General features: G+C 48.9%; 5 protein-coding genes across 5 annotated transcripts; 4 read left to right on the forward strand and 1 right to left on the reverse strand.

Annotated features, from left to right (window-relative positions):
• Positions 1–966: 966 nt before the first annotated feature.
• On the reverse strand, positions 967–7,731 carry MLF2 (myeloid leukemia factor 2). Its single transcript, XM_053971728.1, has 9 exons — positions 7,629–7,731; positions 7,355–7,428; positions 5,425–5,551; positions 4,926–4,961; positions 3,445–3,498; positions 2,917–3,042; positions 2,421–2,580; positions 2,089–2,329; positions 967–1,556 (listed from the first exon to the last, which is right to left on the reverse strand). The coding sequence occupies exons 2-8, from the start codon at positions 7,402–7,404 to the stop codon at positions 2,151–2,153; spliced, it is 732 nt and encodes a 243-aa protein (XP_053827703.1). The 5' UTR covers positions 7,405–7,428; positions 7,629–7,731; the 3' UTR covers positions 967–1,556; positions 2,089–2,150.
• A 2,630-nt stretch (positions 7,732–10,361) lies between these two features.
• On the forward strand, positions 10,362–14,953 carry LOC128803143 (basic proline-rich protein-like). Its single transcript, XM_053969801.1, has 3 exons — positions 10,362–10,710; positions 13,354–13,443; positions 14,058–14,953. The coding sequence occupies exons 1-3, from the start codon at positions 10,362–10,364 to the stop codon at positions 14,951–14,953; spliced, it is 1,335 nt and encodes a 444-aa protein (XP_053825776.1).
• Positions 14,670–17,915, forward strand: PTMS (parathymosin). The gene is made up of 5 exons (XM_053971912.1): positions 14,670–15,279; positions 16,010–16,081; positions 16,821–16,902; positions 17,052–17,116; positions 17,771–17,915. The coding sequence occupies exons 1-5, from the start codon at positions 15,232–15,234 to the stop codon at positions 17,819–17,821; spliced, it is 318 nt and encodes a 105-aa protein (XP_053827887.1). The 5' UTR covers positions 14,670–15,231; the 3' UTR covers positions 17,822–17,915.
• Positions 17,916–33,619: 15,704 nt separating this feature from the next.
• On the forward strand, positions 33,620–38,540 carry LAG3 (lymphocyte activating 3). The gene is made up of 8 exons (XM_053971800.1): positions 33,620–33,686; positions 33,920–34,091; positions 34,287–34,513; positions 34,782–35,039; positions 35,212–35,505; positions 35,828–36,118; positions 36,400–36,515; positions 38,433–38,540. Exons 1-8 carry the CDS (start codon positions 33,632–33,634, stop codon positions 38,538–38,540), a joined length of 1,521 nt encoding a protein of 506 aa, XP_053827775.1. The 5' UTR covers positions 33,620–33,631.
• Positions 38,541–53,546: 15,006 nt separating this feature from the next.
• Positions 53,547–59,431, forward strand: CD4 (CD4 molecule). The gene is made up of 9 exons (XM_053970578.1): positions 53,547–53,844; positions 55,360–55,539; positions 55,624–55,767; positions 55,993–56,265; positions 56,711–57,073; positions 57,193–57,435; positions 57,526–57,644; positions 57,883–57,950; positions 59,157–59,431. The coding sequence occupies exons 1-9, from the start codon at positions 53,784–53,786 to the stop codon at positions 59,170–59,172; spliced, it is 1,467 nt and encodes a 488-aa protein (XP_053826553.1). The 5' UTR covers positions 53,547–53,783; the 3' UTR covers positions 59,173–59,431.
• Positions 59,432–66,931: the final 7,500 nt, after the last annotated feature.

Here is a 66,931-nt window from a genome sequence, read left to right on the forward strand (position 1 = left end):
GCTTTTTTCTGTGTAGCTCCTCCAGCCTTGCTCTCCTCAGGGCTTACCTTGGCTATGACACCTCCAGAAAGTCACTCCACTGCCAGGGACAGCAGGCTGCTGTCTTTGAAGTCCCTTCCAAACCAAACTATTCTATGACTCCTACTGGGGTTTGCCATGGGACAAAATGGCACGGGGAAGTGGGGACAGAGCTTGCCATCAGCCACAGCTCTGTAGTGCACTTCCTTGAAGGGTGGAACCCATGCAAACTCTGCCTTGAGCTTCCAGAGGGTGGATGCTGCATCCTTTTCTCAGGGCAGGACAGTCAGTCCCCAGCAAGGTGTGTCTCTGTTAGTGCCCATATGTACAGCAGAGGGATACACCACAAGATCCCAGCACACCACTTCCAAGTGTAAGTCATGAATTGATTTCCTGTCTTCTGTTCCAAATAAACTGATGAAAAGGTTTGTGTAAGAGTGTGTGCCAGAGCACAAAACTGGCCAAAACCCCAAGAGATTTTCCCTGGTCCTGTATTCCTAATGCCTCTCAATTTTCACCTAATACTGAAGAACTTAAGGAAAGGTCATTCATAACGTCAGCCATGGTTGCAGTGATATAATAAGAAAATGATGGAAATATTCCCTGTCTGTGCAGGAGCCCCAGAGGTCCAATTCAGGGCTGCACAGCTGACCAGGCAGCAAGAAAGACCAACCAATTTCCCTTGAGTGCAAAGCAAAACTACAGCAATTAAAGGGCATTTTTTGCAAATGGTGAGTTCTTGGGTCTTCTTGCACAATTTCCATGTTGAGCATCATCTCACTCTGTGACTACATGGGAAGGTTATTAGGCTATTTTCTATAAGAAAACAAAGCCTGAGAATTTCACACCAAGTTTCTTCCTCAGCAATTTTCCAAGGATGAGAAAGAGGTTACTTAATTCCACAGCAGGCACAATTAGGTCAGCTGAAGGTAAAGACTGATCCACCAATTCTTTACAGTTTGTTTCTTTATTCAGTAAACATCTAGTTACAAGTTTCACAAATTAAAAAAGTGGGGGAGCTGACTGAAGAGGGGTCAGGGGGCCCACAGGCTGATCCAGCTTTTGTTCTGCTCCTCCTTTCTCCAACGCACACATCCTTCTGCTTCTCCACGGATGCACCAAGGAGCAGCAGGGGAATCAAAGCCTCTGTCCCAGTGAGGGGACTGACAGGGGGTTCTAGCAGAATTCCCTCATATTCCTTTCACAGGGGACTAAACACAAACTTCAGAACCAGCCCAACCCAGCACAGAAAGAGTGGAAAGGATGGAAGAGGCAAGGTGGCAGCTCCTCATGCCCAGCACTACTGGCAGAAAGAACAGAGCCACGGGACAGCAGAGAGGGAATGGGCAATTGATGTGTTCCTTGCACATCAGTGAGATTCCCCCATGCCCCACTGCAGCACCCAAATGGGGTGAATTAGAGCAATGCAGAAGATTAGTTGCTTTGTTTCAATTCTTAAGTGGGAGGAAGGTTAATACTAAATTTGAGGAGGGTCCAAGTGGTGCTTTGAAGGGGCTTCAGAGTTTCACTGTCTGTACCTGGGAGGAAAGGAAACAGAAGACATAAACAGAATAAGTGGTGCCTAGAAAGCAGAAGACAGATAAAGACATGTTTAAACCTGTTGTCTAGACATCAAAAAAAGGGGAAAATGTAATTTTTCAAGCACTAGATCACATCCTAGTGAGCCCTATTCAAAGCACAGGAGAGCAGACACCAGCACTTATATTTCAAGCTGGATGGACAGCAAATGGTCTCTAAGTTTTATACAATGACAATATAACACTCCACAGATTGCAATCCTACATCACATCATAGTGTTTCAGTCATCAGTTAAGGCTGACACCACAGGTCTTTTGTTCATGACAAAGCTAACTTAAACAGCTTCCATCTTCCCATTCAGCACAGCATCTTCTCAAAATTCACACCCTCCCCTGCCCTCTCAAAGTGGGAAAAACACTTTGGAACCAAAACTTCAAAATAACATAAGATGAGTGCAAAGAAAAAAAAGAACCCTATGGCTAAGAGGCCACCACACAGCAGAAGACAAGGAAGGGACTTGTTAAGACTTACAAGAGCGTGTAGGTAGATTTGGGGGTGGCCACGCTGCACCCCCCACAAGGTCTGCTCCGAGTTCACCAGTCGTACCGGCGGGACTGTCTGGAGGGAGAATCCTCAGGGCCCTGGATGGCGAGACGAGTCCCTTCGGCCCGCCGGCCACCGCTGCCTTCGTGGCGCCGGTAATCCAGGCCCCGCTGCGGCCGGAACCGGGACGTCTCTCGCCGCCACTCGTCGTCAAACGCGGCTGCGTCACCTGCGCAGGGAGACAACCAGCTCAGGTGGGGGGGAGCAGGTGGGGAAGCAGCACCTGGCTTTGCTGGGAGGAGGACATGGCCACTACTCACTTTCGTCCATGTTGATGTAGTCCTGCCTCTCCTCCTGGTCACCTGTGCGATGGTTCCGGGACCGCTGCATGATGTGGGCCCTCTCCCTGATGTGGTGTCCAATCGACATCTGTTCCAAGCCACTGTCTGAGTCCCTTACGGTTCGTCTTGTCTCACGGATCTGGGGGAAGATTCCCACATAGAATCAACATTTTCATTCCTTCTCCCAGCCCCCTAAGGCACCCTGATTCCTGCCTCCAGTATTTCAGACAATTGGCACTGCCACCACTCCCAGGATGTCAGACACGACATTACAAAGAGGGAAGAATGGGTTCCCCACTGCCAGCTCTTCCCATTTCCTCCCAGGGGCCCTTGGCATGGTTCAGTGAGTCACAAGAGCACAATGTGCTCCTCGAACTGCAGCTGACTGCAAAGCCAAAGTGCTGTAGGTGGCCACCCACAAAGCCACCAAACGAAGCCCACCCTCTCACAGCAAATCCAGCAGCCTCCTCCTTACCCCGCCAGGTGCTGAACGCATCTCTGAGGTCTCCTGATAGACTTTGGGCCCATCACCCAGGTTGGAATAAGAGATGACAGTTGAGGAGGTAAATGTCTGGCAGTTAGCACCACTTGTCATATGCTCCTGCAAGAAGGAATGGGGAATGGTGGAAAGAAGGGATGGGAGGGAAGAAGAGATGGCAATTAATTCCCTCTCTACACTGAAATAAGAAGTTAAAATAGGATGAATATAATCCCCATGGGTCCATTTTTCTGGAGAATACACCTTCCTGTTAAATTAATACTTATTTCTTGCTAAACATGTCCACCCACACACTTCCTTCCTCACCCCTCTCCTCTCCCTGCACTCAGGAACAAGCCTTGTCACTGACTCCCAGCGATGAAGCAAAGCTTACAGCCTCTGCCACCTTGGCAGGTGTGGCTCAGTCCATCCCAAGCAGCACAATAAGATAAGAGACATTAGAGGGATGGCAGAAGCACCCTCAGGACTCCCCTCAATACAGAACAGTTCATGGAGGGTTCTTACCATGTTTCCAATCATGTCGTTCATCATCCCAAACATATCTATAAAGCCACCTGCCTAATAAAAAGGAAAAGAGAACACAAGAGTAGTCAGTCTTGGAAGAGACATGGAAAGAACAACAAACTATCTGCAAAAAAACCTGCTGCCTAAGAAGAAGAACCTTGTTTTTTTTTTCACGTTCTTTCAGTAGCACAAGAAAAAAAAAAGCCAACAGAACTTGGGGTTGCTGTTCTCTCCATTCTCTCAGGCTGCATTGCCCAATGTTCTGGCAAACGTTGTTTTTTTAGTTTGGATCCAACTGCCGATGCACTGGGGTTTGTGAACTTGGGGAGTCAGCAAAGTTAGGAGAATAAATCTCAGCATGTGCACTAACAGAGATCTTAAGAAAATTTCCACTGATTGTTTTCTTTCTAGCATAACAACAAATTTGCTTATTTTCCCCTACAAACACCTGCCTTTTCCATTCTGTAAACCTGAATGCTGCAGTAACACCCTGGGCCAGCAGGTCTCACAGGTTAATTGTGCAATATGTAAACAAAATTACAATGTCAGTTCAAACTTGCTGATTTCTTTTTTTTTTTTGTTTCCTCGAGTAGCCTCTTGTTCTCATTTCCAGCAGAGCAGTACTCACACACAATGTTATTATGCTTTGAAGTCTATGTGTTTGTAGTCTTATTAATCCTCCTCTGAGCTACAAAAATTCTGGGACGCTGGAGTCTCTTTCATTGAGGCAATTCTGCAGAGCAAGACAGCTGAAGTTGCTGGATCTGGAATAACCTATTTCCACTGTATTATTTCGGTGGAAGACAGAGATCAGCACGTTCCGAGCGCAGTGTTCTCACGTACATTCTCATTCCAGCCCTGTTTACCTGAAGTATTCTGCTGGCTTCTCCAGCCACCACCACTGGCAAAGGAGGTGCAATAATCCCCTCTGCCTACTGATGGCCAAGTCCTTTCCTCGCACCCTCACAGCTCCTCCATTACCTCCAGATCTGCAGCTTCTTTTCAGACATATGAGGTTATTAAGGGACTACCTGCTCTTCTCAGATATTAACTGTCCCAATTCCCATGAAATATTGTGCTATAACAGCTTTATGACTTTTCTCTGGTCAAGGTGCAAATACAACTTCCCCGTATACACAGAGTTAGACTCTCTCTTCAAAAACAGCTCACGAACAGGATTAAAATATTAGAGGGGAAACAAGGTAAAGGCCTGAAGTCATAAAACAACTCAATGAGAGGTCCAGGAGAAACCAGATGCTTCCAGTTTCAGTTCAATACCTTCTTCCCTATTCCATTTACTATAAATCTAAAGCTCATCCTGGTCTCCTCAGACATTCCCATCCTCCCTACCTGGTAGGATAGTTGGTCATGCTCACAGATGGCTACATTTTAGCACTGGTTGCACACAGTGCTGATGAATCTCAGTATGGAGCCTCTACTTGGAAAGCCTCTAATCTGACCCAGAAAAACAGAAAACTTACCATGCCGAGCATCCCAAAGGGTGAAACAGCTCCTGCCTGCCAGGAGAACAGAAAAACAGAACAGAGAATGACTTCGCAACAGCCAAACACTAGATCCTCATCAGAACACACTAATCCTTCTCAGAAACAGAACTGGGAACACTCAGGCTCTACGAACAGATCAAGAAAGCATCCCATGGATTTCTGGGGGTACAAGCCATATCACCCCTAATGAACCAGACATGAGGTGATGCTCCTACATTTCTCCCCATTATATGAATTCACATCCTTGAGAAAGAGCACATATTTATTCCTTTCCTCCTGTCCAACCCAGAACACAGTTGCATTCAACACCTTAATACAGGTGGAATAAAGAGAACGCCCAGAACTCCACTCCCTAAGAGATTCCTCACCCACCACTGTGTGGAGGAGAGGGGGGTGCCCAACCCAGGAAGGGTGGGAGACAGAAACCGACAGATCAGTTTGAGAAATTCTAGCCTGTACTCAGCCCCTGTGTTACCTGCATCCTGCGGCCAGCCTGGCGAGCCCCAGGTGTGGTCCCATCCGTGATGCCAAGGAGCGGCCCGAACCCGAAACTCCCAGACAGCATGCGGTTCATGTGCTGCCGGTGGATGGCAAAAGGATCCCTTTTGGAGAGGTGGAGAGAACAATGGTGAGGACAAAGCCCCATATAATCCGCTCCTCCCAGCTCTGTGTTTTTCTTACACAACTGTACATTCCTTCCCAAGCTGAAAATTCAGAATCCTGAGAAGTCTGTCTTGTCTATGGTGATTACTGGGGCTGGAAGGGATCTCTGGATCCCATCACATTTCTTGTGATAGAAGGCTTCATACCACAGAAGCCTTCTCAGGTACTAATTTCTGTCTGCTCAGAAGCAGGTTGGTGTTCTGCTTCAGTACTGCTCTGGAGCCAAGTATGGCCAAGGCCACTCCAGAACCTCAGTGCTCTAATATCTTTTGTAGGGAGGTGCACGAAGACCTTCCTGGCTGCAAAGTGAGGGCTACACTTAATGACACCAGGGAGCAGGAGATCCCACGTATCGTCCTCTCACCCCTCCATGTACACAGACACAAACAGTGAAATGCAAGACTGGAACCTCCAGAATGGACTGCACAGCCTGACACCCCTCTGCCCCCCCAGGGCTTGAGACCACATACAGCTTTTCCAGATTTGAGGGAGAAAGGGAACAATAACTGAGATCCCTAACTGGTTTTCTCTTCTTTTGCAGCCTCCACTTAGAGGGCTGCACGCACTCACACAGGTTGGTGAAGCAAGAGGAAAAAAAGGAGGGTAAGGATAAAGAGTCACAGAATAGGGTGGCCACAATAAGAAACTTCTGGGAAATACCATAGCTTTTTTTCCTGCACATCTTGTAGCCTGCAATTATCCCTCTTGAGCTTTAATGACCTCTACAGCACAGACTATGCCTGAGATGACAGAAGCACCCACTACTTAAATACTTAAAACCAATACTTTTCTGTCTCTACTGGAAATGCTTCCCCATAATAAAAGCTAGACTCATACCTGCCATGTTAATGAGAACACACTGTCATTCGGTGACTAACTGGGACATCATGGTCTCCTCTCCTGCTAATTTGCTCACAGCTGATAAAATTCTTGCTTACTATTGATTTCATAAGCAAAAAAATTGACTATTCTTCTACATACATAAATTTCACCAGATTTCTAGTAATGTCTTGTTTAACACAATCAAATTCTTCCTGTATTACAGTGTATTCCTTATCCACTTTGGCAAGGGCTGCCAACTTAGTGTCACTGCCAAAATTTATCAATAGCATCCAATTTCTGTACTGTGGACGGAAACAAAAACATTCAGTGAAAGGAATCCCAGGAAGAGTTCTTGGGAGCTTTGTCAGATTTCAATACTCGTGTTTCAAAACCACTCGTTGTTTTCTCTTTACTTTATTCCTCACAACTTGACAACTGCTTCAGCAGCCTTCTCCAGCTCCATTAATGACTTCCTGTGCAGAACAGCAACAAACACTGGACAGAGCAGCAGATTTTATCTATCTCAACTGCAACCCTACTTTGCATAATGAAAAAAAAAAAAAAAATCCTTGCGCAAAGAAAAAGATTAGTTATTATTCCAGCCCTCTCTTCCTCTCAAGACAGCTGCGATGCCTTTTGGCCTACTTTATTACGCTTTCCTCCAAGACCACGCTCCAATACCGCAGAAACGAGACCGACGCGATCCCTGTTACTCGCCGCGCTGCCCCTCCGGAGGATGCCAGTGTTTGTCCCCAGACAGCTGCGCTGCAGCGGCGCTCCCCGGGCCCGCCCGGCCTCTCCCCGCCTGGTGGGACGCGGGGGCAGCGCACGCCTCCCCGGGGACGATCCGTGCCGCAGCCCTCCCTCCTCCCCTCGCTCCGTGCCGCTGATCCCCCCGCAGGATGCCCACCCCGACTCACATGGCAAACATGGGGTCCTCCGGCTCGCCATCCCTCATCAGCCGGAACATGCTTCCCTCGCTCGGGGGCGGCCTCTGCGGAGGGGAGAGGGCGGTGAGCGCAGCCGGGGCCGAGGGCGGGGAGGGGCGGAGCGGCGGAACCGCCCCCCCCCGCCCCGCCGCCAGCCAGGGTAGGTGATGGCAGCGCTCCGCCCCGGCCCACCCGCCGCGCCCCTGCCCCGCCGCGCCCCTGCCCCGCCGTGCCCCTGCCCCGCCGTGCCCCTGCCCCGCCGTGCCTGCCGGTGTCGGCGGTCCCGGTCCGGCGCAGCCCGAGCCCCCGGGCCGCTCACGCCTCCGCGCCCATCGCGCCCCGGACCGCGCTGCCTCCGCCCCGCCCGCGCCGCGCATGCGCGCCCGCCCCGGGGGAGGGTGCGGGCGAGGCGGGGCCGCGCGCCACAGCGCCCCCTGGCGCCCCCCGCGGTCGGCGCCCCCGGCCCGCAGCTCCCGCCGGGCAGCCTGGGAATGGGAATAGGAATGGGAATGGGAATGGGAATGGGAATGGGAATGGGGGGATGCGGTGGTAACGGAGGCACCGGGCAGGCCCCGTCGCTCCGCTCAGCTTCCCCACCAGGGGAAGGCACTGGGGCGCGGGGGCAGGCACTGATCCCTTCTCTCTGCGGACCAGTGACAAGACCCGTGGGAATGGCCTGAAGCTGTGTTGGGGAGGTCTAGGATATCAGGTAAAGGTTTTTAACCCAGGGGGTAGCTGGGTACTGGAAGAAGCTCCCCAGGAAAGCAGCCATAGCACTAAGCCTGACAGAGTTCAAGATGTGTTTGGACAACACTCTCAGGCACACGGTGTGACCCTTGGTAATGGTCCTGTGCAGGGCCAGGAGCTGGACTTGAAGATCCTGATGGGTCCCTTCCAACTCAGAATATTCTGTGATTCTGTAGTAATCCCTGTGGCTCGTGGCCAGTTGGTTCCTGGCCAGAGTCCACAGCGTTGCCTGGCTGCTGCAGAGGCAGCACTTATCCCAGGCTTCCTGCATGGCATGGGCACGTAGGAGGCACCCACAGAGCTGTTTGGCTGTGCTGAGCACATGGACAGCGAGTGCACGCAGTGCTCTGCTGGCGGAAGCAGGGAGGATACTTTGTAAGCCAGCTGTGGGTCATCACTGATCGTGGACAGCCAACTGGGAATCACAGGCGAAGCTTAGGTACTTATGTGCACCTACTGCAGTGGTGGGGAATCTCCAGAAAGCAGGGGGATGACACCTCTGTCACCATCTCTGGGGAATGCTGGTTCCCTTCAGCTACGGCCAGCCCCACTGGATTACAGGGAAGAGAGCAGACTTACTCAGCCCAGGGCACGCTTCCTCAGCTTCTGTTGACTGTTGTATCCGGCCCACCATGTGCAGGAGCCAGACTGGACCCATGCCAGAGGACTGGAAATAGCAGGCTGCAAGAAGTGGTTGAGAAACTGAGCTCCTGAGTTGTGGCAGGAGCCATGTCCTTGGATTTCAGAGTCTGACAGATGAAAATGACTCAGTCGCGTGCTTCACGTGTGGAATGCATAGAGGACTTGGCAATACTTCTTGCTACAGCAGGTCTCAAAATTGCTTGGTATTGAGAAAGAAGACCTCTCACGGGAGGCCCGTGCCTGTGTGCATGCAGAAAGTTCTTCAGAAGTCCCTTCTGTGCACACAGTAATTGCATTCTGCAGAGGCTGAAACCAAAACGTCCACAATAGGGGAACTGTCAACAGCACAATGGTGCAGGATCATGAGGTGGACACAAGTCCTATGGGCAGGGCACGGGTTAGGCAGGGCCAAACCTCTTGGAGGGTTGTTCATAAGTTGTTCATAAGTGAGCTGCTGAAACAGCCTCCTGTCTCCAGCTCAGAGCTCATCTGTGAGTGCTGAAGTTCACACAAAGCCCTTGTTGGCACTGCCTCAACCTCTCTGATGCTGCTTCTGCAAACCTGAATCATCCTTCAGAGACCTCCAGTCTGGAAAGCCTTTCCTGTCTGGTGTGTTTTTCTTTTGCTTTGAGGCGCTCTTGGTGTTTGATGGGAGTATGGAGTTGACCTCAAGTGTCAGGATGCAAAGGGAGGTAAAGATCTTCTAGGGCAGAAATGTAAACATCTCTTTCGGTTTTCTTATTTTTTTTCTTTCTTTCTTCTTTTCCCCAGATCTGGGATAAAATAAATTGCTGTCCCCTGGATACTAGTGATCCTCCCACTCCTGCAATGTCCCAGAGATGCTAGGGCTCTCTCAGTTTTTCCAAAGTATAAGTCACACATTGCTGCCTTCAAACACAGAGGGGAAAGGAACAGAAAAGAGTCTGGAACAAACACCACTCTGCAGATCCTTCTTCTGTCCCTAATGCTGCTCCTCTGCAAGTGCAACCCAAGGGCTGAGTTTGTGAGACTGGGGGCTGAGGCTGTGGCTCTCCCTGGGTATTTCTGCAGCCTTACAGGCAGTCCTTACACCTGATGGACACATTACCAAAGGCTGCATTTCCGGGGCCATTGCCAGTTCAGCAAACCTCGAGGGAGCCTTGCTTGCAGAGAGTCATGGTGGTGGCAAACGCTGCGTGAAACCCTGGAAGGAGGAATTAGAACGGCAACCTTTTTGTGGAATGTGCATAAGGTCACAGTTGTGAGGAATGCAGGATCTGTTGCTGCAGTGCTCGTAGGAGAGGTTTCTGCACGGCACTCACTATGTTATTCCCGATGTGCTCCAAGGGGATGGCGATTTGCTGGGTCAGAATAACGAGCAACATGGGGGTGTGAATGAGAAGCAAGGCTCCCATCTTGCTTCTCTCACACTCGCTATTCAGGCCGCTTCTCTTTTCACCATGAACAAAAACCAAAACCATTATGTCTCTCCATTTCCTTTTTTTTTTTTTTTTTTTTTTCTTTGAGCTGCCCAGGTTGTGCTGGGGGCGGTGGGGAACGGGGGGAAGGGCAGGGAGAAGGCGCTCAGCGGGGGCCCGGAGGAGGTGAGCGAAGGGCGGGATGGAAAGCGATGAATGGCGCCGCTGCCCTCGGCTCCACCTCGCCAACGCTGCCGCCGCCGGCTCCTGCCCGCGGCCCCCCCGGCATCCCCGGCGCCCTCACGGCACGGCCGGCCCCGGGAAAGCAAACTGAGCATCACGTGGAGAAGGCAAATAAAGGCAGGGTGAGAAACCGTGCCTTGTTACCTGCTGCCGGCACGGACCGAGCATTGCGGCCAGGAGGGCAGAAACAGCTTCGTAACGCGCCCGAATGCGGCAGGGGCCCCGCGGACGCCTGGAAGACAAAGAAATCCTCGTTTCCAGAAGTCAGAGCTACCCACAGCCATTTCCTCATTGGTTCCCTTCATCTGTGCCTCTTACGTAATCCTCACCCAACAACTAACTCTGACCTCAGATGAAGGGCACCCTGAGTGAAGGACAGCTCTGATTTGATCCTCAAATGTGAAAATTCATGTTTGGGATGCTACAGCCAGCTTGTGGTGGCTGCAACTTGCGTTGTGTGGCAGCGATTACTTTCAGAATATTTTGCTCGTGTTAAGAGTGTGTCTGTCACACTGTGAGTGAGAACCACGACCTCCCATCTGTGCTGTGTTAGCAGAGAGGCTCACAAAAAAATCACGATTGAAAACATCCCTCCTCTTTCCAGTCTTCTGACAGGCTGTGTCACCCCTCGTCATTCCCTTCTACTCCTCTTGCTTCTTCTTCTTCTTGTGTTACCTACCCTGCTTTCCAGCCTTCCTGCAGGGCTTATTTAAATATGCTGCCTCTCAGGAAGCCATTTCCCAATGCAAAGTTGGCCGGTGGTTGAATTCTTGGGTATTTCCTCTTAACTTCAGTATACAGCATAGTGGAAGAAGAACAAAGCGGATTATCTGCTGGGATTTTTAATGGACACAGTACAGAAAGATGAACAGCGTGGGTTAAATACATAAATGCATTCAAACACATTCTCTCTGCACACTGAGATTTTGCTACTTTTGCTGTAAGTGAACGGACAGATATTCTGGATTTATGTAAATTAAGAAAATTTAATGCAAATACACATCCTTCTGCTCTTTTGTTATTCAGCAAACAGTTTGGAACCACTTAGGAGTTAGCTCAGTAAATATAATTCTTAAAATACCCAGTTATTGTATTTTGTTTTTGCTCAGAAAATGGCTCACAGTTAGTTAGTTCAGCCTTCAAAATAAACACCGTCCCCTCTGCCCCCATCAGAACACAGTGGCATGACTAGCAAGGTAATAGACCAAAATGCATAAATAATTGCTTCTAGGTGCATTCACCCCGCATTTGCTGGGAGCAGAAAAATAGATACCACGCATGAAAGCCCAAACACATCTCAACCACGTGCTCACGTATGATGGCACACGCCTGCAAGCTCAACGCACGCCTCAGTAGAAAAGTACCATACTTTCTACACTCACAAAAGTAAAAGAATGTAACAGAGGGAAAATATCCCCTCCCTACACAAACAGGTATGTACTGCACCTAAACACATGCACACACCTACATAAACACCAAGCACAAACTGGGTACAGCACCAAAATTGTGACACTGTACGGAGAAAATGACATTCCCATCGTTGTCTGGGCTGCAGGCAGACACAGAGTGTCTGTTCCACACAATGATCTGTCATGTAACTTCTGCACCTCCCTCATTTTGTCTAAGGACATTAGTCTCCAAAAAGGATGGAATATATTCTGCTGAGTTGGCAAAGCAACTACAGACAAAGACTACAGAACACACTGAGCAGGGACTGGCATCTGCAGAGCGCACAATGAGTGTACTTGCGTTTGCAACAAAGGGGAAAGCACAGATGGGAGAGAGGAGCAGAGAAAAGCTGCAGATCAATCTGGCAGGCGAAATGAAGAGTGACACAGATCAGGTGGAGGAGCAGAAGACACAGGGAAGAGCTAGGTGAGACAGTCAATGGATACCCTCAGGGCTTGAGGGAAGCAGCTGCACACTAGAAGCCCAGCGAATCTCACCACCAGGATCCAAAGGGCAAGAAGAGTCAGAATGCAGAAACAGGCAGGTCACAAGGAATGAAGAAGAATTTTTCATGTTGGATTTAAGGGGAAAAGCATAGTTGATACAATAATGCAGGGCAAAATGGGACATGTGAAAAACAAAGGAGGGGATGTGAGATGAATTTTGTATGTAAGATACAGGATGTCACAAAGACAAGCCAGGGAGAGGGCCATGGGAAGAGTGTTGTCAAGAACACAGGTAGGAGACAAATGCCAAGAAGCAGCAGATGAGGAAAAAATTGCAAAGGGGATGGGGTGTGGAGCATGGAAGGGACAATGGGAGGTTGCACACTGCAGGTGCTGGGGAGGAAAGGAGAGCTTGCTGCTGCCATGCCAGTTTGTAGTGCTGACCCAACAGCTCCATCCCACAGGTTGCTGGAAACAAGCTCCCCTTGCACAAACAGGTGTTTGTCAATTTGCATCCGTGGGTGCGCAGTCTGTGTCAACACGGAGCTTTGGGCACGGGAACATCTCTGAACATAATCCTTTGCTTTCTCCCCTCTAGGATGTTGTGTCAAGGCCTGTTTGTGCATTAATGTGAAGATGTCTTTGCCAAGGGATATGTGTCAATGTAATTTTGTGTTTTCAGTGGTTGAGTGTGTAAAGGAAAAGGATCCTGGAAAAAAAATCCTGGATTGGTGAGGAGAACAGCAGAGCAAAGAGCCACGCACCTTCTGACAAACAGAAGCAGAGAGGAACAACATCCGGCCATTATATAGATTATTTTGGGTCCTATTTTTAGGTATATCTAGAAAGTAAGATTTTCTTCTTGCAAAAGAGAAGGATGAAAGAGGGGTTCTTGAACCAAACCAGGGCTGGAATGCTGATAGCAGCTAGATCTGAGAAATTGGCCAGATGGGTTTTGTGAAACAGTAGGGGGGAAAAAATTAGTGCATGCATTTTCATAATTTGGTTTATTTTGGTACTAGTCTAGATGTGTGCATCTGAGTTACAGGACTGTTTTTTGGGGCAGGCACTCTGCACTGTGTGCAGCTGGGAAGAATGCCAATTAGTCAGATCATGAGAGAAGCAGCTGTAGCTGTGGAGGAGACGAGACAACAAGGTGGGTACCTTCTACCTCCCTGTCACACAGATTATAATTTATCCAATCTCTTTCCTACTTTCCTTCAGGAGATACATACTCAGTGCCCTATGTTCCACAAATACCAATGGCTTTTGCTGTTAAATGCTCGAACTGAGACACATTCGATTAAACTCAAGAGCACCAGCTCCAAATCCTGACTTTGCACAGAGGCCGAGTTTGTATCTGAAGGACAAGAAGGGCTTGTGTACCTCAATACATTTTCCAATCAGATGGATTAATAACCTTGCCTTGTACCTGTGAGAATGACCACGTACACGTGTACATCCGTATGCGCTCACGTGCACGCTTAGTTCTGTATGTACGTAGGCCTGCAAATGTTTGCAAATTTATTTTCTTTTTGCTTTTGTACGAGCCTGTGACTAAGAGCGGGACAATATAAACCTTCTGGGAAAGGTGAAGGGAATTTAGTCATCCAGTCTGCTCAAGCTGGTAACCAAAGTGCTGAAGAGCGGCCACAGGAACATCTGTTCTATTAGCAACAAATCCCTGCAGTTGCAAGTCACCACCTGCGGTACTGCAGGAAGGACCTTTGGCTAAAGGGAGACCCGGAGCTGGGCGATGATCCTTCCCAGCCCGGAGGGAGGCACTGGCAGAATGTCTGCCAGAGTCCGGGCCCGAGGCGGGCGGGCGGCAAGGGTCAGTGTTGCGCACCGTGCGCTGCCCGGCCGGTGGCCGGGATGTCGGTCCCGGGCGAGTCGGAGCCGAGCCCAGCGGGACAGCGCCCGTGCCCGCGCCCTCGCACGCCTTCCCGCCGCCCCACGTGCCAGCGGCCCCTCCCGCCTCGCACTGCACCGAAGGGCCCCGCGCCCTCGCCCCGCCGGCGCGCCGGCCGCCGCCAGCCAATGGGAAACCTGTTGCCAGGCAGAGAGCTCATTTGAATGGCCCAATCAGGCGTCCCAGCCCCAGCCCCTCCTTATATGGGGACCGGGGGATGCGATCGCTAATCCGCTCCCCCGCCACCTGCCCCGCCCACCTCCTGCCCGACGCCCCGCCCACCTCCTGCCCAACACCCCGCCCACTGCCTCCGCCGCGCGTAGAGCGCGGGAAAAGCGCCCAGCGCCGGGCGGGCAGGCGGGGGGAGAAGGCGGGAGGGAAGAAGGGGAGGGGCGGGAGGAGCCCCGCCGCTGGGAGCGCTTCCAGCGGGAGGAAGGGCGGGCAGCTGGAGTGGAAAATTCCAGGCAGGAGGCCGCGTGTCGCCAGCGCTGCCCTCCCACACGGCCCCGCAGCGCCGCTTCTCGCCTCCCCCGGATTCCTCCTGGAGAGCCAGCCAGCTTGTACGGGCGGCTCCCCGGGCGTACTGCGGCCAGAGGGCTCGGCTCCCCTCCCCGGACACTTCCCGTCGGAGCCGCAGCACCTCGGCGCGGAGCGGGGCTTTCGGCTGGCCTCGACGGGGCCGTGCGGCGTCTTGCGGGGACCCGCGGTGCGCCCCCGCTGCCCGGCGGCCGCGGCTGAGCGCACATTGTTCTAGCAGCCCGTCCCTCTCCCCTCCCTCCTCCGCCTCCCGTCCCTCTCTCCTCCCTCCCCAGGTCCCTCCTTCCCTCGTCACCGGCGCCGTATAAATCCCCTGCCCCGGCGGATCCCCCCACCGCGGGAGACCCTGGTACTTTGGCCCCCGGGGCGGGATCCTGCCGCCGCCTGCGGACCACTGGGACTTTGCGCTCCCGCCGCTGACCCCTTCTCGCTCTCGCCCTCCCTCCCTCGCACGGTTCCCAACCGGCCTCTTCCCTTCGCAACCGGGGGGCCAGGATGTCGGAAAAACGCGTTGAGGAGGCACCGGCGGAGCTGAGCGCTAAGGTGAGACGCCTCCTTCCCCTTCCCCGTTCCCCTCTTCCCATCCTCGCAACCGACCGCGCTCCCGGCGGGAGGGGAGGGGAGGGGAGGGGAGGGAGCGGGCTCGGCGGGGGAAGGTGGGGGGAGGGCTCCGTGAGGTGCCCTGGCGGCGGGGGGCGCGCGCGGCCCCTCGCGCGCTGCCCGGCCAATGGGGGGGCGGGGGCGGGGCGGGGGGGGGCCCCGAGGGCCCTCGCGCCCCCCGCCCCGCCCCCGCCCCCCATTGGCCGGGCGGCGCGAGCGCGCGGTGGGTTCGGCTGCGCTCGGAGCCGGGCCGGGGGGTGGGAAGCGGTGTCACGGCGGAGCAGCGGCAAAGTGGTGTGGACACAAAGCGCGGGCCCTCGGAGGGAGGGGTGGAATGGAGAGAGAGAGAGGTCCGGAAACGCCTCGACCCTACGGAGAACGTTGCCCTTTTTTTTTTTTTTTTTTTTTTTTTTTTTTTTTTTTTTAAATCGTTAAAACTCTTCCGTGCCACTTCTGTTTCCACACGCGTGTGCGGGCTAAAAGTAGCTCTGACGCGCGTTCGCTGCTGTTTTCCTTTGTCGGGCGGGCGGATTTAACGCCTAATATGTCTTCTCGCCCGCTATTCCGCCTCTCCTCCGAGCCTTCTTTGTTTAGGCATCCCCGTCTTTTATTGCCGCTGACCGCCGGAATGTTGGTTTTCCCCCCCTCCCCCTGCACCTCATTTCATATATAGGAAAGGAAAGAAAAGAAGGAAAAACTCGAAGAGAAAGCAATCCACAAAGAAAAGAAGAAGGAGATAGTAGAGGTGAGGCTCTTCTGAGGGACAGATTTGGCGACGTCGGGGAGGTTTTTGTACTTGCTGTGGGTAGCAAATATGAAGGGAATATGGGAGATTCAGAAAGGGAACAGGCCAAGGGAGCGCCAGCCTAGAGGTAAAGGGAGAGTAAGCTCTTGGATAATTGTGGAGAATGAGCCTTGAAGGACATAGTGTAGTCAGCAGAGCCCATCAGGGAGAAAAAAGGTCAAAGAAGGGAATGGAGCCAGGAACAAGTGGGAGAATGTGGCACAGGAGATGTGGTCCTGCACCCACTGGGGTATCCTGAGGTGCACAAGGAGCATGTGTTGGAAAAGCTGGGGGGAGGAACTGTGAGGAAACACACAGATAGATGGAGGTTGGGGGCGGAGGGGCGGGGGGGGATCTGGAAGCAGATGTACCATGAGCCTCGGCTAAGTCATTAGCCTGTAATCAGAGAGATGCTTTCCTTGTTGGGAGGGATGGCAGCGGCTCCTCAGGATGTAAGCTCGTGGGAGACAAGGAGCTTCGTGTTGTTGGGGATGGACTGGAGGGATTGGCTTTGTGAAGGAAGGCTGGTTGGGAGAAGTGTACAGCAGGGGTGGTGGGAATAATGGTGTCAGAGTAACAACGCACTCAAATGCACACCTGGAGTGGCTGGAACTCTGAAAATTGTTGTGCTTGTAGCAAAGAGCATGTGGAAATGTTATTTGGGCACCAGTTTCTGCTCTGACTGATTTATTTTGTTCAGGATGAGGAGAATGGAGCTGACGAGGATGATGAAGAGAATCCTGATGATGTAGATGAAGAAGAAGGTGGTGATGAGGATGAAGGTAGGGGAAATTAGAGGAATAGGAGGCTGCAGAGGAATAGAGGATTGTGGAGGGAAATTCCCTCTCTGAGCCCTCTTGACTGTGAGATTACATTCCCTTAAATGCTGCTTCAGTTTAACCCATGATTTTCCTTTCTTGCTTGTGCTTAGAAGCAGATGAGAATGGGCAGGAGCAGGATGGCCACACAGAGAAACGATCTGCAGAGGAGGAGGAGGTGAGTAGTAGTGTGAGAATAATGTTGGGGAGAAGGAATGAGGCTACTTGCTGTTTGTTGATCAAATCCATGTGGATGCTGCTGCTGAGAATCTCAAATTGGCCTCGGGTCTCATTGCTTCAGGAGCAGACAGGTAAACAAATCTGATGTGGCAAGGGGATAGTAAATCACTGTATGCTCCTTGTAGGATCCAGGTCCTTCCACCAGCAGTCGTGGTGCTGAGTGAGAGAGAGAGTCGAGGTGCTGGAGGTTGTGCTTGGCAATGACCTCTGAACTACCTGTGTTTTCTGGGCTTCAGGCCAGGAGATAGACTTGAAAGGGTGTGGTGATTGAAGGGTCTGATCTTCCACATTAAGGGCAGACCCTGAGGTCTGTCTGGAGTGGTGTGAGCCTCAGCTTCTTACACCTGGAAGTAACAGCATGGGTGTGGTGTCCCTATGAATGGAACTGTCCACATCTTAACCACAACCAACAGAACAGCTGTGTCAGGCACTCCAGGGTGCTTTAGAGGGGAGTGGATTTAGGGTGGGCCTAACAGAGATTTTCATATGGAGGAAAGAGCAGCAGTCAAGAGTTTTGTGGAGAAATTATGTACCTTGGGGTGGTGACTGTTTGATGGTAACTCCTCCTCTTTCTTCCCCATGGCTGATGCAGGATGAAGTGGATCCAAAGAGACAGAAGACAGAAAACGGCTCTTCAGCTTGAGTCCTCCCCTCCCATCTCCTCTGTTCCGCCCATCTCTCCTCCTCCATTCCAGCCTGTGCTTGCACTGCCCATTAGCCTCTGGCTTCACACAATCTCAGATGAGGAAAGATTAGAAATGCTCTCAAACAGGGAAGACAGCATTTCCCTTCTCACCCAAAGACCTAGTCCGTCCATGACATTCCCCACCTGAAATTATCCCCGTCCCCTGCATCCCTTCACTGTGCCCCACTTACCAGTGCTCCCTTCCCTCAAGAATCTCATGGTTTCCTGGGCACACAGCCTTGCCAGGCACTTCACGTGGCAAAGCACCTCCCGTCCCCTTGTCACCTGCCCGCCTGTTTTTGTCACTGGTATGAGATTCTTGAGAGCTCCTGCTCCCCAGCCCTGCTGCCAGAGCTCCTGCCAGAGCCAGGAGGTGCGGGCACAGATCTCATGATGCGTTCCCCAGTCCTAGGCCTCTTCTCATCCGCTTTCCCGCTGAACCCTGAGAGACAAAGAAAGAATATTACAAGCAAATAATGGTTCTATTAAGCAACACACGGAGACAGGATTTATTTTAAGCTTTTCTTTTTTTTTTCCAAGTTTACATGACAGCAAGCTGGCCCTCGTGAATTTTTCAGAAGATAAGGGTTGCTTTTATATATGAATTTCATCTGAGCTGTGTATTTTTTTTAATTTGGAGGCTTTTTTAAAACAAATCAAGAGAGACACAATTGGGGACCAAACTTTGATTTCCATTTTTTCCCTTCAGATTTTCTTGTGACCATTTTTTTGTAAATTAAAGGCAATATAGCCACAGCCTTTTCTATGGCACAGACATCACGAGGATGATGGATATAAATATATATATTGTTTTCAACAAGCACTGTAAATAAAAGCGTTTAAAAATGTTTCAAACCTCTGGTGTGCGTGGCTGTGTCTTCACATCCTGCAGGGGTCGGTGGGAGTTGGCTTGTAGGAAGAAGGGGTGGCTTGCCCAGCAGTGGGTGGAGAAGGGAGCCGGAGGTTGATCAAAGGGCATGTGTGTGTTGGTTATTTAAGGGCCCCTTGCTCGCCCTGTCACGCTGCGGTTACAACGAGGGCAATGCACAAACACAGGACGAAGCTCCGGGGCTGTCCTGAATCTCTCGAAACTGCTGTCGGGCCTCAGCACTGGGCAGAAGGGGTTTGGAAAGGGAAACTAAGCTGTAGCAGCTGGCTGCAGCCCGGTGTTGCTGTCGCCGTACGCTGCCCCGTGGCCCCCTGCCCTGGCTGCCGTCAGGCGTGACTCACACGGCACCAGTGGCAGCGACCAGGGAGCGTTTGGAGAGGCAAGAGCCTCAGTGCTTTGTCCCACCAGCTGCCCTGGGGAGAGCTGTCAAGCGTTTGTCTTTTTATCTGTGCAGACCTTTAAAGCTGCCGTTCGTGTTTCTTCTTTTTAAACTCGTGCTTTGGCAGTCGCGCAAGGAGCCATCGGGAGCTGTAAATAATACCAACTTTTGTGTGAGCGTCAGCGGCTTTGTGCTTGTCCGGCTGCAGCGGCGGATCAGGCTCTGGAAGCGCAAACACTTACTTGTCTCCAGAGGGGCAAAGCATCCGCCAGCATTTTCTCCAAATACCGGTGTCGGGCTGCAGGGCTCCGCAGAGGGACAAAGCCCCCGCTGCCCGTGGGTGCCTCCCGGGTGGGGTCACGCTGCACCTCGCCCAGGCACCGGTTCCTGGTGGAGCTGCCGGCAGCTGGAGCCGCAGCCAGCTTGGGCTCCTTCCGCCGAGAGCCGCGTTCCAAGAGCGGGTCGCTGCTGCCTGCGAGTGACTCGCACCACCCCTGCCTGGTCTACCTGGGGCGCTGGGATCAATGGATCAATGGGCTGCTCCAGCCCGCGCGGACCTCGCAACCGCGCTGTTGCAATTTGGTATGCCCAGCATTCCTCCATTAAAAAAAAAAAAAAATTTAAAAAAAAAAAAAAATATATATTACAGATTCTAGTCTCTGCTTCAAATTTGAGCAAGTTCTCGGGACTTTCCCAAACTTTCTGCTTGGCAGCCAGCTTTTACTGCTCAGTACTGAAGACAAATTATCAGCAGATGATACCATCTCTGCACAGGCATATTACAGTTTTCATACTTCCTTCCCACCACCACTGCAGTGCCTGGCTGGGGGTAGTGAAGAACGTGCTTGCCAATGAGAAGTTATGGAAGCATAATTCAATCTCAGCTTCCTATGTGGGTGCAACACCAGTACCACTGGCTCTATCCAGGCAGTCATCCAGAAGGAAGTGGGGAAGCAGCTGATTGTTAGGCCAGCACTAGCAATGTGAGCAGCCACGCTCCCTTTCCTCTGAGGGAAATACTGCAGGACAGAGGGAAGTGACAAAGGGCTGCCAGACAGCTTCTCCATGTCTCTATGGGCCCCGTGATTCCCCAGTTTCTACTATTTCTTCTGCCTTACTCATTTTTATTGAACACATTTGTCATTGTCTGTGGATAGTTAGAAGATACAGGTAGAGATACAGAAACAGAAAAATATCTGCTTTGGGTTTTTTTTTCATGTTGATGACCCACAGGGCATCATCTCTGACTTGAGGTATGGGCTACAGATAACACAATAGAAAATCATACCGTTTCTTCCTTTCCTGTAGATCTACAAAGGTCCATGCTGAATCCAGTGGTATTTTGGCTGACAGAGTGAGCTCAGCAAGCAGTGGTATAGGTTTCCACAAAAAGTTGAGAATGCAGGGCTTTGCACTGTGCTTCATTTCGAGCCTGCCTGTGTGCTTGGTTTGTGTCCGAGCCTGCAGGTTTATTCATCTTTCAGCCTAATTCTTCTCCCACAATGAGATCAGTTGTGTCGTGCTGGTGTCATCAAGGTAAGAACAAGCCTGTCTTCACCGGTGATTCCTCAGAAATGATGATGCCTTTTCGGGGCCTTATTTGCCGTTCTCGTCTCTGTGCTAATTCTCTGCTCATTTCATTTAATTCCTGTGGCCATCTGTTAACCTCATCAGCTGGGGGCAGAACTCCCTGAGCTGTCCCTTCCTTGCTTCCGATGGAACCTGCTGCAAGCTTACAGCAGATCTGGTCCTGCCAGCCAAGCAGCACCAGACATTTCCTTCTTCTTCTCCTCCTCCAGGTCTACTTGCTTTGAGGGAATTGTGGAGGTGTCGCAGTCGTGCTCTTGCAGGCTCTGCTAAACTTCCCTCTAGACTGACAATTTCTGCTTCTGATGGCCCTTTTGTGTGGTCTGGAAAAGTAAACGCTGACACCAGTGCAGAGAACAGGTAGAGCCACCTGTGAGGTCTTAGCTGGTTCCCTGTCCTAGCTTGGATGAGCAAGTTACCCCTTGCTCCTTGGCAGGGATCACTGAACAGGTGGGACCTGGGCCCACCAGAGTGATGAGCAAACCTCCTGAGGGCTCTGGTTGTGAAAGGGGTGCCAAACCTATAGGGACAGATCTGGCTGCTGCAGGTGACCAACAGCGCTGCCTTGTTGGGTGAATAAAACCAGATGTAGCTCTGGAATCAGCTTTGATGTGACCAAGGGAGTTGGGCTAGGGATCTTGAGATGTCCCTTTCCACCTACCAATTTCTGCAATATATGAAGAAATAGAGGCCTGCCATCGAAAATATGAGCTGAGTCTGAAGATATTTTGAAGTGCTGAGCCCAGAAATGAATGCTCTTTGTATCTTATAGCTGTCACCTTCTCATTTCCCCTTAGGCAAATGATCCCCTCTGCCCAGCTTCTTTTGTCTTTCACACCAGTTTTAACTCAATAGATGATACAAGACTGGAATAATCAAAACCATCACATGGGCAGAGTTGTGAACCCTCCTTCAGACCTGGAAAAAGTGAGCCCTCCAGCCACTGCTGGTCTGGGAGGAAAACCCTTCTTGCTTCAGGAAAGTCCATAATCACCTTGTTGCACTAGCTTTAAGAAAACAGTGAAGACCAATTATTCCTCCTCTCCCCCTGGGATCAGGGGCTTCTTTAGTCCCTCTGGTTAGGAGACACATTGCTCCGCCACGTCCCATATGCCATATGGGAAACTGAAACAACTCGCCCTCCCCGATCCTTAGGAAGCCTGTGTACTTTTCCCTCCCACCTCTCTCCCTTATTTCAAACACGGAGTCAAAGACAGCCATGCTCGTGGCTGCTCCAGTCTGTTTTCTCAGGGAAGGAGTCTGTGTTTACATGTGTGGGCTCAGGTCCAGGACATATTGCAGATGGACGGGACGTCTCATCAGTGGGTGAATTTGGGGTTTCCTTCTGTGCTGAGTTGACCCCAGCTGGACCCCAGAAGTCCACCAAAGCTGCTCTAATGCTCCTCTTCTCAACAGGATGGGGGATAGAAAATACAGTAAAGGCTCATGTCAAGAAAGGTTCATGGGTCAAGATAAGGAGAGGGAGAGATCATTCACCAATTACTGTCACAGGCAAACCAGACCTGACTTGGGGAAATTTTAATTTAATGTATTAATAAGCAGATCAGAACAAGAAAATGAGAAAATAAAACCAAATCTGAAAACACCATCCTCTCACCCCTCCTTTCTTCCTAGGCTCAATTTCACTCCCAATTTTCTCTATCTCCTCCCCTCCAGCAGTGCAGGGATTTGCAGCTAGGTCATCACATGTAATTTCTCACAGAAACCACCCCTGGAGCCCCTCCATGACTAAAACCTTGCCATGCAAACCCAGTACTATTTCCTGGTGAGCTTTCATGGTTTTATCAAAGCCTGGACAGTTACAGGGTTGAGGAGACACCTAAGGTCTTTAAGTGTTGAAGGATCTCAGCCACACAAGATGGCTCATGGACCCAGCGTGGTGCCACCAAGCACAGATTTGCTCTTGTGGGAGGCATTTCTTATTAGACACAGAAGAAGATGCTTTCCTGTCTCAGGCTGTTCAGGAAGCCTGAGTCCCAGCTGGAAGTATCTGTGCACAACAGCAGTTCCTCAGCTGAGCCTCACAGAACTGGGATATCAGAGCAGACAAGCTTCACATTGTCAGGTGTCCCTGGGCAGGCAGGTTACGGCAGGGGGCTCGGTGACTTGCTGTGCGTGACCCATGGAAGGGGGCAGAAGAGCACAGGGCTCATGTATGTGCTGTGGGTGACATCTGACTGATGCTGCTTGTCACCAGGGGGCTGTAGGAGCTGCACGTTCTATAGACCTCCAGTGGTTTTTGAAATTACGTTTATTGCTCCCATTCTCTACCATGTCTCAAAACGTCCAAGTCAGCTTCTCCAGTGTCCTGTCTGGGTACAAGATGCTTTATTCTCAGTTTAGTCCCTTCAGCCACGCAGTGGTGTCATGTCAGCAGGGTGTCTGGCTACATGTCCTGCAATGAAGGGTCTTGTCCCTAGGTCCAAAATGTTACCAGGGCTCCCTGCATCCAAGATAGAAGATCCTGCAACCAGTAAAGGATGTAAGATGTAGCAAAAATAGCCAGTTTCCAGAGCCCTGTGACTACCTGTGTCTGCCAATACCTCGCTGGCATTTCAAGTAGAGTAATGGCTTAGACCTTCCCTGGTTTTACAACAATTCACACATCATTTTAGGATGCATTTATTAGGCTGCACAATTTGTAATGAAAACTTTCAAAGCCTCTTGCCTGAAGCATCCTTTGGCAGCTTTTCTGTTGTGGCATATCCAAATGACTTGACAAAAAGGTCTTTGCTGGACAGCACTTCCCAGCATAGGCCCAGCATGACCCCAGGTAGGCTTGTCCATAAGCACACCAGAAAACTTATAGCTGGTTGCTGTTTTCTTTTGGGAAGTTTCTTAATACTTATAAATATTTTCCTGTGTCAGATCCAGTTTTGAAAAGAGCTGAAGCTGATGAATATGGCTCCAACAAACCTCCTGAGCTTCCAGGACAGCAGCATGGCAAATATGGACCCAGATCTGAGCTGGGAATTTGATGTTTCTTCACAAGGTAAATTTCACAGAAGATTCAGTAGGGATGTTTGGAAAAGCCAGCCTTGTAATTTAAATGAGTCAGGAGGTTTTGCTCATAACTAAAGAAAATACAGACTGCTTCAGGGTCTGTGAATCCCTTTCCATAGCTGTGAAAATAAGCATTCTGGTATGGCATTGCTAATGGTGTGCCATGCTGACACTAGTTCCTCGTTGGGTGAGGATCCTGTTCTGCCTCAGTTTCTCTATACTTACAGGGCTTTCAGATCAAATCCTGACTTCAGATCAAATCTTCCATCTGTGGTAGGATCCCTGTAGGTGTTCCCAGTATCCCCCTGGGCTGTTTATGCTTTTACTTCCAAGTGTGAAAAGCCTACAGATGGGATTGCAGACTGCAGACAGAAAGGAAGACGGGGTGTCACAGAGTTGGGATGGAGTGGTGACACCTGTGGTGTCCCAGCTGCTGTACAGCAGAACACCTTAGTGCTGTACATGTTCTTATCACTGAGGACTCCAGGGTGACCTCCAGCAGGACCAAGTCCTTCTGCCTCAACTTGGGGCACAAATGCTGAGCCCCAATCTCTTTTCTCAAGACCTCTGCTTGTGCTGAAACAGAGCAGCACCCTGGGAGAGCAGGCAGCACAACCAAACATGGCTCAAACTGGTACCTCTCAGCGTGGAAGGTGCACCTTATGTTGCTTTTCTTGATCCTCTGGGACAGATTTATCCCTGGGAGAGGCATGGCTGGAGTCCTTGAAGCGCAGCTTTCCTGCCTACCAAGGGCCCCCTGGTGGCACCCAGCCCGACGTGTCCCTGAATACGCGACTGGAAAGTTCCGAGCAGGCTTCATGCCAGTGTCTCTGTACCCAAAACGCCGGGCACAGGGCAGGCTGTGAGCTGCCTCTCAGCGAGGAGCGGCCGGGAATGGCTCTGGTCACTCACCAGCGGTGAAGCTGGAGAACTGAGAAGTCCCTGTGTGGTCACTCACGGTCAGATTGGTCTTGGCTGCGTGTCCACAGGATGATTTGAACACACAGCGGGTGTCTCTCTGGCTTCCAGGAGACCACCGTCCTTTGCCTAGACAGTCCAACGCAAGCCCAAGGGACCTCCACTAGAAAGGCACATATGGATTTTGGACCCTTTCCCAGAAGCGTTCCTTCCCTTACTGGTTCTCCTGGGTAGAGCACTGGAGTTTGACTGTCCCACCTTTAGGAGGTAGGGGCCTGTTTTTCTCACTGTCTACAGCTTCAGTTCTGCATGGCAGCAATAGAATTTTAAAAGTTTTCTGTCCTTTCCACCCTCAGCACAGTTTATCATCCACTCAGTTGTGCTCAGGCAGCTATTTGTAGGAATGTGCCATGGGAGTAATTTTAGTTATTCCCTATTCTAGTTACAAACTCACTTTTTTTTTTCTCCTCCTCCTCTTAAACCAAAATTTTACATTGATCTGTCTTAGAACCCCATGAAGGACGATATTATCAGAAACCGTGCCAGTGGCAGTGAGTATGTAGCCAGGGGCTGTCTTTCCCTGTGGCATTGAGACAGGAAGGCAAGCTTGGAAGAGCGTCTCTTGGATCTGTTTCCTCATGAAAACAGCTGTAAGGTGGAATCCCACTCTCAAGAACCTGGGAAGGGTTCCAGATCATCTTCTGACCCTTGAATGAGTATGCCACTTCACTTGGAGGAGTTCTGATTTTTTATATTGACCCCAAACATTTGTTTTTCACAGACCAGAAAATGCTGTTGCTCTTGGCTTGGTTTATTTTTTTTTCCCCTTTTGAATAACTGCTCTTGTGCCAGAGTGACTGTAGCCTCCTTTTCCATTATTAAGGCTTCTGAACTTTACCTTGGCTCATGGCTGGACCATTTTGCCCATATTTCCTCCTCTGCACAAGCTGATCTGGTTTTACAGTTCAGACAGGGGGCACACAGAGCCCTTGGGGTTACCAGTCCTTCAGAGTGACTTTTATTTTGACTTAACAAGCAACACACAGAAGAAAATTATAGTAATTAAAAAAAGAAGAAGAAAACATAGAAACCCCTGTATCTCCTTCAGGGCTGGAACAAATGAGCCCTCTGAGCACCTGTAGCTAGGGAAAAAACAGGCAGTCCCTGCCAAACTCAGGGGAAAGTCCCCACACCCACGTGCCACCACCACCTCACTTCATTTGAGTCCAAGAGCTTTTTCCTTCCTTTTCCCTGTGACTTGTGTGCCTCATCTCAGCAGTCATGCTCATCCACTCTTTCCCTCCACTGGAATTTTCTTGCAGAGCAAGACGAGCTGGCTTTTACTTCTAAGTCTTGAAAAGGGCACACACAAACTCTTTGGGAGACCCTCCACTCAGGGCTGTGAGTAAGGGAAAAAGCCCGGAGAAATCTGAATAGATACTGTTTTATTCTTATGGTGGTGATTGTCTGGCTCAGTTTCCTTAATCCTGCAGAGTCCCATATCCTGGGGCTGAACAAGAGGATGGCATTGACCATTTTTCGTGTTAACAGTCTGCAGGTGGTGAAAAGGCCATGACAAGATCTCTTCCCGTGTTAGTCCCTTTCTGTGAGAAGCATGCACCTCCTTTCCAGACAGATTTTGGGATGTAATTTAGAGCCTCTGGTCATCTGTGTGTTCCTCTGCTGGAGTGGAGAGCCTGTCTCTAGCTCACATCTTCTGCTCATGGGAAAAAAATGTCAAGACGGATTGTGCAAGAGTCAAGTACTCTTAGGTCTCTTAGGATCCTAAGCTGCCACTCATACCAGGTCAGCATATTTGAAAACCAGAGAGGAACTGATCCTCCACGAATAACCCAATCTGTAGTTGAACTCATTTATACTCCTGGCCTCCACATCATCCTCTTACAAGAATTATACAGTCTTTGTGACACATAAAATGAATTTTCTTTTGTTTGCAGTAAAGTTGCTGCCTGAGTTTACCGCTGTTTTCTTCAGATTATGTAGAAGAAATCAAACACCTCAAGTTCATTCATTTCAAAGCAAGATCCTCAGGCTCTCAAGTGGGATTTTTTTTTTTTTTGGTACCACTGTTCTAAATCCTTTTCCATTTTTCCACATCCTTTTTCGAAATATGGACACATTCCAGTAACTTGTGCTGTAAACAGAGGTAACACAATCTGTTCACTCTTTGAGATCCCATTTTATGCAGCATTTTACCATCTATCTCGCTCCCTGGAATCTTGTCTTCCTAGGATACTGTATTCTGTTCTGGAAGTGTGATCCACATACTTTGTTCCTCAACATAGAACGTTATGTTTGAATTCTAGGTGTGACTTTACCAGGGGTCTTAGGAGGCAGTGGCTTCCTGTTAACCTTGCCAAATATATGCACCATGCCAGGAGAGAAAGTCACACCTGCAGAGCTCTGAAGCCTCCTAACCATGTTTTGGCAGTACAAGACACCCATGGGCATTTGGATGTTGAACAAATCCTGTGGCAGCCTAGCACTGGAAGCTCACATTGTCTGAATTTCCAGGACACTTTCATCTCATCAGCAAAGGGTCTGAAGTATTTACACAGGACACAAAAGCATTAGCTGTTTTATCTTCTACTCTCTCACACGCTGTGCAGCTAAAGAGAGCCCTTTGAATGTTCTTTCGTGGCTTTCAGAGGAAAACCTGGCAGAGAAACCTGTTACAGTGGAGAGAACTGCTGCTCAGAGTGTACTCCTCCTGGAGAATGGGATCTGATGTCTGCAAACAGAAACTTCTAAGAACCAGGAAAAATTACAAATGGCACCAAAAAAAAAAAAAAAAAAAAAAAAAAAAAAAAGTAAAAAAAAAAAAATCAAGCTTAGACCCATGTTTACTCCCCGTTGCCTCAGTTGCACCCCAGTGACCAACTTTCAGTTTGCTTTCCATTTTGGGAACCCAGGTCTCTCCCAGCCCTCATTGTGACACAGGAGACCCCACCCTTTCCTGGGAATTATAAGGTCCATTTGTAGTTCCAACTCTTTGGTCCCAGCCTCCTTTGAGGGTGAATCAGGAAAGCCTGTTGGATGCGCCAGTCATCTTCCAGCATGGTGAGAGGGGGGATACTCCAGAGCTAGCCAGGTCTCTTTGCAGTGCTAAAGGCAAAAGCTCAGCAAGCAGTGATTATCCACAATTGGAGGTGTTCGGGATTCACCTGGGCCAGCCCCTGAGCAACCCAGTCTAGTCTGAGAATCACCCTGCTGGGAGCAGAGGGGTGGAGTGGAGACCCAGAGGTGCCTTCCCACCTGAATCTTCCTGTGATGCTGTGACTAACAAACAAGAGAGTTTATTTGGTTTTGTGGGGCTTTTTCTTAGTGAGGTAGTAGAAGATATTTTGCCGAAGTATACAGGGTGCTACCTGCCATGAGGTGCCAAGTGGAGAGGAAATTGAAAAAACAGCTCAGCTGCCAGCACCCTCTGAATTACAGTCTGGCACACAATCCTGTTAACCCAGCAAAAATGTGTAGTGTTGCAGAGAGGGGCAATCCCATCCTCCCTTTCATCTCTCCTGCTGCCTCTCTTTTGTCAACACTGATGAGCAGCAGAGAATTGATCCAGCTGAAAACTAAACTATAAAGGAATAAATCCATTTTGATTTACAATGAGCCCTTTGAGTTTAAAAATGCACCATCTACTTCCCTAGCAATTTTTTGTTCAGAGCCAAGTGGCTGGGGATCACCAAATCAGAGACTTTGTTCTCTTCAGGACTCTTCTGGAGGAGCACTGCTGTGCTCTTCCTTGCTGTGCCATCACCCACAGCAACCTTCCCTGTGGCTGTACTCGTCTGCAAATGATTTCTCATAGCATCATATGCTCCTTTAGTTACCCTACATTTTCCATATCTAGCCTTCCCACTAAGAAAGAAACAACATATTCACTATTTACTGTTTGCCTGCAGCTTCCAGAGATCCAGTGCACCATGAGACATGGGCTCCTGTTCTCCTGCCACGATGCACCATGAAAACACAGTATATGGAGCACATCGACTTTTCGCGGCTCCTGAGGACACATGCAACTAAGCCTAGAGCCAGACCCCTCCATGCCCTGAACAACAGCATCTGAGGCATGACCAAGGTGCCTCTTCTGTGTTGGAGAGAGCCATGGTACTACCCAGAGTAGGGCACAGAAAGGATTTGAGCCCCAGGAGCAGAAGACACATCCTTTTGTAGTGGCTTTTTTTCTGAGGGGATTCTGTTTTGTCAATTGAGAGAAACAGCAGCAGTGGGGATATGAGCCTGAAATATGTGGATCAAACTTTCTCTCTCGGCATCAGGAGAAATATTATTGTTTCCCCAGATCTGCTGCTGGGTCTTAAGACCAGCAGACACAACCCACATCTGTTCTGGAGGTCCCATAGGCCAAAAAATCTCTAGGAAAAGCAGTTGTACAGTCTCCCTGCAAAACTGTGAAGAGACTGAAAACCAAAGAAGCCACACCTAAGAAGGGGCTTTTTTTGCAGTCTGTTGGAGGAATCTGGGTGCCCTGGTTTCACTGCATGTCCAGCATCAGCCTCACAGCCTGTCCTGACACCGCCTTGCCACCATGTGCTGAGCTCCTGGGTACCTCTTTGCTCTTGAGAAAACCCACTGCAGCCCTGGGATGTTTGGGAGGCTATTGCATATTTTTCCATTGGATTAAAAGCATGAATGCTGCAATGAGAGATGAGTCAAAATGTAACCTAGCCTGCTGCAGGGATTTTTGTAGTTAATCCACCTCACCCTCTGTGTTGCAAAACACAGGGGCTGTGGCATCAAAGAGAGATCACTTAACTAAATACTGGCCAAGGTACTGATAAGCCATCACCATATCCAGTTTTGGATGACTGAAGGGGATCCTGCAGCACCCCATCTTCCCTGCAGGAAGGATCTTTTGAAAGAGAATAGTTACACACTTCTCCACAGTGAATGCTGGCCAGATACAAGTTGCCAGCTGCCAAACATGCCCATGAATGCTGCAGATTCGCTTCAGTAATTAAATCACAGGGTTGTTTTAGCAGAAATGCAGCCCACGACTTCAGTCAGCACCTCCCAGTGCTGTTCCTGACTTTCTAATTCAGGTTTCTCTGGGATATTCAGCTGTCTGCTGAGGACTGTCATACAAAGGGTGCTTGCCTTATAGCACTGGAGAAAGAGGCTGCAGATTTGTCCAAAAACCCCGTAAAGCTATGTTTTCCTAAAGGTGTTCCTGTTGGATTCTGGGAAGCAGGCCACCACTAGATTCTCCTCGGCACCATCTCAGAGACCTGTGGTGACTCAGGCTCTGCCCATCCAGCAAACCCTCTAAAAAGGGCCCTCTCAGAAAAGCCTCCCAGTCCGGCATCCAGTCACTCTTCCTACTCCAAGAAATTATGCAGGGGCACATTTTGGTTTCACCCAGATCTGCTGAGTGATGTGAACTTTCTCCTTTCCAATCCTCTTCTCCTCGCTCCTTTTTGGGATCGTCACCACAGGTGAATGGGTCTCTCTGGCATGTGGTATATCCCGCCCCTAGGGGGATAATTTGCTGCTTCCAGGTATCACAGAGGGACAGAAGGAAGACTGGACCAACCACTTCCTCCCTCAAAAAAGGAAGTTTGTACCCACCCTCAGTTTCGTACACAGAATGCGTCTTGGGTTGGTGCCTTGGTAGAAACCACCATGGCCCTCTGTTTGGATAGAGTGGCTTTATCCCTCTACCCCAGGGCTGCTATTTCCATGTGTTTCCCCACTCTGCATTTCACACAAAGCCTGCAAAGACGTGGGCACTGCCTCTTTCTGCTGCGGTATTCTGCTGCTTGACCCTGCCGCAGCACAGTGGTGGTGGCTTGGGAACCACTGCATCTGTCCGAGTGCCCAGAGAGGGGCAGCTCCACTCCTTCCCCTCTGCAGCTGACCTTAAATGTCTTTTAGCTCCCTAAGCTTCCTAGTCAGTGCCAGAAGTCTTGCAGTTAATCCCATTCTGATCCCTGGAAACACTGCTCCCTATGCAGGTGCCTGTTGAGTACCAACCTGCCCAGCAGCTCTTGCTCACACCACATCCCTGCCAGACTTTCCCTTCTGTTTCCCCAGGTGTGGCTGCTTTTTGTTTACAGTCCCTTGCCATGGAGTTATTAGTTATCTCTTATTAGTAGGTAACTTGTTTTTGCTTGCTGTGTTTGCTTTTGCACTGGGCAAACAGCAATCAGGACGTTTTACACGAGGTCCTTCTGTTGAGCGCTCTATCTCAGGAACACCCAGACCAGCCGATAACCCAGGCTACAAGTCACTACAAGTTGTTTCTTAGATCAGCTATAGTTTGCAAATAAATTCTGGAGTACCTCAGAAAGTCAGCATAAAAGCAGAAGATTGTGACCAGCTTCAGACTTGATGCTGCAAGGACCAAAACGTGAAAGTGGAATGTCTCAGAGGAAAATACAGTATCACAGCAATCTGGAAACTCAACAAAAGATTCCTTCAGCGACACTAACTTGATGATACTGCAGGACAGTGTTTTTTCTGTTCCTATTTTTCTTGGTCAGGCTAGTTTGCATCTGTAAGACATGCCAAGACAGACAAGAAAAGCGATGTACTAAGGCTGTGCACAAGGTGTCTGCTGTGGGTGTGCCTGGAACCTGGCTGGAGCTACTAATGCCTGGCACAGACCAAGGAGCATTTCGTGAGCTGGGCTCCTGTCTCCCTGCCCCTGCCCACTCCCATTGTAGCCTGCCTGTCATTCCCCATGGCTCTGCCGGAGTCCCACTGCCCAAGGGACTCACACAGGCGCTTCTGAGAAGGCGTTCCCATGCTGGTCTTCCTCCGGCCACTGTTATCTCTGCGCCGGGGTCCTGTTCTGGGAGATGACGAAAATGCCATTCGAGGAGTCAGCATTTAAAGTGGGTCGTTAGACACAAACGTCACAGTGTCTTTGCTAAAGATAGCCTGGTGCTGAGTAAAATGGAGCCTCCAAAACCTTCATTTCACAACGTGCTCACTCAGCACAATAAGCCCTGGGCCCCAAATGCCCCCCCCAGTGCCAGGCAATGCCCGTAATTTTCCCGGGCTGTCCATCAGTCCCGTGGGACCGCCTCTGGAGGAAGCGGCAGCAGGATGGAAACACATCGCCTCCTTTGCTGGTCCCTACAAGAGGCAAGCATTTCCCAGAGTACGGATTCCACTAAGGATGGTTTGGGGGGCGAGAGGGGGACAGTGCCAGTGTGCCAAGGCTACGAGTGCAGGGAGGGTTGAAATGAAGGGGGAGAGCAGTGAGCTTGGTGTGTCCCCTGAAAAAAGCCAGGAGAAGGGGAGCAGAGGGTGCTGGATTGTGGAGCTGTACGTGCCTCTCCACCACAGTTCCAACTCCCTCCTCTCCCTCTCTCATCTGCACCCACACACTCACACCATTCTTGCGCTGCTGATTCAAGGGAAAGAGAGGTTGATGTTTTCTGCTTGAACTGGTCACCACAAACTGTTTTTCTTGAACAGGAGGAAAAAACACCTCCTGACAACTGTCACAAGTTCTCCCTCATCTTCACTTGTCTCTTCTTCTCCCATGCAATCCCCCGGGCTGTGTCACACAAGACGGCATGAAGGGCCACTACAGAGCAGTCCCTCAGGGGCATGGAGGCACACAAGGTTACACCTGAACACCAGTCCCACTACTCAGGAGGCTGAAGAGCCACGTGGGATCAAAGACCTGAGAGCTGTCCCTACAACAGAGCTCTGCTGAGGGGAAGTGTAGCACTGGCTCTCTTTTATCCTCCACCTTCGCCACACAGCTAGAAAAATTAGAGAGCAAGCAAGAATTCCTTCTACAGTCAAGAAGCAGCCACTATGAGTCACCTCCCTTCCCTCAGCCTCAGAAAAAGCCCAAGCCCTTGGTGGATGAGCCACCGAGGGGCTTGGGTGTCTGACACTCATCGTGAAGGGCTGATAATCTGAAAGAGTCAGAGCCAGTGGGTAGCTGGAAACTGTGAACCGCAACAGTGGGGGTTCTCTGAGACAAAAAGGGGGCCCAGGATGAGGCACGTGGATGGAAATGTATTGCCCTGTGCAAAGGTCAGCAGCTGCTTGGGGGCTAGGATGAGCCCCCTCAGCACATGAGCTCGAGTGGGTTTCCTCCAGAGCTGCTGGAGCAGGAGGCTTCCTTCCTCACACTCCTCAGAGTGCCACAGCACACAGCCCCTCTTTTGAGTGCTCATTTTTTCTCTCTGGATGCTCTCCTCTGTCTCTTTGGACCACTTCAAGTGTGTCCCATACTAGCCCTGGACTCTAGATTGATGAGTCACATGTGTCCTGGTTGGAGCTTAGCATGGAACATTAGCCTTTTCTCCTGCTGCCTGTGAATTGACCAATTAGAAAAACCCAAGAAATCAGCACATTTGAAAGATTAAAGAAGGGGGGGGGGGGGGGAAATTACAATAATAAGAAAACCAACAAAAGAAAGAACAGCAGAAAAAAGACCAACATATTCTCAAAAGCCCTGAAAGAATTAGAGAGAATCTGTAAGAGACGGGAAGATCAAACCAAAAAAGGTAAGAGATGAAAGAAAAACATGAAGGGTACTTGCTGGGAAGTGTCTTCTACACTTTTTCCACTGGCTATATAGAAGCGAAACTTGTAAGAAAAACAAGAGCGACCCAAAGAATTTCCACTAAAAGATGCTTAGAGCAGTGTCTCTGGTCCCTCCCTCCTCTGCCCTCACGTGACCCGGGCTCGTACTGGTTTCTTGGTCGTGACGCATCTTCTTAGTGATATGAGGAAACTCACTGCCCACCTGCAATATAAAGGCATTTAGGGAAATGCTTTGATCAGAGAGAGAGAGAGGGGGAGCATGACAGCAAGCACATCCCACTGACCCTTCTGTGCTCACCCACCCATTTTAACAACCTTCTTTGCCCATGCCTCATTTTTGCTGACCTCTTCAAGCTTTGGACCTCCTTAAGCACAGAGTTGAGTGAGAAGCATCCCTCTCCTGGATGCCACCATGAGGCCAGTGTCCCTGGTGCTGTTCCTCATCTTCACTCTGCTGCCTTTCACTGGTAAGAGGGACTGAACATATTGGGGGAGGGGGCAGAGTAGCTCAGTAATCTGAGTCTGGGTATTACTTGATTCCTGGAAAGGCTGGAAGGGAGAATTTCTGCACTTCCAACTCCACAGAAGGTGGCCAGATATCATGCTGTATTCTAATCCACCCTGGCAAAGATGTCATCCCCACCCCAGAGTGGGATAATATTGAATGCCTCTCTTTGCTCAACTCTCCATCTTGTTACAGCTGGCCACATCCTACCAGGATTATCAGAGGGGAGAAGCAGGGAGCAGAAAGTGTGGGTCAGAGAAGGGAGTTCAGCCGTGCTGCCCTGCCACTTGAGCCCCAGAAAGACAAGGGAGAGCTCAAAGCAGCTGCCTGACAAGATATCTGTGCTGTGGAAGAGGCATGGGGGAAGGTATGCCAGGGCCAAAAGAGATACGAATCCTTCCTAGGGGAATGGGGGGGTTGGAGGCCCTTTGAGCCCTTTTTCTCCTTTCCCCATGTTCTCTCCTTCCCCATATTTCTTCCTTCCCCGTATTCCCTCCTTCCTGCCCTCATCTTGATCTTGTGTTTGCCTCTGGCATGAGCCACTCACTTGTCCTGCTTCCAGTGTGCACCAGGAGCCACAGGTGGTGCTGGAAGTTGGGGACTCGGGCCTCCAGAAGACAGCACAACTCATGAAGCCCCGGGTGTCGCTCCAGGACTCCACCTTACGCAACGGCAATTTCTCCCTGCGGATCATCCCTGTCCGGAGCAAGGACGCTGGGCTGTATGAGGCACAGGTGAAATACAAGACAGAGGTGCACAGCTGCCACGTGGAGCTGGGGGTGATCACAGGTAGGAGAGGATGGAAAACCTGGGGAATGTTGATTTTAGGACCAGGGAGGTTGTAAAGGTGGGATTGGGTGGGGATGCTGTGTTTGGCAGGGCAGGTGAGAGCACAGGCAGCACCCTCTGGAAAGTGCAGTTTCCTGCTGTCTGCCCTCAGCTCTGAAGGGAGAGCTACCTGAGGGATAAAGTTAGGACAGCGTAGGCACAAAGGGCTGCTTTGGTAGCTTCCCTATGACCTTAGCTCACTGCCCAACCCAAACCCTTCTTTTTGCAGTGACCCTTAGTCCACCCAGTCCTGTGATAGAAAGTGAGCTGCTCCTGATGAGCTGCAACTCCAGCCACCGGGCCAGCCTTGTGGAGACATGCTGGTTCCACAAGGAGCACTCGGGCCCCACCTCCAGGACCTTCTGCTCCTTGTCCGGGACTCTCTCCATCCTCCATCCAGCCATGAGTGATGCGGGCTCCTGGCGCTGCCAGCTTCGGTACTCTGATAAGGAGATCATTTCTGCCACATTCAACCTGCAAATTCTAGGTGAGCTCAAGCTCTGTGTTGATACCCCAGCATCCCGAACCTTATCCCTTTGCTGTGACTGACTAACCCCGGTGGCTCCAGCTCCCACCTTGTCCTCACTTCCCAGGTCAGTCATCTCCCTGAGGAGCTCTTTCCAGGCACCACTCCACATTGTCTTCTTTCCCTGGCTCAGGTTTTGATGGCCCAACCAACCCTGTGGTCTATGCAGCAGCTGGCTCTGCAGCCAATCTACCGTGCAGTCTGAGCTACCTTCCCAGAGCCTTTGGGATGAGTGTGGTGGCAGCCCACTGGAGCCATCTTGCAGGAGGACATTTGAAAGACAGGGGCATCTTCCAGAATCTGAGCAGCAGAAGCTTCCTCCTGCATCTCCCCGCGGTGGGGCCGGGTGATGCAGGGCAGTACCGCTGTGCTGTCTCTGTGGGACGCAGGACAATCAGCAGGAATGTGACCTTGGCCGTGCTTTCAGGTGAGAGGAGAGACTGGGGTCCCTCACTGCAGATAAACATCCCCACATACCTGTGCAATGAGCATGGGTAGCTCCTGGTCATGGGTTCCCACTCTGGGGCAGGAAGCAAGATCTCTATTCAGGGCATTGCACTGCATTGGATTCTGCTGGTATCAGGGGCTTTCCTGGGTGACTTGATTATTCCTCTTAAGAATGAGAAAGACAAAGAAAATAATTTAGAGGAAGTAATAAAGAAAAGATGCAATAGAAGACGAATGGATGAGGAAGAGATGTGGACATGCCTGTAGGCTTTCCTGAGGTTACTTTTTTCCCTTTGCCACAGTGACTCCAAGCATCCAAGGACCAGTTTCTGAGGGGAATCGTTTGCTGCTCATCTGCAGCCTCACGCACTCCCAGGGACATGAGCGTTTCCAGTGGACTCACCTTGACTCAGCCCCCACTAAGAGCAAGCTGGCTGTGGCTACTCCCTGTAGCTTGGAGGGCCACAGTTCCCGGATGGGACCTACCTTGGAAATAGCCCAAGTGTCACAAAAGGACATGGGCACCTGGGAATGCAGTGTGCATGGCCCAGAAGGCAGACTGGGAGCAGTGGAGTATGACCTGCAGATCACAGGTACTGTCCTCCATGGGTCTGCAAACAACCTCTTCTTCTCCTCACCCTACTTAGCTCTCTGGTGCCCTTTCCTCTCTCAACCTCATCCTGTCCTTCTCCCCTTGGACCACTTGAATCCCATCTTCTTGTCATCCCCTCTTAGCTTTCACCACTTCCTCATGCTGCTCCTTCCAGTTCCCTGCCTACCTCTTTCCTATTTGGCCTGTTGCTGTGCAGTCCCACCCTTCCCTTCATGCAAAATCAACCATCCCTTCCTTCCTAACTGTGGTTCCTCCTCACAGGTGCCCAGATCTCCAGCGCTCCCTCTATCTTAAGTGGGCAGATTACTTTTGGGCTCACACTCACCCTCTTTTTCCTGCTCGCCGTTTGTGTTGTGGCTCTGGCCCTACAAAAAAGGGTAAGTGTCCATAACCTCAAGACCAGACCAGGACTAATCCTTCCCGAGCATGTCACTGGAAAAAACTGTGCAAACAAGACAGACTCTTTCTCTGAAGTTTTCATATTATTGCTCTGCAAATTAATAACATGGCAAAATCATCCTTCAGGGTTTCCTTTTGCAGACAAGGGCCATCTTTTGGGAGTAGCTGTGATGCAGCTGCCTCCTACTTAGCCTCATGGAAAGAGCCCACGATGACAATTCTAGCGGGGAAGGGGCTGGGCGATCAGAGCGAGATAAGTTTGGAAGAGCTTACCCTGGTGAAAGAGCTGGGAGCCTTGAAACTGCCTCGAGCTGAAGATGAGGGATGTGACAAAATTAATGAAAAGTCTTAGCAAGTCCCAGTGGCTGGAGACTGAAGGCAGGCAGCATCACAAAAGAAGCAAGGTGGAAATTTTTAAAAAACCACTGTGGGTAGTGCAAGAGCAGCTCGTGACAGGTTCTTCGTCATCCGTCCTTAATCAGCACTGATGGTAAAGGATAAAATGAGGCAGAAATCTACACTTTCTGTGAGACTCTCTAAAGTGTGCAAGTCCAGGGCAAGATGATCAGAACCAACCTTTCTGGCCCAAAACCTTGGACTGGAACCCCTTGACAGTGTACCTGTAAAGCCTCAGCTAGCAGGAAATGGGTGTCCAGCTGTTTGCTCAGCACAGCTCTCATCCCACCAGGATATTCACCACATCAAAGCACTTGCATACGCCCCCATGGCCCCACTGTGCTGAGCAAGCCAGACTCCCGTGTGGCAAGCATGGCTCCTCTGTCCATGGGTGTTCCTTGACTGGCCTTGGATGGCCCTGCTTTAGCAGGACTGGATCATCTCCAAAGGTCCTTCCAACCCCGACCACCCTCTGGTTCTGTGATTCACACCCTTCTCTGCACAGGCTCCCCGCTGGGCTCGTCCTCCCTCAGAGTGAAATGAGTGGTGCCTCGAGTAGAGATATCAGCTCTTCTCTGGTTCTCTCTCTCTCTCTGCTGGCATCCTCTGAGACTGCATTTGCTGTTCCTGCGCTGGTTGGAAACTGGACACTCCCCGCGGTGTATCATGCACACACGATGGGCTGTTGCCCACACATTAGAGATTCCTATTCCTGTCCCCTGATCCTATCAATGTCTGATTGCTACTGTTGCATTTCATTGATCCTGTCACTCAGGGTAGTGCTGCCTTCTCCTAAAATATCTGTGTCTTACATGATATTCTCATCCTCTTTCTTCCAAATGAGGCTCCTCAACTTTATCAGCTGCCTAACTCATTAGCACTTTCACATCCTCTGTGCCAATAATGACTGGTCTTTGAAGACTTGAGCTTTTCATTTCCCTTCAGCCTGGCAGAAACCTGTCAGCAAACCCCAGTCCCTTCCTCTTAGCTGAGATCACACCTACCATGCCATTCTCTAATCTCATCCTTGCTGTACTGTCTGTGTGTAACCCTATCCTGCCATCAGGAGCCCTGAGATCTACCCCTTTCACTGTCTAGAAAGTCACTTGTGATAGTGGTTCTGTCTTTAATTTGTTCTTATGTCATTTTGCCCAAGCCTTCATGCCTTTATTACCTCTCCAAAAAGGTGTTGTACAATCTGACATACCATCAAACCTGACAATGGCCTGACCATTGTCCAGACCAGTCTTGCTCTCCCTTAGCCATGTCCTGTCTTTGTTATTCCTTATGCCCATGACACCAAGAAGGATCGTGCTGAGCTAGCCTTCCCTAGAAGAAATTGCATGTCTCAGAGAGTATCTTTTTTCCCTGGCTCTGGGAAGGAATGGGAGCCTTCTGGTTGCAAGCACTGGGACTGTCTTCCATGGCAGGGAGAAGCCCAGACTCGTGCCATTCAGTCTCTCTCCCAAGTCTGATGTAGCCTCTTGCTTCCCTTTCAGGCACGGACTCCTGCCTTCCCAGCACTGGAAGGGATGTTTGCAGTCAATGTGCCATGGAAGCCCATGGAGGAAAAGCAGAAAGGGAAGACCCAGCAAACAGAGTGCTGATGGAAGCAGGGGCATCGGGGCTAGTCTGCATGGGAGGATGAAACTCTGTGCCACACAGAGAGAGATGGGCACCATGCAGACCTCTCAGGAGGGGCTAGGGATGGCATGAGCAATGCAGGGGACCTTGGGAGCTCTGTACCTGCAGAGGGGCTGGAAGCTGCAGCCAGGGCAAGGCAGACTCACCACTGCAGTCAGGTGGCCAGCAGCAGAGATGCCTTGGAGCTGTTGGGAGTTTTTGAGCCAGTAGCTACTGCCTGCTTTGGTGCCACATCTCTGTCCCACTCTTTGCCCCTCCTTCACAGCCTCTCTCTCAGGCTTTCTCTGGTGGAACACTTGGATGCAGGACATAGCTGGAATCCATCTCCCCTGCAGTTCTGACAGTATTTTTTCCCCCATGCTCACTGTCTTCTCCTCTCCCTCTCCCTGCACTGCCCTGCTCACGGCCCTGTTGCACATTTTGAGCGTTTTAACTTATTAGGAACTCATTTTAGAACTTAAAATAAATTCATGTGATGAAAAATTCCTCTGACCCTTGTGTGTGCTTGTGGAGGAGTATGCCTATTTGACAGAGCTGGGTGTACCTCTGCCTGTGTGAATCCGTTTCTAAGGCTTTTGCTGCCTTCTCTTTCTCTTTCAGTTCTGTTTTACTGAAGTTGCCTGTTCGTTTCTGACATTTTCACAGTGGGGAAGGGGAAATTAAATGCCACTGGAGAAGGAAGAATCACAGGTTCAGTCTCTCCTTTTTGCTGCATTTCTTTTTTTTTTTTTTTTTTTTCTCATCTGACTGTCCTTTTTCATTCATTCTTTTATTTCTTTAATCCTCACATTTTCCTGAAAGATCTACAAGTGGCATTATGGTTCTTTGTCACTCTCTTCCTGCTAAGGATGTACTTAGAAATGTAAGCATGAGTCTGCCAGGCCCTACCCCTCAAGACCTTCAATGTGTTTAGGTTTCATGCAGTCAGAGAATGCTCTTCACGTCCCCTCTGAACAGCCATGGAGGGCTGTGGTACTGCTCTTGAGCAGCCATTGAATGCAACCCCAGAAGAAACACTTAGTAGTGAGAGCCACATGGGTGATTTCTCCCATATGGGTCCCCATGCTGAGGCTGCTCCATGTTCAGGATGGAAGATTCTCTTGACTTGAGAGAAGGTCACCACAGCCAGAACAGCTTTTTGTTATTTCAGCAGGTACATGAACAGACCTTCTTACTGTGTGGCTCTCATCTTCCCTCCCCAAAAGGTTCAGGCACTCAGGTAGTGAATGCACTCAGGTATCCTTAGACTGCAGGTAGCACAGCAACACCCAAAAGTCACAACTAGCCCACTCCAGGGAGCATGTCTGGACTCCACAGCTCTTTAGCTACTCAGCTATCCACGTATTTTACTGAAAATGACACCCCTTTCTCCACTTAATCCTAGAGAAGTGCAGCAGAGCTGCAAGGTAGACTTGTCTGCTTCAACCATCCCGTGCAATTTCAGGCAGACCCCGGAGCAGAACCAACATAAGGCAAGACAGTCCAGTGTGGTACCAGCATCTTCCTAGGCAAATGATAATGCTGCTATTTTTTTTTCAGGTGGGAGTGATGTGTCTAGCTCAATCACCTCCCTCTGCCAGATGCTTTGGAGGTAGAGAAAAGGCTGGTTAACCCCTGTGGCGCTGAGGGGCAATCCAATATCCATCAGGATCACATAACATTCTCTCAGTGCCTGACATTGGTTTGCTCTCTCTTCTCACACACAATGGGATGCTCTCTCCTCCTGTGGTAACACTTTCAGCATTGCCTGTTACCAGCCTGGATGTTCTCATTGCTCAGATATGTGCCTGGTCTGTCTTTAAACCTCCCTGTTTCCTTGTACTCTCTGACTTCCTCTGGCAATCAGTCCTTGGATCTCCTTATTCACTGTATGAAAATGGTTCCTCTCTCAGTTTTGAATTGAAAGCTTTCCACTTTCACAGTTTTCTTTTCTCCTATCACAAAGGCTGGGAAAAGAGGGACTCCCAAATCTATCGTACCTTGGATGGCCATTATTTTACCACGTTTTATCACATCCCCTTTTTTGTTACTTCCCCATCCCCTCCTGACTCACTGTCATTCAGGTACCAATCCCAGATTTTGGGATGTTCTCTCTGACAGTGTGCACAGGCCCATCTCTGTGCATGGAGAGCTCTGCTCGGGCCCTGTGCTCTGGAAGAGGAGGCAGCAGCCCAGCAGGGGAGCAGTGCTGATTTACACGGAGACACAGAGCCTTTCTCTGCATCCCTTCCATCCAGCCCTTCGGTGTTTTGTCTGCTCCTCTGAAAGAAGTTCAATAACACTGAGCTTGTACCCAGCTGTTCACTGAGCCTGTCATGATAGGCAGAATCCTGGCATGGTGCAGTTACAGTGAGCAAAAGCCTGGAAGTGTTTATGCAGTTTAGATTTTCCTTCCTAGAAACTATTCCTATATATAGGAAAATATTTCCAAATCAAGATAGCGCAAGGCAAGTCAGTGGAGTTGAGGTGGAAGGACCAAGAGTCTGTACAACAAAACAAACAAATCTGGAAACCTGTTTCAAGCAGAGTCAATAAATAGAAACAGGAAATAAAGCAAATGGAATATGAAGGAAAAAGACCTGATGCTTTTCCATAAGGATACAGCTACACGTGCAAAACTCAGATAAGTATTTTCAATATATCAGAATGTGGTAATTTGACCCTGGCTGGGTCCATCACTCCTTTCTCTAACTGAATGGGAGACAGAAAGTATAACAAGAGGCTCGTTGGTCCAGATAAGGACAGGGAGAGATCTCTCACTGATTATCACCACATCAAAACAGACTTGCCATGGGGAAATTATTTTAATTTATTACCAATCAAATAAAATCAAATCAAAGCATGATACTGAGAAAATAAACTCATATCTTAAAAGACCTCCATCCCACCACTCCATTCTTACAAGGCTTAACTTCACTCCCAATTTTCTCTACCTTCTTCCCCACAGCAGCACAGGGGGACAGAGAATGGGGGTTGCAGTCAGTTCATCATGTGTTATCTCTGCCACTACTTCCCCCTCAGAGGAAGGAGTCCTCACTCTCCCCTGCTCCAGTGTGGGGTTCCTCCCACAGGAGAGAGCCCTCCATGAACTTCTCAAATTTGAGTCCATCCCATAGGCTGCAGTTTTTCACAAACTGCTCCAGCATGGGTCTGCTCTGGGGTCACCAGTCCCACTTGCAAACCTACGCCAGCATGGGCTCCTTTCCCTATAGGGCCACAAGTCCTACCAGGACTCTGCTCCAGCGTGGGCTTCCCTTGGGGTCACAGCCTTCTTTCAGGTATCCACCTGTTCTGGGGTCCTCCATGGGCTGCAGGTGGATCTCTGCTCCCCCATGGACTTCTATGGGCTGCAGGAGGGTATCCTGCCTCACCATGGTCTGCACCATGGGGCTGCAGGGGAATCTGTGCTCTGGCACCTGGAGCACCTCCTGCCCTTCCTTCTGCACTGACCTTGGTGTCTGCAGGGCTGTTCCTACCACATATCCTCACTCTTCTCTCTGGCTGGAGTTGTTCATGTTTTTTTCATCCCACTTAACCATGTTGTCCCAGAGGCTCTACCACCATCACTGATGGCTCAGCCTTGGCCATCAGTGTCTTGGAGCCAGCTGGCATTGGCTGTATCAGACATGGGGGAAGCTTCTGGCAGCTTCTCACAGAAGCCAACTCTGTAGCTCCAGCTATCTTGACCTTGCCACGAAAATTTATTGCACAGATGGAAACTTCAAAAAAAACACAGGAAATCCAGTGGACTCCCTTTTAGCAGAGAGGAGGGCTTAAGGAATGCAAAGAAAGTGTTATGCATGCAAATTCCTTTGCATAGAATTCCTCTGAAAGGAATAGGAAGACAACCTTTAATCCCAAACTAATCTTTCTTTGCTAAGAAAGATCAGCATCATTAGAAAAAATCATAACTACGTCCAGATGTTCTGCAACCCAGACTTCTGAGGGATTTACAGTGAGAGGCTAAGTGCTAGCAAATAGCATAATCTGACAAAAGAGCAACAAGAAAAATAGATTTATTGTGGTCTTTGTGCATTCTGCACAGCCTTTTATAAACAATGAAACATTAAAACCAGATCTCAAATTATGTAGGCTACTAAGGCAGACTGAGTTTTATATGTGCTTGTCAAATTTATGAGAACGATATCAGCACCAATCCTGAAAAAAAAAATCCCACAACTTAGTACTCTGCTTCTGTTGTTTCAACACTTTGGTGAATAAACCCAAAATATGTAGGGTTTTACTTTTGCCTTCTAAAGGCAAAGCCATCACACCAAGCTCCTTACGGGAATGCTGTTGTTGTGGGTAGTGCATCTTGTGCCTCCCACTAAGTTCCAAAGCATCTGGAACAGTCTTTTCATAGTTGTGGATTCCATCATGCTTAAGAGTTTCTCTCCTAGGTTTCCATCCCACTGGCCTGCTAGTTCAATGCCACTCCCTCCAAAAGCTGTCATATGACGTACTCTGAAAAGGGTGTCACTCCCACCTGAACAGATGGGTGTCAGGGGGTCCTGTGGCAGGAGGACATAGGACATAGGACATTGTGCCCAGAAACACAGGAGGTCACACACAAAGGCAGATTTTGCAAGGATTTGGTAATTCTCATTCTTACTGAGGTTCCTTTTCTTTTACAAGCACTGTGTGTCTTCTTGTCACCAGGTCAGCATTCCCCCTTTTTGTATGTAAAATGACACAGGTTTTGGACCAAGGAGGACATACCAGCAAACTCCCTAACAAGCTTTGGGGGCTGTCAGGAGCTCAGTTAGGACCCTCTGCTCAGGCACTCCCCAGCCCTTCAAAATCCTAAATTAGCTATTATGAAGAAATTTTTCACTGTAAGGGGATGAGGCAGTGGCACAGGTTGCCCAGAGAAGCTGTGGATGCCCCCATCCCTGGCAGTGTTCAAGGCCAGGCTGGATCCTGGTCTATTGTAAGGTGTGGCTGCCCATAGCAGGATGTCGGACTGGATGATCTTTCAGGTTCCTTCCAACACAAGCCTCTCTGTGATTCCATCAGCTCGCACGGCCGGCAGAGCTCTGCGGGGACACCCCGGCGGGGCCGGCGGCTGCGGCGGCTGCTGCGCGGGCCCTCCCAGCCTCTTGTCCCGAGCCAATGCCGCCATCTAGTGCACTGTGCGGCGGGATTCTGCGCTGATGAAACACCTCCAGCTGTGCATCAAAACAATTACTGTCACCAGCTTCTCCCCCTTGCTTTTGCCAAGGCCAGTAATAGTGAGCTAGTAAAGCAATATGCATCCTATCTAGGTCCCTAAACGCCCCCCCCCCCCGGCACCTCCCTCCTGCCTGTTGCATTTCTCACATGTCCTTAACACGGGATTGGTTTTGGTTAAGCTTGCTTTAGCCCCTGTCACTTTAGGTGATACACTTCTGCAAGTAGTGATTCTTGATTCCTCTGTCCAGTGCCCTCCAAGCAGTCCCTCATTTCCCAGCACACCTGGCTAGTCTTGCTCCATCAGACTCCACCCCTCCTGACTAAATACAAGGGACCCCTTGCTCATGAAGAACCTCTCTGGAGGGTTCCTGATTTTCAACTTTGATCAGCAAATGAACCTTTATGATATCTGCTTGGAGAGCCCTTTCTTCCCAGTTCAGGCTTCCAAGTTCCTGCAGAGGTATCTCTCCCCATTTTTCCCCATTTCTGAGGAACACAGCTGTGCTGGGGCAAATCACTGGGCCCCCTCAGCAGCCAGCTTGTTTCTAGCTGCCACATCAGGCATCAGAAATGCCCCTCGAGAGGCTCACCAGGTGTCAGCTATTCTGTTGCAAAGAGAACGCTCCTGGCTTTTGAAGCTGCTGATAGGCAGGTGCCTGAAGATCTGTTTTTTATGCTGCATCAAACACTTGTCCTTCCTTCTCTCCAATACCACTTGGGCAATCACTGATTTTCCAACATATCTGGGTATCTTTCAACTATCAGTCTACAGAGGCACACTGAGAGCCCCCAGTGATGTGCAGGGAACTTGGTTTTAAGGAGACGATCTCTGGAGGCATCTTGGCTTTCCAGTGAAGCCAGTTAAAAGGTCTTTGTCAACATCTGATTTCTGAGGCCCTTTTCTCCCTTTATCTCTCACTTCCTTGAAGACACTCAATGTCTCTGCAGACTGTGACCTGTGACCATCACCCAGCACAGCCTGGAAGCTTGTCTCTGCTGAGAGGATCTGTTTCTCTCCAACACGAGCTTGCAAAAATATTGCTGGTGATGGGATTAGAGCAAAGAGAGACAGCGCAGAGTGTCTCTGCAGGGGACAGAGCAGGGAAAGATGACAGCCACTGATTTGTGGGGGGAGAGCCGTGTGCAGTGCTCAGGCTGTTCTCGCTGTGCCGTGGGGTCACTGCGTGATGCTGGATGAGCCCCCTTTCCCCAGGGGTGCAGTACAGCAACTGCCCCAGCGAGGTGAGAACCAGACTTGCAAAGAACCTAAAAACCAGTTAAATATTTATGAGGAATATTACATTCAGAAGAGAGACTGACTGGCTAATATTATTCATCCCTTCTGGATTCTGATGTTTAATTAATGCTTGCAAAGTGCTTTGAGATGCTTGGATGAAAGTGATACAAACACATCACTGCACGCTGTGACCCTTGGTCCCAGAGGTACCTGTTCACTGCACAACTGCAGCAGCTCCAAGAGATGGATCCCCACCCTAGGGTGACAGTGGATCCAGAAGAGGCATTCTCACAATGTGACATGCCTGCGGCTTTGTCACCTCAGACCCACAGCCCTGCTTCTCCTTGCAGTTCTGCAGCAAGTTCAAGTGCATTTTGCAAGCTTTACCCCTTCAGGGAATGCTATTTCTGGTAGATATTTGCAGTGACATAAACCAACTGTTTAAAAACAAGCCAATGTTTCTGTGTTACAGCGTGCTGGGGAGACAAAACGCGAGCCAGAATCTGTGCAAACTGAAGCATCAGCTCAATGCCTCAGATCCCCAAGCACTGAGATGCCAAAACCTTACAATCCCAACCTGAGTTTTCTTAACGCTGTTTTTTTCCCCAGGACGTCCCTTCTCTGGCAGCTGGGGACCAGAAAGGACACTTTTATTTGACACAAGTGAGAGAGTTTTGAAGATGCTGATGTGATATGTCAGGTTCTTGCCAGAGAGCTGTGTCTCAGAAAAGGGCTTTTCCCAGCTTCTGGACACTGGCAGAGTGCCCATCCCATCCCATCCCATCCCATCCCATCCCATCCCATCCCATCCCATCCCATCCCATCGTTTGTATCCCACACTGGGAAGTTCCTGTCTCGTGCAGCTGGCTTCCTCTCTGAAACAGGACATCATCTTTCTTCAAAGTCACAATCCATGGAGAAGCTCTTGTGCTGGAGGCCTGACCATGGCTGTTCCTGTCACAGCTGGTGGCACACTGTGAGCCTCGCTGCTGTGCCTGTCTGTCCCTGCTCCCCCCAAAGCCTGGTTGCATCTCACACCCCCATCCTCAGGCAAAGGGGCAAGTCACTGCCAAAAGGAGAAGAGTGGGCGGCACAGAGATGAAATCTCAGCTGTGTCTGGGGCTCAGTGGGTTTCCGCCACCTTGGCTGAGGCTGGGATTCAGAGAGAGAGACCAAATGTGGGTGGGAAACCACAAAAGCCCCCTCCTCCACCCTACAGAGAAGGGAAACAGCTGAGATTCAGTAGTGGTGCAGGTTGGTACAGGTTACTGAAGAGTAACCTTACACTGGCTTTACAGGACAAGCTTTTGGTACTGGAGGGGCTGCATCAGTGGCTTCTGTGAGAGGTGAGAAGGAGTTGGCCCCCTGATGTCACTCAGAGACACCTCCAGACAGCTCCAGAGCAGACCCACTGCCGACCAAGGCTCAGCTCATCAGTGATGCTGGTGGGACCTTTGTGACTGTGTTTAACAAAGGGTAAAAAGCTGTGCACAGCAGCTGTGGGAGGCAGGAAGGACAATACATGGGAGAAACAGCCCTGCAGACACTAAGATCAGGGGAGAAGGAGGGGCAAGAGGTGCTCCAGGTGCCAGAGCCGAGATTCCCCTGCAGCCCCATGGAGAGTCTGCACTGGAGTAGATTTTCTGGCAGGAGATGTGGCCTATGGAGGACCCACACTGGGTTCATGGATGAGATTATACAGCACCCTGCCCAATCACATTGCCTCCAGCAATGGCAACTCTGTCACATCCCTGGGGAGGTTGTTCTGGTGGCTGATTGTTTTCACTGTAAAAAAGGTCTTTCTAATGTCAAGATGAACATGAAAAACTGCAATCCATGGGAGGAATCCATATCAGAGCATTTCTTGAAGGACCCTACAGTGCAGCAGAGGAACAGCACATATAGGTAGAAGCAGCAGAGATGAGGGGCTATGAACTGACCACAACTCTCATGATCTGTCCCCTGTGACACTTTGGGGGAGGAAGGAGGGATAGAAGAGTCAGGTGTGAAGTTCAGCCTGAGGAGAAAATTGTTGGGTTTTTTAAAAATTTATCACTATGTTATGTATTTATTTGTTTTTAATTTGCCATAAATTAAATTAACCTTTCCCCAAGTTAAGTCAGTTTTGCCCATGATGGTAGCTGGGGAGAGATCTCCTTGTCCTTATTCTGACCTGAGAGGGTTTTTCACGTCTTCTCCCTCTGTCTTGCTGAGGAGGGGGAATGAGAGAGCAGCTGGGTGGGTGCTGGACGACAGCCAAGGAAAAGCCACCACTGTTATAAAGAAAATAATCTCTCATCTCACCCTAAATCTCAGACATACTCCACAGACAGGTGGGCCTGGGTCAGCTCCTTAGAGGTACCTCCTCTTAGTGGTGGTGCAGGAGACAGGCTGGGAAATGGAGCTCAGATTGCTTTACAGAGTGCAGAAGGCATGGGCTGGATCTGGATCTGCCCAGCTAACCTGTTAGTTTGTGAGCTGTCCTCCTCAGTGGAGCAGAACCAGCTCCCAGCCATCCACATTGAAGTTTCAGTCTGTCACGGCCTCCATCAGCTGCCCTGTGGCCAATAGGCTCTCTCTGTTTCGCACACTCATTCTCCCCACTGCTGCCATACATCGCCTTCCGCTCAGGACCATTTCTGTTCACACCCAGAGTCGAAATCACGTGCCTTTGGAAAATCACCATCTGCCTAGAGAAGTCGGCGGATGTCAGCAGAACCTGGACGGGCAGCAAGACCTTGCTGTCGCTCCGGCTGGAGAGGAGGAGACATCAAGGCCAACCCTACATCTGCTCGCTGAACATCAACTTCATTCTTCTTTTGTTTCAGCTGTAGTTGGGTGAGATCAATTACGGCAGGTGACAAACGCAGGGAGACAGAAACACAGAGGCTGAGAGAAAAGAGGTAAGGAAACTCTTTTTTCTGCTAAGAGGCCAGCCTGTTTTCAGGTTTTTTAATGCTCTGAACTTTATTACTCCACTCAAGTTGCTGTTTCAGCACGGATGGATTGGTTTTGCCACGCTTAAAGGTCTGTTGTAAAACCATCTTAAACCTTTGACTTGATAATACTTCTGGCTGTGCAATTCTCTGAGGCCTTTTAATTTTAACTAAAAACTGTCTCCCTGGAATTTTCTCTGGAAGGGGCATGAAAAAAGGGAGTTATGAAAAGCTCAACTTGCCTCAGAGCCTGGGGATCTTTTAAACACATATATAGGGAAATATGTCCTATATGAGGGCCTGTCACTGGTGACTGCATATCACCAAGGCCTGCAAATGCATTGGGAAGCAGCCCTCTACCAGCTGCCACTTGCTATCACCTTCTCCATGTACCCTGCAGGAAGGGGAACTTTATTCTAAAAAAAGCCTGCAAAAATAAGAAGATGCCAGTCTCTAGCTAAGTAAGGATGTCTATTTACATCTGTACGTGCTGAGACTGGAGGGGTCTGTTCTGCTAATCCAGGCTGACTGGCTCACTGCCTGACACTAGCTGCCAATGCAGCCTGATCCATTAGGTCAGGGCTGAGTGAGCAGGATTTCTTGGAAAAAGAGGGATCCTTGCAATTTCAGGACAACAGAAAAGGGATTTGCTTTTCCCTTACATGGGCTGCTGTGCTGTTGAAAGCAGGAGTTTAATTTCTGGTTGAATTTTTCAACTTTCAGGTGGTGTATCTTACTCAGCCTCCATCAGCCACCTCAGATATTCCTCCACATGAGGGTTGAGTTCAGGTTACTGCTCAGTGTTCTCCACCAAGAACTCAACAGACTCTGGTGCAGATTAGAGTCATAGGATCACAAAATGATTTGGGTTGGAAGGGACCTTTAGAAAACAGTTCATTCCAACACCTCTGACACAAGCAAGGACACCTTCCACTAGACCAGGTCACCCAAAGCCCCTTCCAGCCTGGCCTTGAACACTTCCAGGGATGGAGCAGCCACAGCTTCTCTGGGCAACCTGTTCCAGTGCCTCATCAGTCTCTGAGTAAAAGATTTCTTCCTAACATTTGATCTAAACCAACCCTCTTTCAGTTTAAAACCATTCATCCTTCTCTTATCACTATCTGACCATCTAAAAAGTCGCTCTTCATCTTTTTTGTAAGATCCCTTTAAGTACTGAAAGGCTGTGACGAGGTCTCCCCGACTTTTCCTTTGTCCTCCCCAGTGTCTCACAAACATGTCAGCCTGCAGCACAGCAGGGCTTGGCTCATCCAAACTGAGCATCCACCTCATCCCCACGACCGCTTCTTGAGCACCCAGGGACGATGTCCACCTGATGTGCCACAGCTTCATGTGGGGAGCCTGTATTCACCAGAGCAAAATTAAGGAGGGATGATACCCAAATGTCATCCCAAGCACATACAGGGCTTGGAAAGCTGATGAAGGAACGGATTTCAGAGTGCATCACAGTGCTTTTATTAGTCACAGCCTCCGGTGGCTTTAGAAAGGCAGGTCTTGGCTTCCCCTTAGGCCAGAAGGGAGAGCCTGGGCTGTGGAGATGGAGCCACTTCTTGTGACCTCCATGTGGTTACAGGCATGTGACTGGGCATGGGGTACTTCATGGCTGAGGGGAGTTCAGCTGGTGCTGACACAGTGACATCACCACCCTCCTTGTCCTGATCGTGGGACCTCTCCCAGGGAGGATCAGCTGCTTTCACCTGTGTGACCCCATGGATCCTGCTCCAGCACCTCCCTCTCCCAGGAGCTCCAGTGGGAGGGTGGCATCTGCTCTTAGGTGAGCAGAGATGCTCAGGAGGAAATGGAGGAAGGATCAAACAGTCCAGGGGGACAGTAGAGATTGTGAAATGACTCACTGCTGTCATAACTTTGCTCTCTGCTGGCTATTTTCATTGCACTTCATCTCTTACCCTGCCTGCTGCTCACCTGACGTTTGCTTTAATGTTAAGGAGTAAATTCAAAGAAACCACTATTTGGTAAAAGAGCCGAGTCAGCTTTTTTTCAGATTTTTAAACTGAGAAGAAGAGAGGTGAACCCCTTTAGCTCAGGGCCCCACAGCTGAGCCTAACTCTCGAGCAGGGCAAGACGCAGCTGCATCCCTGAGCCCTTGCCCAGCAGGCAGCGCAAGGGGAAATGCCACAGCGGAAGCTGAGGTGTGGAGCCCCCGTGGGGAGAGAGGGCTGGGGGGCCCCCCACCCTGACAGAACGAGCTGCTGCCAGATCAAAAGCACAGCCACAAACAAGAGCGAGAGGAGAAACCAAAACCACACTGCAAGAAAGAGGCACAGGAACACACCGAGAAAAGGAGATGGCCTGCTCTGCATCGGGAGCGGTTGCCGAGTTTTTACTTGTTGGGTTTTTTTTTAATTCAAGTTTTCTCCTGTGTCATGCCAGTGCCAGCCTGTGGAGAGGTCTCTGTAGCCATCACCCACTGGGGTTTGGTACTGGAGGGACCAAGGGGCTGCCAGCCCTGCTCTCAAGCAGATGTTCTCCAGGCATGACTTGGTCCTGCAGGCATCATTCTCTGAAGCAAGCCCACTCACTACCTCAGCTCTCCTTTTCCTATCCCTCAGAGAGGCAAGGATCATTAAAATAAGTCAAGAAGGAAATTAAACCAGTTTAATAAGAGGGGGAAGTTAAAATGAAAAGGAAATCAATGTTCACTTGGGAGGGAGCCCTGCTCCTCCGTTGCTAGATGTGCTAATAAATCAAGTATGCCTGGACTGTTTCTGGCACAGAGGCCAGCTGGCATGAGATGGTCTGGACTATTAAACTCACTTAACCTCCAAAATAAACTGGCCACATGCCAGCCACCTAATGGGAGAGGTCCCTGGCCCATGCTAACACCTAAATGCATCCCAAGAGTTGCTCGGGAGAGCGAGAGTTGTCCCCGGCCAAAAATGTGTCAGGAAATGTACTAGCAATTTAACAGGACTGATGAGTATGTTCCAGTGCCTGGGGACATTCTGTGACACCGCTTAATTTATGAGTACCACCGTAAGATGCAGCTGGGCTGCCTGTAAGGAGGCTGTGGGTCTGCTACAAGCATCCGCTAATGAGAGCAGCTTGCTCGGTTAACACAGCAGAGCCTTGCTCACTGAGATCTGTAAACTCCGGAGCAGCCTTGCCTGCGATCTGGCCTGGAGGGATCCAGAAGGAGATAGAAAGGCAGGGGAGAATAGGAAGTGGCATGCATGAGAAGTAGAAATAAACAGGGAGAGAGGGAAAGTGTGTAAAAGAAATCCTAGCTGAAGGCAACCCATTTTCCCCACTGATTTGTAACATGTAGGTGGTAACATCACACTGTGGAGATCTGCCACAGAAATACAAAGATTAGTGCGAACAAAGTGGGAATGCAGAAGATGTGAAACCAAGAGAAGAAACAGAAGAACAAAGATGCATCAATCTGCATCTACCAAGATGTACAAGGTCAGCAGTTCACCAGTCCCACAGTGCTCTGGTTGTGTGGTTTTGCTCAATAACCAGGAAGCAAGAAGGCAAAGAATAAACTGAAGCCATATGACAGGAGAATAGAGATTCCCAGTCAAAACAAAATTATGAGGTGTGACTCAGCGATTTCATTAATTTTTACTTGTTCCATTACCTTTGGGTTTTATATAAAGTTTAATGACTTCAAAAATTTGAAACCCATAATTGAACTGTTAATTCAAAGACATTACTTTAGAATGGGGGCTGACTTTCATCCCACAGGAACAGGTGATGTGAGATTTCACAGCAGGGATGAGGTTTCTCCTGTCACCTTAGGAATGGATCTTACTCAGGCCCTGTGCCAGTTCTCAGTTATCGATGTTCCTTCGGAGTGAGATGCATACAGATGCCTTGTTAGTGTCCCTTTCTTTATTCTGTAGCTTAACCCAGCAAACTGCTTCATCACTGCCTCTGCATCTTGTTAGGAGTGATCTCCAATCATCTGCACTTGCTCCTTTGTTTTACAATTTTCACAGAAAACAGCTCATGCAAATATTTCCTGGCCTGGGGTGGGTTTTTTGTTTTGCACGAGGCAAGCCATAAGTCTCCTCTGACTGTGTCTTTGCCACCTGTTTCTCTTCTGATGGTGCATATGGCTGCTGTCTTGTTCTTGCACACATATTTTTCATCTGTGCATGTCTGTACATCGGTCTGGATGTCAGATGTTGTGCTGACCTGATCTCCATTTAAATGCAGTGCTGATGTTTTCATCTACTCTTTGATAGCTTCACATGCTCTGATCGTTAAATTAATTTCAGTATTAAATTACCCTCTAATAGAATATATTACACTTCATATTGCACATCGTACATATAAATATTGTAGAAAATTATTCATTAATTTCTTTTGAGTTTAATCCCATTAAACTCAAGCCTTCAATCTGTCACATGCCTGACATGGGGACTGCCTGCTTTCAGAGGAGTGAGCTCACCTCACTGGCTTGCTCACTCCCCAGAGCATTTAAGCTGCTTGGCTTCCCTTCTGTGATATATGCCTTGGTTTAGGGATGGAGAGCTCGGTAATGTCCTTGCACCAGCGGCCATGGTCCCCTTCACCTTGTTACTCCACCCAGCTGGGGCTGTTACCAGCACTGGGTCTTTGCTACAGTCAGAAACTGCAACTAATTTGGTAACTCACCTTAACATGACCATTAGCTTCCAGTTATCACTTAAGGTTTTGCTACCATTAATGCAACTTCTTCTTTTGGAGCTCATTCCTCCCTTTTCCATACACTTTTCATTGAATAATCTTAAGAATTCAAGCATGTCTTTCCAACATCAGACTTGCTGGTTATTGAGAATTTTAAGGTAAGAAGTTAAAAAAAAAACCAACCAAATCAGAAGAAAAATATTAATAACAACCTAAAGATGGCTGTAATCGTAGAATCACAAAATTACATGGAAATATTTAGATGGCAAGGGACATTGGGAGGTCATCAGTTAATTCTCCTACTCAGACCTGAGTTGATTCTAAAACTACAACATGTTGCTCAGGGCTTGACAAGGCAACTCCAGAGTGTCTCCAATGGTGGAGGTTGCCTGGCGTCTCTTGGCATCTACTCTGTTGCTGAACCACCTTCAGTGGGAAGAAAGTTTTCCTTCTATCTAGTCAACATTTCCCTGCTCAACATATGGCTGCTGCCTCCTGTTCCTCCCCTGTGCACATCTGAGAAGAATGTGGCTTATTCTTCTAGGTAATATCCATTAGATAACGGGAAACTGAAATTAGATCTCACTTTGGCTCCCTTCTCCCTGTCAAACCCAGTTTTCTGCCTCTCCCTGTATATCAGGTGCTCCAACTTCCTCACCATCTCACTAGCCCTCCACTGAACTCCATACAGTTTGTTGTACTGGGGGCCCAAAGCTGTACCCTGTATCCTAGATGAGACCTCAGGTGCGCCAAATAGAGAGAAATAATTACTTCACTTTACTTCCAGCAGAGCTGGCTGTGCTCTTGCTAATGCAGCCCTGTATGTGTTTAGCTTTAATCTCTGCAAGAGTGATGATAACCCACCATAGAGAAGTAAAAAAGCACAGAAGTCTTGGCAGTATAAACAGCTGCTGCCTGATGAATGCCAGAAACCTAGGGATGAGTAAAATGAAATGTTTATTACCAAACTCCAGGGGCACGCTGTAGATGGATTCTTTGCTGAAACAAAGGGCTCTGGTAACTTTCCCAATAAGCTTCTATTTTGTTGTGCTGAAGGATGGTGGGAGCTGACTGGGAACACAAGTCCCATCCATCGAGGTCTGAATAATCAAACATTATTAATAGAGCATTTGGGTCTTCCAGGATAAGATCCCTTGGCAGTGACAGCATTTCCAGCCCTCCGCGCACGAGAGGAGCGTTCCCCAGTGATGGAGTCGTGTGGCACAGCCCTGAGCTGCATGCCTGCTGCCTTCCTGCTTCTGCATCTGGGTGAGTCCTGGGCTCAACAAACCCTCATGGTTCTCACAGCCTTTTCACAGGCCTCACAATACTCGGTGTATTTCTAGGCTCTTTCTGATGTGTTGTATAAATTTCCTCACACGGTTTAGCTTTGGGACTCAGGTTGTTCCCAGCCAGCCTGCTGAGCCTGCCAGCCAAAACCAGGGTTTAGGGAGCTGCCCCACAGAGATGCAGGAGTGGGGGTCCTGTAAGAAACAGGATACACATCAAGCAGAGTGGAAAATATGCCCTCCACATTGCCTCCAGCTGTCTGGGCAAGAACATATCTGTGATGCGTAACCACATCTGTGATGTGATCTTCGGAATGTCATCACAGATTTGCCCTTGCAAATGGAATGCTACTGGCTTGCTTAGCTTGACTGCTAATGTTATAAGCTTTGGTGGATTTTTTAGTGCTCATTTTCCAAGAAAGGAAAGACAGTGAATAAGGCCAAGCCAGCATTTCTCAGATACTCAGATTTGATTCCTCTGGTCACAGAGAAAAGATTGGAAATCTTTTGTGCATCCTAGAACCAAATAAAAAGCGAAATATACCAACTCTTATTAATAACATTTCTAATTTCACAATTAAAGACAAAATCATAAACTTCTGTAGTCCAATGTGCAATTATTGAAAACCTGTATGGGTACTGTTGCAGGTTACCTCTTAGAGGGATGTAATTTCTGGCAAATCCTACATTAAACTTTTCATTTTACACTTCTACAGCTCTTCAGTACTCAGGTCATCTGGGGGATTTGCAGGTTAGGCATCTCTGAGAGCTTACCAGCAATGAGGCAGAAGATCACAACCCTGTTATTCCCAATCTTACCTCTGGCAACCCCATCTCCTTCTTAAGGTCTCCTGCAGAAAACTTCTTTACAGTGAAGGAAAAGAAATTATTCTTCCAAGAAACCACTCCTAATGTTTCTTCAACCTTATACATCCTATTTCTTTCACTGTCACATAGCTCTCCTCTCAAGAACAGGAACCTGGCATTAGGTCAGCCTTCTTTCTTTCTTTTTTACTTTATTTCTTCATTTTTTTGTGTTTTCAGTCTTCATCCATGCAAAAACTGGAAGAAGGTGTAAGCAAATTTGTCAGTGTTGCATCAAGTGTTGACTGGGGAGTGAAGGAGGGCTGACATATGCCATCCTTCATTTGCTACCAGTAGAATAACTAAGTCTTATCCAGTGGGAAAATGTTGTTTCAGTAAAGTTGTTGATATTTCAAAATTATGAATGATGGTCAGTCCACCATAACTACTGGTATTTTCCTTTTTTTCTGAATATATGTGAAAAAATACAACCAAGTAATAAAAGAGCTCAATTGACTGACTGCTTGATTGATGATATAAAGGAGTGACAAATTCAAAAATTGAGGATAATTTCAGTGTCTGGGAAAGGAAGGAGAAATATCAACATGTTTTTGGAGGGCTGGGAAGTCTTCACTGAGCCACCCTTCAGAAAGTGAACTTACGCCTTGTTTTGGTCGGTATTGACTTTCAGGCCTGATCTCCAGTATGGCTCACCAAAATGAATTCCAGACTGGGCTTGAAGGAGGGGATGTGACCCTGAACTGCACAGGCATACTTCCTGACTCACAGTTATCCCGGGACACAGTTGTGAGCTGGAAGTACTCTGATACTCTTCTATGGCGTATGGAAAAGAATAATAAATATTGGAAAAGTAAGGCTTCCAATTCATTGCCCCTTCTCCCTTGACACTGCTGAGAAACCTCTTCCCTCCTAAACAAGCCTATTTTTTCAAAAGAACCAACTTTCATTACTGGCCGAGCTGACATCAAGATGCAATATAAACAACTGTATGTGTGGAATCTGAAACTCTCCGACGCTGGCATCTACACCTGTGAATATGGCACTCACAAAGTCTGCACCTCACTGCACATCTTTAAATGTGAGTGAGTGGAGGGCTTTTAGTCATCAAGAGGGGAGGGAACCATAGAGCTTGGGTAGACCTTTCTGCTGGGATTCTTTATCCAGCTGCATTTCTTCTGTTCCAGGCTATCATTTCTTCTCCATCTCCAGAGCACAGCATCTCCAGGTTCTCTTTGCTGTAACACTTGTCTCTCTCTTGCAGGAAGAGGAACTGACTTACTGGCCGTGCATTTTCTTTTTACAGTGACAATCTCTTTGGATGGGCATTTTCTGCAGGATGAAGTCCCTGAACTGATTTTAATTCAAAATTCATCCAGTCCTCTTCCTGATCTCAGCATCACATTGTTTGACAGTAACAATAACAGAGTAACACCAGAAATACAAAACAAGAGCCGTCAAAAATACATAGTGAATTTAAAGAAACTGGAGACTACAGACAGCGGAACCTGGGTGTGTCAGGTCCATTCAGACGCTCCATTAATTGATCAGAACATCTCCTTTGCTGTGAAGGTATTAGGTATGTGACAACAAAAATGGAACTCACACACAGGCTTGGGAACCAGTATTCCCTTCAGCTCATGAGTTTAACTTTTAATCTCCAAATTCCAAGCACTGGTGCTCCAGGGTTGACTTCCCAGGGCTTCCAACAATGCAGCTTGGTGATTGTTCTGCTGCTTGAGCTCTGTTCCACTCTTGCACTCATATTTATCTCCAGGCTTGGTGAGGAGAAGATTCTCCTTTCCTTGGGGTCTGTTCTTCTCAGCTCTGCTGTGCTTGGGAGCTTCAGCTCTTTCTGCTGTCTTATTCTCCCTCTGTTTAACCTTCCTGGAGGATATAATGGCTTTTCTCCAAATCCTTTTTAAACTGAGTGCAGCGTGCCTCACTCTGGATCAAGGGTAGACATGGGGAAGTGTAACCATGGCTCTTCCTGCCTCTGTATTCCTTGTCTCTTCTAAATTCAGGTTTTCAGAATCCAGATTTGGAAAGAAAGTATGCAATTGTTGATAGCACTGTCATCTTGTCATGGCATCTGAACTCCCAGAAGATAAAATGGAAAGAAGACTTCACAGGACAGCTGAATTGGAAACAACAGGAAAGTGCAAAATCTCATGAGCTGCTTGAGTTCAGTGTCACAGCACAAGGACAGCTGCATGAGACTAAAAAAAACAACAACTTTCTGTTTGAGATACCTGAAAGCAAACCTGAAGGTACCATAGCAGTGAAGCTCCCCAAAGTCCATTTCAACCATTCTGGCCAGTACCAGTGCCAGCTGGAGTACCAAGGAAGACATACACAGAGCAAGATAGAGCTGGTGGTGATGAAAGGTGAGAGGAAGAGAAGTCGGTCATGAAGAGGAGGAGCTATAGAAATCTGCAAGCCCCAAAAGCATTGATGGACCCATCTTCCCATCCCCTCGCTCACATGTCCTTTTCTTGCTTTACAGTCTCAGCTAACCCTGCTGGGCCACTCTCCAGAGGAGCCAATATGACCCTGACCTGCCAGGTCTCCGGACAGCTTGCACCCAATGCCTACTTGCGCTGGGAACGTGTGAATGGCAGTGAGATGGACATTAAGAACTCAAAGCAGCGTGAAGTAAAGTTGGAGGTGAACATCAGTGCTGCAGGGCTGTGGAGCTGTCACCTCATAGAAGACAGCGACAAAAAGATCAGCTTTCAGTACCACGTGGGTATGGAAATTAGCGTCACATCCCTGCCCCAACCCTAAAGCTATAAAATTCTATTTGTTTCTGTGTCTAAATACTTTTATCCTCCCACAGAGGAAGCTTCTGTTTGGATTAACTATGTGGTAATTGGAGCAAGCATTGGAGGCAGCTTATTGGCGTTTGCCCTTGGGTGCCTGTGCATCATCAGTGGTATAAACTGGCAGCGGAGAAGGGTGAGTGCCACGGTCCCTGTGAAAGGTGCAGAGATTACTGGCTCTCCAAACCACAGGAGGAGTCAGATTTCCTGTCTGGGTGCAGGGCAGAACAGACAAAGGGTCAATCCTTAGACTCAAGGCAAGTTTTTGAGATGGGCAGTCTGCAAATGTCAGGCAGCACTTTACTCCCACTTCACAGGAAAGCATTTGAAGCATAAAAATATCCAATTATTCTTTGTCCCTTCTCTCCTGGCAGCTACGGGCAAAAAGGATGGCACAGGCAAGACAATACTTGCTGGAAAACAAGACATGTCAGTGTCAACAGTAAGTGGCAATGAGGGCACCCAGAATGGGCAGACTGTTTTCAAGAGAGAGGGGCTGGATGACTGAGCGGGAAGAATTTGAACTTGAGCCTCTGGTGAAACAGTACAGCTGCATTTCAGCATTTTCAGCTCTTACTCATGTTAAATTCCTGCTTAAGAGTTATGAGCTCTACTAAATCCCACACCCATGGTAGCACTGTGCTGGGAAACTTTTGAGCAGAGTAGTTTCACTCAAATTATCTTAGTGTTGAGAGATGCTAGTCCAGCCCAAGCAGGAGTTCCAAAGTCCTTTGGTAGGGTCCACAGTGAATCTGAGATCTGGATATCAAGGTTGTGGAGGTGGAAGGCACACAAGCAAGCACAAGGATGAAACCTAAATTTTAAAAATCCATGATGTCTATAATTTAATTCCAGCTCTGCTAGAGCATTGCTGGACTGCATTTGGTGAAAATTGCCAATAACCTCCCAGGAGTAACAAAAGAGGAGAAAAAAAAAATCACAGAACAGTCTGATTTGTACCCTTTCCTAAAAGCCTTGGGTGATGTGAAATACACCATTGTGTCATGACCCTTTTCATGGGAGCAAGGATTTCTCAGCAGAGAAGCTGCCCTTTGCCATGTCTTTAAGCTTATATGGTATCAGGCAACAGAAGCAGCTGTTGGAAACACTGACAGCCGTTCTGTCACTGGGAGTGGAGCGCAAAGGGAAGTATAAATGGTTGCATGAACAAGTTTGATGAATGTTTGGGTACAGAACTGGACTTCTGCTTCATTTCACCAGTGACATTGGCAAACTGTGATAGTTTCATCTAATTTTTTCTCACTGCCACCAAGAATTCAGTGACAATGTTTATTGGAAATACTGCATCACAGCTGGGATGTGTATGTGGTGAAGAGCATAACATGTGTCAAAGAATTCACCTTCTTTTCACCTACATTTTATCAAGGTTAAAAAATAATCCCCATAAAGAGAGGACAAAGTCTGTACAGATACATCAAAATCTAGATAAATCTGTGCTGTACAAGTGCTGATACAGTTGTTCTCTAACTCTCTTTGCCAAGTAAGCAGCTCAGTGTAACTGAAACCTAAACTGCAGCCGTGTGGACGCTCAAGTAACTGTTCGCATCCTCAGCTACAGAGGCAGGCAGTCATTCTCTATGCAAAAAAAAGTGGGGGGTGGTACTCATGTAGTACTTTTCTTTTGCAGCCGGCTGAAAAAATAATACTGCAGCACTGACATCACAAGGACTGATGAAGTCTCTGCCTGTACCTAACCACGTGGCAGCCCATAGTGCTCTGTGAATCCATCTCCCATTTTCCTGTTTTAATGTAATTCTTTATTCCTTCATCATTCCCCCAGTCTAATGACATGGAGGGAGGTTGTCTGGCTAGGAGCCAATGGACCAGACAAGAAACCCTGAGGGGTTATGATTGATCCTCAGTTCTATAATGAGAGATGCTGAACAGAAGATATGTGTATATATACACACACATACATATATAATATGCTTGTATTTTGTTCATGTACTTAATTTGACCTTCTTGTGGAACCAATTTTATGTGCTTCTTTTATCTGTCTGAGCAACAATAAATTACTTTGGGGTTGGGATTTATTTTTTGCAAGCTGGACTACATTTTTTCTGAGGCACTCTTGTCTGGTTCAAATTCACATTTCTCTCTTTCCTGCTAGGATGTGAAATGCTGATTCTCACTATCTCCAACCTCCCTGGCTGCCATGAGCCTTCCTTAATGCACCAGCTCTTTGCTGTCTGTGAAACATGTCTGTCCATGCTCATTTGCCTTTTCTGGGCAGTCTGTGCCCTACATATCTACCCCTAGACCTACATATCTGATCCCCCATATCCATCTCTCAGCCTTGTAGCTTTCACCTCTCCCATAACAAGCTAAAAAACAAGTAAAAACAGCACAATCAGTGGGATAATTCAGAACTAATTTTATCAGGAGGATAGCCCAGGATACCAATAGATTCTGGAAGTCAGAGCCTGAAGAAGTTCTGAATATTGATCTAGAAGGTAAGTTTGGGAATGGTGTGAGAAAGTAATTGGCTAGGAGAACAAACCAGCCTTGAACTGCCTAGTCCCACAGAGTGCAGAAAGCAGATGCTTCTGAGAAAGCCACTGAAAATGTTTCTCACCAAATGACCCCCTTTTTTTTTTTTTGGCTCAAGGAGATGAGCAGAGGGAGTGAAAAGCCCAGGAAATTTCAGCCGGAACTAAAAGCATGTTGCAGAGATGACAGAATGTCCTGAACAGAAAATGCTGTTAAAATATGTACACAAAAGTCTTGTGTTTATAGAAGTTACTCTACTGTCTGTCTGCTAGTGGCAGGTCAAAAAAGGCCTTGAGGTCCCACAGCTGTCACTGGCTGCGGTCCTGGTTTGTTTGTCTGTGCTGACCTTGCTGGGGACAGACACAGAGGGGCACTGGGCTGTGGGAAGGGCTCCCTGTGGTGAAGACCCTCGGTGGGATGCCTGCTGCTGGAGGAGGGGTTTTCTGTGCGGCAGTCACGCCAGCACCACACTGACAACAGACAGGCGGCTACAACGGCACAGGCAACACCTGTGAGCCGGGGAAGTCCTCCAGCCCACAAGCCCTGGAGTGGGGACGCAGCCCCAGGCAGCTGTGGCAGCAGGTGTGGGCCCCCACTGGTGTCAGGCCTGCTCCTCCACCGTCATCCTCACTCAAACAGGAGTGACAAAGGCTTGTCACTAACATCACTTTCCCTCCCATAGCTTGTGCTTGCATGCACATGACTACATTAATTTTGGAAATGCCTTGGTCTGTATCCTGGTGCACGCAGTTGCTCCTCCTGCTCTTGTCCTGTCCCTGAACTGCCAGCATACCTTGGGAGCCAATTGTGGCCCATCAATCTGCTAAACTAGGCATCATCATGGCTTAAGTACAGGTCCATTTTAGGAGCTGTATGTGGGAAAATGAGCGGAAAGTCAGTGGTGGTCTGTGTAATGGTCATGCCAAACTGCTTGGCACAGTCCCCTCAACAAAAAGCCACCCCTGTTTCCACAGTCCAAACTCTTCACCTTAAATAACTGTTTGAGTACCCAAGTCAGCTCAGTTTTTCACTCACACAGGTATCTAGAGCAGAGGGATTATCCTGTATCACCTGATACATGGATGGGACAAAAAATCAGGCTGGGTGAACATCTATTGGGAGCTCCTTTAGCACTGCAGCCATCTCCAGCAGTTCAGAGGCTCACCTGAGGTTCTGACAGCTGAACCAACCATCTCTTTACCAAAAAACACCAGCCTTGACTTTTTCAGCAAGACAATCAGCCTGACAAAAAAATACTAAGCTAAGAGGGCTTATTAAAAACCTTGTGTCCCAGTTTTAGCCAGCGTAGAGTTAATTTCTTCTCAGCACAGGGTCCATCAAACCTGGCCTGTCCAGGATAAAAAGCATGGGTAGCAGACAATGCCAGCAGTGGTGGCTCAGAGAACACAGAGTATCCTGAGCTGCTTGACAGCTGTTAAAGCCAGGATGCAGCTCTCCTCTCTTGCACAGGCTGGAAGAGGCACACTGAGTCTTCACAAGTGACCAAAGGTTCAGTCCCCAAGCGCAGCTGAGACCCACCTGCAAAGAGCACTCGGGCTCACACCCCCGCCATCGTTGCAGAAAGTCCTTGTATCTGCTCCCAGGTAGCCTGGTTAGCATGACAGCAGATGTGATGGTGCCACTGGGATGTCTGTAAGCACACAGCTGCATCCACAGATGCACAGCTTCCAGTTCTCCCACCTGCATGAATGTAACAAAAATGATAGGCCTTCCTCAACACTGCACAATTCCTCAGTGGGTCTCCTGATCTCAAAAGTTGTGACCCTGCCCTACTCCACTTGAAGTTGACTTGCAAGCACAAACCACTGTAGGCTCTAATCTTATAAATCTCTCTTTTTTGGCAGCTCTCCTCCATCTTCCTCCTTTGTTCCCTAGATGCACAGACTGCCCTGATTGAGACAAACGTCATCCACAGAGTGAGTCCTAGCTGGGCTTTGCTTTCCATCTGAGTGCAATACTGAAAGCTTCAGTGTGGGCTTCAAGGCAGCACAGAGGTAGAGATTCAAACAAGATAAGAACAAGCTTGCACAAAACGTGTCAAAATAGATGAGTCCCCAGCTGGAATGGAGTGCAGCTATATCTTGCCCAAGCCAGGACTTTACAGGCTGTCTTCCATGTATCCTGGTCCTCCTTCACAGGAAGTGTTGAGGACTTCTCCCTTTGCTAGGTGTGACAAGGGTGTAGCTACACTATACAGTGGAATTAATGCCTCTGCATGACACAAACCACATCAATAAACAACTCTACAAAGCAGCAAACACAATGACAGACTTATTTTATCTTGTGGTGACAGCTCATCAGAGTAGCCCTGAGATGCTGGCATACATGGCAATACTTACAAAATGACAATGTCAGCAAGAGCTCTGTGTAGTGATGTGGAAATACCACAGAAAGCATGAATTTGGAAAAATATGTGAATGCTGATTTTTCCTATTACATCAGTCTTTCTGGTACTACAGTTCCCCATGTTTCTGGGCTGCAGAAGGGAAAAGCACATGCTTCAGTCCTTTGGACCCACCTCCAGTGCATGGTCTTCAGTCAGGATCCACAGACCTCCTTGCTCCAGTGGAGGGAGGAGGTTGGACACAGCTGAGGATATACTGCCCTGTCCAGTTCTGCTGAGCTAGAAACAGATGGGCTGAAATAGCCCCGTCCCACAGCGCTACCTCCCCAAGCCCCTCCTGCTTCCCAGTTTATTTGTGCCCTTTGAGTGCAACGTGAGGCGGTGATTTGGTGAATGCTGTCAGCCCGGATCTGCCGAGGCGATCCATGTGACTCATGCTCCCCGCAGGCTCTGCAGCAAAGCACTCGCATCCCTCAGCCTTCAGAGCCAAATGACCCTGTGTGTTTCTTTCCATGTTCCCAAGGTCTAGAAGGGAAAAAGCTGTGCACTTCAGCCTCTTCTAATTTCTTTTTATCTTGGGGATGGGAATGGTGGGGGGATGGGAGAGGAAGGGCAGTATTCAGAGTCCATTTGAATGGTTCATTAGCCTAACGAAGCTGCAGAGAAAGAGTAGCTTCCATCCACCCTTCTCAAAGGTGAGGGTAGAGTTGGAGTACCAGATTCTTCTAAGATGTTCAGCTTTGGACCGGTTCCTTTCTGAGAGTATTACCAAGTGTGTGTCTCCTAGGAGGAAGCTCAGGGTCTGTAAGTGCACTCACCTCTGAGCAACACATCCAAATGACAGCCTTTGCCTCATGCATGTCAGCATCCTTCCTTGGCATCCCCCCTGAAGAAGCCTTTGGCTCTCCTTCAGTTTATTTTCCAGCCAGCTTGGCCAAGTCTTAGAGGTACTTCCAGATTTGGAAAATCAAAGAACAGCAGAATAAGAGGTGGTGGCAGAAATTGCTTCACTGGCAAGGCATCAAAAAGGAAGAAAGGAGAAACCCCAGCTCCTCAATGGTTCAGCACCAGCTGGCTCCATGTCAAGGTGCCTGTTTCAGGCTCCAGTGCTGGGAAGTCCCTCCTCTGAGCTTGTACTGTGTGGAGACGAGGCTCTGGACATGGACAGCGGTAACAGCAGTGCTGGCTGCATGAGGACCGTGGCTCCAGAGAGGCCAGCACACCACCTGAAACAACGAGGGGAGCCAGAGAGCTTCCCTGGCAGGGGCCAGCTGCATCCAGCATGTCAGCAGTGCTCCTAAAAGCCCAGGCTATATTTGAATTAAATGATTGTTCTGGCCTTGGGAAACCTCAAACATACCTAGAGAAGCTAGAGGTAAAATGAAAATTGCAATTCAGTGCTACAAATTTAAAGCAAAGAAGTAATTTTAGCTCTTTCCAGATATTGTGGGTTCCCAGACTAATGATTCAAGAGCTCCTAATTATCTTTTCTGTGTATGAGAACAAACAAGTAAGTGTTCGGTAATTTTGGAAAGCAGCATAATTAAATTCTGAAATGACAGTTTTACGTCTTTTACAGACTGGAATTCACTGAGCTGGGATATCAGTGATGCCACAAGAGCAAGAGGGAAGAAAAAGGGGGCCCTAACACTCAGAAGAGAAGAGCACACAAAGCATTACACTGGATGGGAGGGGGAATGGGGGGAAGAAGGAGGACATACACACCTCTGCAAAACAGCGTGCAGCATCACAGCATCATATATTTGACAAGGCTACCCTGGCAATTCCTCTTCTCATAGTAAATATCTTTATACAAATATTTATGTGCATGACAGGAAAAAAAAATTTTGGAGGTGCCCAGCTGTGTAAGAACATTCAGTGGTAAACAGGCATCCACAAGTCCAAATCCTAGTTTATACATTGTGAACCCTAAATATTTCTGTGAAGCTCATAACCAGCACTAGTCATCTGTCCCCTGATGAGAGCTATTATCAATTGCCCATTTTGCAGACGAAATATCTGAGAAATCTCACTAAATCTTGCTGTATGGTGCTAGAAATAGAACCTAAGGTTTGGATATGACAAATCTACATTGCAGTCATTGTCACTGGAGGGAGATGCTTGGCTGGATTCTTGTTAGCCATTAACCACACCCTGCTCAGAGAGCCAGGAAGGATGCCAGGAAACCTGCTTGCAAGCACACCAATGTTACCTCACAGGAGGCTGTATAAGTCGTGTTGGGGCTCTGAGGGTGGATTTAATTGCATCCATGATCTGTGAGAAACATATGAAACCTCCCATGGTCCCTATCAAAGTCCTGAGTAAGAGCAGCAAACCATCAAAACCCTGTGAAGCGCATTTGGCTGTCGTGTAAATGCTTCTGCTTTTAGGATTCTGCTGTTTGTTGCTTGGTTAATGTGCTCTGTTCCTTTAAGGATCCAAGATACCTCTGGGAAGTGCATTTCCCTGGACCTGCAGAGCTGCTGTCCAGAAATAACTGATCTTTATGCAGTGAACTTTTCCAGAAACCATTTCATACCCCGACATTGTAACAATACTGTTTCTTCAGGCCTGGATGCCTTAGACTATTTTAGTGAGCTGAGACTTTAGACAGCAGATTGCTGGTCAGAGTACAGCCTGACGCTGTAGGAATTAAAAATTACTCCCAGCTGTGTGAGTCCTCCTAAGAGATGAGTCTTGTGCGGGGGGGGGGGGGGGGTTGGTGTCACACCTCTAGCCTGGACTTCCTAGATACACAGGGAGCCCTGCACTGTGAGGCTTCAGGATTTCCAGGTCTGAGTATTGCTGCTCCTTTGCATGTGCATTGTCAACATGCAGCATATACACAGTTGCAATGCACCTCTTACAAAAACTAGTGAAACCAGATGTCTGGAAATCTTTAAAATACATTTAGATGAGATGGATGGACAAGCATCTGCTTAGGAATGTGACAGCCCTAGTATAAGAACTCTTCTTCCGCTAGAGTTTGTTCTGCTTCACAGTAAATCTTCAATTTTTTTGCTTTCATTCAAAGTAATAACCCAGACTAATTTGCAAACACAAGAAGCTTCCTTGAGACTGGAGGACTGTTCCCATCCAGCTCTGCTCACCAATTTCTGTCAGGTGTAGCCTAAGCCATGAAAAGATGCTGTGCTGCAGCTTGTCCCTTCCTGTGTGGAGAGGAGGCAGGCAGACAGTACAGAAAGTGCTGGAAGCTTGGTTTGCTGTTTCTCTGAGAGAACACGAGGATTTATTCACCCACACAAGCAGGCTAACAACTCATGCTAAGGAGACTCAACGCCTGAATCAGAGGAGGAAGGTGATGTGTAAGTTATCACATCAAGCACTTCATCCAGATGACACAATTGAAGCTGCACAAATGTTTACATTTGTGGATACAGACCTTCTCACTTCAAGGCATAAACCTCCCCCAAATGATATAGGTTAAAAAGTGACAGAGGGGGGCCACTACTGTCCCTTCTCACTTCTTTGGCTCCTGCTGTTGCTGGACTGGCGACTGAGCTGAACCACCTCAAGACTGTTCCTCTGTGGGAATTCCTCACGCCAAAGAAAAGCCAGATCATGGCAGCATTGTCACCACCTGTCTTCCTCAAAAATATCTCTTATCACCTACCTGATACAAAGCTGGATCTATTCTAGTGGTTCCTCATTCTACTCACTGTCTCCAAAAGCAACCCTATTCACGACAGCTACTGCAATGCAAATCTCTTTTTTACCTCTGGAACTGCCCTTGCTGCTGCCCCTGGGCCCGAGAACCAGCATACCTCCAGCTTTCTTCCTCAGGAGTCTCTCCCTCTGCTGATCCTACAAATATTAGATGAAATTCCTTGCTATCTAAGACACTTGGGGTCACCTCAGCCAATACTGAGAATGATAAATGAAATTTGCCCTGTCAGCAGGGTGATAAAACTGAGCAGATCCTAGATCCGTAGGTCCACTTCAGCAAACAGGGTGGTGAAGCAGGAGCAGATCTGTAGAGGGAAACAGCTGATGATGAAGACTTTTTTGCAACTCTGTAAATGTCTGGGGACTTCAGACTAGCCCTAGCCCAAAGCAAAGCTGAATTCTCACAGTGGTCAGAGCACATTTGCTGCACATCTTGCAGGTCCTTTCACCTAAATTTTTCATGTTCTCCTGATTCAAACTGAGGTGCTAATGCAGCTGCACCCTAACTATCCACCAGTTCTGATGGAGGAAAGGAAGACAGAGATATTGGCAGACAACAGGCCCTAAAATGAATGAAGACAATGAAAGTATCAGTGCCTTCACTCCAGCAACAAGATGGGTAAGAGGAAAATGAGACGTCTTGTGAAGACTTTCTAGCCAGGATTGTCCTGGTTGAGGTGACACAGCTGGAGGGGGAGCTTTACCCCTCTGACATGACCAAACCATTGCTCTGAGCACTACTCCCACTCTTCCCCCTTTCCTCTGTCTGTAGGACCACGCTGTTGGTTGGTGATGGAAGAGGCCACACCACAGCAGCTGTGCAAACTGAGGCACTCTGGGCACCTTGCCCTCCAAGCACC

This window comes from Vidua macroura, chromosome 2, assembly GCF_024509145.1.
Source record: "Vidua macroura isolate BioBank_ID:100142 chromosome 2, ASM2450914v1, whole genome shotgun sequence".
NCBI classification, from domain to species: Eukaryota; Metazoa; Chordata; class Aves; order Passeriformes; family Viduidae; genus Vidua; species Vidua macroura.

What these genes read in the sequence shown, in the direction of transcription:
- MLF2 (XM_053971728.1), bottom strand. Translation starts at nt 7,404, where the DNA reads ATGTTCCGGCTGATGAGGGATGGCGAGCCGGAGGACCCCATGTTTGCC. An exon ending in ACGACATGATTGGAAACATG is followed by an intron (nt 3,043 to 3,444) that starts GTAAGAACCCTC and finishes TCCTTCTTGCAG; the next exon opens with GAGCATATGACAAGTGGTGC. An exon ending in TGCGTTCAGCACCTGGCGGG is followed by an intron (nt 2,581 to 2,916) that starts GTAAGGAGGAGG and finishes ATCTTCCCCCAG; the next exon opens with ATCCGTGAGACAAGACGAAC.
- LOC128803143 (XM_053969801.1), top strand. Translation starts at nt 10,362, where the DNA reads ATGAATGGCGCCGCTGCCCTCGGCTCCACCTCGCCAACGCTGCCGCCG. An exon ending in CCTTCATCTGTGCCTCTTAC is followed by an intron (nt 10,711 to 13,353) that starts GTAATCCTCACC and finishes TTTTTGGGGCAG; the next exon opens with GCACTCTGCACTGTGTGCAG. An exon ending in GGAGGAGACGAGACAACAAG is followed by an intron (nt 13,444 to 14,057) that starts GTGGGTACCTTC and finishes GATCCTTCCCAG; the next exon opens with CCCGGAGGGAGGCACTGGCA.
- PTMS (XM_053971912.1), top strand. Translation starts at nt 15,232, where the DNA reads ATGTCGGAAAAACGCGTTGAGGAGGCACCGGCGGAGCTGAGCGCTAAG. An exon ending in AGAAGAAGGAGATAGTAGAG is followed by an intron (nt 16,082 to 16,820) that starts GTGAGGCTCTTC and finishes TATTTTGTTCAG; the next exon opens with GATGAGGAGAATGGAGCTGA. An exon ending in GATCTGCAGAGGAGGAGGAG is followed by an intron (nt 17,117 to 17,770) that starts GTGAGTAGTAGT and finishes TGGCTGATGCAG; the next exon opens with GATGAAGTGGATCCAAAGAG.
- LAG3 (XM_053971800.1), top strand. Translation starts at nt 33,632, where the DNA reads ATGAGGCCAGTGTCCCTGGTGCTGTTCCTCATCTTCACTCTGCTGCCT. An exon ending in CACTCTGCTGCCTTTCACTG is followed by an intron (nt 33,687 to 33,919) that starts GTAAGAGGGACT and finishes ATCTTGTTACAG; the next exon opens with CTGGCCACATCCTACCAGGA. An exon ending in TGGAAGAGGCATGGGGGAAG is followed by an intron (nt 34,092 to 34,286) that starts GTATGCCAGGGC and finishes TCCTGCTTCCAG; the next exon opens with TGTGCACCAGGAGCCACAGG.
- CD4 (XM_053970578.1), top strand. Translation starts at nt 53,784, where the DNA reads ATGGAGTCGTGTGGCACAGCCCTGAGCTGCATGCCTGCTGCCTTCCTG. An exon ending in GAATAATAAATATTGGAAAA is followed by an intron (nt 55,540 to 55,623) that starts GTAAGGCTTCCA and finishes TTTTTTCAAAAG; the next exon opens with AACCAACTTTCATTACTGGC. An exon ending in CTTTGCTGTGAAGGTATTAG is followed by an intron (nt 56,266 to 56,710) that starts GTATGTGACAAC and finishes TTCTAAATTCAG; the next exon opens with GTTTTCAGAATCCAGATTTG.